Source organism: Talpa europaea (genome assembly GCF_964194135.1).
Source record: "Talpa europaea genome assembly, chromosome: 7".
NCBI classification, from domain to species: Eukaryota; Metazoa; Chordata; class Mammalia; order Eulipotyphla; family Talpidae; genus Talpa; species Talpa europaea.
In genome coordinates, this window is record NC_140074.1 from 35,020,262 (window position 1) to 35,092,350 (window position 72,089).

At 38.4% G+C, this 72,089-nt stretch overlaps 1 protein-coding gene across 1 annotated transcript; it reads left to right on the top strand.

Annotated features, from left to right (window-relative positions):
• Positions 1 to 2,311: 2,311 nt before the first annotated feature.
• PUM3 (pumilio RNA binding family member 3) lies at positions 2,312 to 40,317 on the top strand (the record flags this gene model as incomplete). The annotated part of the gene is made up of 17 exons (XM_084238758.1): positions 2,312 to 2,396; positions 3,328 to 3,543; positions 6,167 to 6,302; positions 6,899 to 6,974; positions 9,058 to 9,151; positions 9,430 to 9,496; positions 10,739 to 10,913; positions 11,899 to 12,002; positions 12,968 to 13,046; positions 15,020 to 15,118; positions 16,011 to 16,064; positions 18,719 to 18,799; positions 25,597 to 25,739; positions 26,357 to 26,579; positions 28,246 to 28,333; positions 31,386 to 31,476; positions 40,185 to 40,317. The coding sequence occupies 17 exons, from the start codon at positions 2,312 to 2,314 to the stop codon at positions 40,315 to 40,317; spliced, it is 1,944 nt and encodes a 647-aa protein (XP_084094884.1).
• Between the last annotated feature and the right edge of the window lie 31,772 nt (positions 40,318 to 72,089).

Genomic DNA, 72,089 nt, shown 5'->3' on the forward strand with positions numbered 1-72,089 from the left:
AATGTGCCATAGGAATAAGAAGAAAACTCATTGTAAGAGGGGGCATGGAGGCGAAATTGCTTTTGAAGCTTAATTTGGAGGATGGGTAGAATTTCTATTGTTAGAATGGCTTTAAATTTTAGATCCTAAAAATAGTAAGGAAGTAAGTTTGACTTCAGTGCAGTATTTGTGAAGAGGGTAAGTTAGGGCCAGATTTTGATGTCTGAATGCAAGCCTGAAGTTTTTCCTCTAGGTAGTGAGGAACTTTTGAAGGTGTTGGATCAGGGAAATGACATGAAATAAGTGTATTAGGTGGGCAATTAATCTGGCAGCAGAGAATGGATCATAGTCCACTGGCTTTAAGGGCAAAAAAACAATCTCAGTAAAAGAGAAAACTTGGAGGGGGTAATAGAGTGGAAAAGGAGACGATTCCAAGAGACACTGAAATGTGATGGTTGAATATGAAGGTTGAGCAAATGGGTTTGAGTGAAAGAAGCAAGAACCCAAATACTTTATGTTGTCTGACTCCATTTAAATGACATTTTTGAAAAGGTGCAAAAGTAGAGGGATAGAAGAACAGAACAGTGGTTGTAAGGAGAGCCAGGAGAGGGTGATTACATCCTCTACATAGACCCCACAGGGGACCTTGTAGAGTGATGGAACCATACTAATGGGCACGCTGGTGAAAGAGACATAACACTTGTCAAAATCTTTAGCAGTGTGTACCACAGAGAACTTAACAGTATGCAGACTGCAAATAAATAAAACTATTAATAATACAGGTGTATAAAATAACCTTATGAAGAAGTTGGTGGGAAAGAGTTGACCTAAGTAACTCTGGAAAAGGGTCTTTTGAATGGATATTGTGAGGGAGAAAACAAAACAAAAGAAAAACCAACCAAAAACCTGTAAGTAAACACTGTGCTATAGCTAGTATAGCTAGTAAATTGTATTTCAGGGATGTAGAGGTAGGCAATTCTAAAACTACTCGTGTGCATGCATTCCTTACACAAAGAAAGAGAAAGAAGTTACCAACAGCAAGAGAGAAGATTAGCTGAATCCTGTAACACATAGTTAGAATTGAAGGCATCACTATGAACATTATTTAATAGAGAAATAATACAGGTTTATTTGTGCACATAGGTTAATATGTGTACACAAATTACTTAACCCTTTCTGCTGAAAAGACCTAGTAGCAGTGACTTCCCAATGATGACAAGCACAGCTTGCATTCTTATTCTGGTTTTTAAATGCCATGCCTAGTTAAAGAAATCAGGTTCCTTGAAGAAATGGCTTGTGATAACCATAGTGATAATGTGATGCTTGAGCCATAAATGATGTAAAGAAATTGAGTCACTCAAGAATGGTCCATTTTTTCAGAATTATTCCTAAAACCTAGACTAGAACAGCATTTTCCAGATATTTCTTTGGAAACTTCTTTGAAAACTTAGTGGTTTTTCACAATATTCCAAGTAGGAATATACTACAAATTTGAGCCTGTACGTGGTGTCCGATGATTTAAATTAGCAAAGGAATCTGAAAACACTTACCTTAGAAAAGCTTAGTTAATTATTTTCATTTCACTCAGTATTTTCCAAATACATTTCACTCAAACTCTTCTTAAATTTGTGGATATCTAGATGAATTGATTGTTCCTTAATGGAAAATGCTTGTCTGGAAATACTTGGTATATTGCCTAGGGATCCCTAACATCTACTTTACAAGGTCAACTTGAATGTACAACTTTGGAGAATAAGCAAAATGACTTGTTGCTCTAGATACATTCCTCTACTTTCAATAAATAGCCTTTGAGTGTATGAGGGATTTTCTCTCTTGTCTCCATGCACTGAGGGAATCTCTATACCCAGAAGTAGCCTGTTAGGCATGTTCCTGTAAATGGAATAGTAAATATTTCAGCTTAATCATATTTTGGAGGTGACTGAAAGCAATTTCATTGCCTCTAAAAGAATGTCAAGGATTTGGAGTTTGTCTGTTGTATTAGAATGGAGACCAAGAAATCAGATGGCAGTATTGTCACTCTGTAGTCATAAAGTCTTCCCAAATTGCAAAAAATGCAAATGCTGACTATATATAGTACTTAATGTAAACTATATTCTGTTTTTAACTGGTGATGTTGCTGGAGTGTGGCTTCCAAATACATCACACATTAGCCAGGTCCGTGTTTGTTCTTAGTTTTAGTATTGTTGTCTTGTTTATTTTCAGTTTTAAGATGGCAAAAGCAATAATCGGTGTTCCTGGACCTTTACTATTTACTGGAAAAGGAGTGATTCAGTTACCCTTTTGGATTTTGTTTTTGTTTTCTAGAGTTGCTATGATGGAAGTCAAAGGGAAAAAGAAATTCACAGGAAAGAGTTCAAAGGCGTCACAAGGAAATAAACGAGCTCATAAGCACAATGGTAAGATAATCTGCATTCATAGACTAGGATTAGTATTAAAGTAATAAGGAAAAATTTGTATTGCTATGCATTAGTTTGCTTGTTCCTCGTGACATACAGATATTTAAGAAATTATGAGAATAATTGGGGAATGCTATGCTGATGAAAGACTTTTTATCTCCATCAGTGATGCTATTGCCTCATCCACACTAAGTCATCACAACTTTCTGTACAGTGTTTTATAAATTGTACCACTACATTTTATCTTCAAGGTTTCTAATTGCGATGTCTTTATTATTCCATCAGGTGTCAGTATTGCAAAATAGAAAAGTGAGGGACTGTGTAAATGTTTCCTAAGTAATTGTTTTTTCCTTTAGCAGCAGTCTTAGGGTAATGCTGCAGCAGTTTTCATCTTAGATGTTGAGTATTCAATTTGCAAGCTTTGTTTGCTAAAGATTTTTATAAATTAACTTTATTAAAGCCTTTGAAACCTTTTTTTTGAAAACTAGAAATGTTGCAAAATTAACATCTTTGCTGATTTCAAGTACATAAATTTCAAGTATGCATTTTAGTCTTAGACTACTGTTATTAAATCATTGAAAATCATGTGTCAATGACAGTCATGAAAGCAGAATACAATGCTCCTTTAATGCCTCATCTCTACTGTATTCTTAAAAAAGAGAAATACAAGAAACTGACTACAGTGGTTATCCCTAGAATATGAATAGCTTTTATCAGGCATTTCTCTACTTTCTAGATATTTTATATTATAATTTTATAATCAGGGTTCACTTTTGATTTTTTTAAATCCTACTTTGCTCTGTATATGACAGTAAGACAAAGTATGTTTCACTAAAAATTAGCATGGCATTTTCTAAAATTGATACAACCCAGTGGATAAAGGCGATCTAATCCCCAGATCATTGAACTAATTATTTGTTACTGTTACTAGATTCTAATTCTTCAAAGACATTCCCAAGAAAAGTTCAGGAAAGTGAACCTAAAATCACATCAAAGAACTTTGAAAAAACTGCCACAAAACCTGGGAAAAAAGGTGTGAAGCAGTTCAAGAATAAACAGCAAGGAGATAAAATACCAAAGAATAAATTCCAACGGCCAGATAAATTTAACAGGAAGAGAAAATTCCAGCTGGATGGTAAAAGTGATGGTAAGCATGATTCCTTCAGCAGTTTTGCCCTGCCTGAACCATCAGCTCCCCCTGCCTGAAATCCCTGAATATTATGCTCAGGGACTCAGGAAGTCCCCTTAGAACCTCCCACTCTTTCCTTAACAGGCAACCTTTGTCCTGGGGTTGAGAAGTAGGTGGGATTAAATAACAGGAACAACTGGTCGTAGTTGTCCTCTGCTGTTTAGAGTTCCTTAATTCCGGGTCCTAAATTACCGAAACTATAATCTAAGATGTAATGATTTCCTATAATAAAAACTCAATAAAAAACATTTCTGTAAGCTAAGATTTATTTATTTATTTATTAAGCACACCAGTATTTGAGTTTTCTGAGCACTCTGCAAGAGATGGGAGGGGGTAGGGATGAGGTGGGGTATGAACAGCCAGTAGGGTACAGGCCAGTCATCAAAGAAGCAGACCTTCAATCGTCTGTCCTATCTAAATATGTTCTGCCTTGGCTAAGGATGCCTTGGTGAGCAGCCGTGCTCGGGCCAGGCTGGGGTAATCAGCCCATTGGATGGCTCGGCTCCAGAAGCAGTTCCAGAGTAGGTGTGGCGTACACATGACCCATTTAACTTGGATTGATTTTGAGCAAGTTGCTCACTGATTGGAAATGTTGGCAGGGTTCCTGTTTGTGTATTGAAACACTGCTAATCTCTTTATCGGGATGTTTGAAGAGTCATTTCTAACCCAGAGTTTTGCTGTCTGCTAGAGTCTACCCCACTTGTGCGTTGTCCTCCACTGTCTCAAACACACATTTTCCAAGTCACATGTGCTGACATACAGATACCTTCTCTGCAGCACTGTGAGAATCTCTCTGGTGTCTTATGTTGTTTTTTCTCCACCGTGGCGTGTCCTGACACTGACAGCTGAAACCTGTGTCTTGGGTCCTTATCATTCCAGTCCCCTATACCTGGTCCCTTCTCTCTTCTCTGCGTAGGGTTCTTCACTGTCTTCCTCTCCAAACACCCCTCCACCTCTACCCCTCCATTTACGCACATTGCTTCCCTTCAGCTTCTCTTTTCCGAACCCCTCTAATTGGTCCAAAATCTTCCTCTCTATCCGAGATTTCTTGGCACCTGTGTTTTTAACACACATGACCTCATCCTGTCATGCTCTAACCCTAGTTCCTTTTGCTATGGGAGATACTATGTTCCTGACATCTCAAAATTGAACTCCGATTTTATTTTCCATATTTTCATACCATCAACTGAAGGGGGTTGAATTCAAGTTAGTCATCCCTAAAGTTGCTGAATCTACCGCAGCCTAGCTTGGCGTATGTCAAGGTGCCCAAATATTGGTGGAATTAAATTAGCTCTGGAGCAATTATTATCCCCTGCTGTATAAAACCTGATGCTCTGATATTAGTGGTAAATGAGCCATTTGTTGTCTGTAACCTGATACTAGCAGCCTGGGATTAAATAAGTAAACAGTGAGGGGAATAACTAAATACATTGTATATAAAATATAACTTAAAAATTCCATTCTTGAGGAACATTTATTTTCACAGAAGAATGCTTACTACAATGTAATGTTAAGGGAAGAGAATAAGATTCTGAATTTTTGAAGATTAAAGTGTGCAGAGGGAATAAGATAGTAATGATTGTATCTCAGTGGGGATTATATTAGGTATTATAAACAAAATAACTTGGTTTTTGTATAGCATGTATTTTCTAATCAGAAAAACGGAAATAATTAAAAATAGTTACTTCTCCAAAGTGTTCTTTGCAAGAGAGTCACATAAAACCCATTTTTAAAAAGTTATTCTTTCTTTTTCTTAATTGGACTCTTTGCTTCAGTTGGTAAGATACTTAGAATTCGAGGACCAATAAAACCTAATAGATACTTGACTTTTGTAGCATTGACTTCTGTATATATGACAGTAAGACAAAGAATGTTTCACTAAAAATTACCATGGCATTTTCTAAAATTGATACAACACAATGGATAAAGGAGAGCTGAACCCCAGATCATTGAACTAATTATTTGTTAGTTACTAGATTCTAATTCTATGTGCACTGTCGAGTAAGAGCAGCAGAGCATGAAGTTCAGAATCCTCTGTAGGTTTGAATCCTGGTTCTAGCACTTAGGAGTTATGGGCCCTTTGACAAGGGACTGACTGGTGTCTTTGTTTTCCTGACACAAAAGGGGATAATAATCATACCTATCTCTTAGGGTTGTTGTAAGAATTAAATGAATACATAACAGCACTCAAAATAGTGAGTTTTTGAATGCATTGTTTTTCCTGTTTTATACTAACTTTGTTTTCACCAGGAGTGGATTGATTATACCTAAATTCTAAAATTTTATCATTGAAAGAGATGCTTCACCTTTCACAGTTGCTTTTGCAATCCTTTATTTTTCTAAATAGGTGTCCTGTTAAAAACTAATAAATAGCTGTTAAATGAATGAGTGTTTGGTTTCAACCAAATTGAAAATGTATAAACTGCTCAGAAAATGAATTGAAGTCTAAGTTTATAGGCAGTCATGTTTTTTCCTTTTAGCTCCCACAATGCGTATTAATTCTGATAGTGATTGCTATATGTACTAGTTTATGGCACTGGGGATGTTGAATGTAATTGAACACCATGTCTATAATGGCTAGACTCAGCAGCCAAGAAACCCAAATGGGATGACTTCAAAAAGAAGAAGAAAGAACTGAAGCAGAGCAGGCAACTCAGTGATAAAACCAACTATGACATTGTTGTTCGTGCAAAGCAGATTTGGGAGATCTTAAGAAGGTAATGCTATCTAGTGGCATCTTTACTAGTTCCTTTGAGATGATGGAAGAGTAACAGTGTACCTCGTAAATAGTGAGATGTCCTAAAATAAATGGCATAGCACTTGAGTTATTTAGGGAGTATTCATAACACTTGAGCAGAGGCATCAGTATTTGGATGTCTGCCCATTGCAGAAATGTGTGGAATCATTAGGATGGTGTCAGATATATTTATGAAAATGTATGAGAGTTAAAATGGGTTTGACATTCTTACGGAGAGATTCCTGAGAAAATGAAGGACAATTTCTTATTGGCTAAATTTTTGAGATACTTAAGTATTTGCTATCTTGATATTGTTTTATTATTTTCTTTACTTTTGAAGTTCTGGCTGTTCAGATTTTGATTGATGCATAAAATTACACCTTGTGAGATGAGTTTCTGCTTTTAAGAAAATTGCTTTTCTCTGGCTGTTCTGGAATAGTAATTTTAATGTCAGAGGTTTTCTGCCTTCGAAGAGAAAATCATACTGAACTGGATGAACATACACAAGAATGGTTTTTAATTTTGTGTGTTTAAAATAGTCTTTTCACTTAATCTGTATTTCCTCCTTATTTATAGAAAAGATTGTGACAAAGAAAAAAGAGTGAAGTTGATGAGTGATTTGCAGAAGTTGATTCAGGGGAAAATTAAAACTGTAAGTAGGACATACTGATTGTTACAATTTTAAAAGTTGAAGTTGACTCACTCAGTAAAAGATAGTTGACCATACGTGAGGGGGTGAAATTGTTGTTTTTCATGTATTTGGCTCAAATTTCAAATACCATTTCCCCCCAGTTTTATTAAGAAATAATTGATATATATCACTAAGGTGTGTCACATAATGGTTTGATTCATATACATCGTGCAATCACCGCAGTAGATTCAGCTAACACCCATGCCATCAAATATCTTTTATAATACTGATTAAATAAAAAATGTAATCATGAGGGACCTTACTGCTCAGAAACTATAAACACTATAACGTATTTGGCTGTGTCAATTTTAAAGTTTACTTAAATTAATATTCTCAAAGTTATCTTGGCAAAGCAGCAGCAGCAATAGCAGCAGCTCGATACCCACCTGTGATTATGCAGATGTTTCTTTTTTCTTTCTCTTTTCCTAATAAATCTGTCCTTTTAAAATGCTTTAAAATTATCTTGAGGAATTTATTATTCAGTTATACTTGTTGGAATGTCATGCACTGAACCTCATATACTTACATAGGTTCTAAATTATTGACTTTTTAAAATATATGTGAGGCAAACAAATGATTACCTTTTCCTTGCTTTTACAAATGTTAATGAAGTTCTTTCAAACAGAATAGATCGGGAGTTCTGAAGTAATAGTCATTATTGCTATTTAGTCATGTTTTATAATAAACTTATGTTTGTTTTTGTGTATTTGGATAAGTACTGATCAAATTTTCATTCTGTTGCCTAACATGTATTGCTTTGGTGATAGCAACCTATTTTTTTCATGTTCAATTAACATTTGTTTATAAATACATTGTGTAAGTTTCAGGTATAGAGCTTTATTCTTCAGTATTTATATATACTACATTGTGATCATCACCATAAGTCTAGTTCCATCCACACCATATATAAATCTACTTACTATTTACCACATACTAGAAATTGAGCTAACCAATGTGTAAGTTGTTTCCTTTAACTCAATGTCATCATCCCTATTTGATACCTTCTTGATACTCAAATACGTGTCTTTACTAGGGTCATAGAGATAGCAAGTTCCTTAACTTCTCATAAACTTAATTTCTGTGAAATGTGAATAACTACTTTTAAGGTTGCTTTGAGGTGTGAGTGAGAAAATATATTTCAAGCATGTACTTTGGTTACATGGCAGGTAATCAATATATGCACACAACAACCTTATTTTTTTTTTAATATTTTTAGGTTTTGTCAAAAATACCTGTACACCTCTCCCTTAAGGAAATTTTTCTGAAATCTATGACTTTGATTGTGGTATTCCTTCACCTCTGCTTTGTTAGAATTTAAAAAATTTAGAAATAATCTGAACAACAGATCATAAGCACTCTTAAACTGGTACTTACAGCATAGTGAAAAATAACTTTGGACATTTATTTTTGGTTATTACTATCAGCAGCTCACTTAGTGAAGAGCTAATTCATCTAGTAGCTGGGGAGAGTTGGAGAATCAGATTTGAAATATAACTTTTCTAGGAATATAACTGGATATATGAGAAATGGAGTAATTAGCTTTTAATTGCCAGTGTGCATATAGGTAAGTGTAAGACTTTAACATCTTTTACTTTAATTTTACATACTTAGAAGAGACTTTATATATCTTAATAATGTTTGGTTGCCAAAGCCAAATATTCTTAAATAATTTATATTAAACAAAAACAATCAGAATGTTTAACTTGGGAAGTTTCCCTCTTAGGGAAAATAGCTTTCAGAGAAATGAGAAATATAGTATGTATTTGGTTTGATATTAATTATAATGATAGGACCCTTATAAAAATGGTCACATCTATCTCTGTCTCAGTGCCATATGGGACGCAGCAAAACCAAACTGCCTTTCTGTACATCTTAAACAAGTAGTTCTACTCCAAGTAAGGTTTGATTTTGTCCATGAAGATCCTACTTTTTTTCTAGTAAGGAACTCTAAAACTAAAAGAAGTAGCAATAAAACATAAATAATATGATCAAAAAACACATCTTCAGAAAAAATTAGTCTAAAGGCCCAAACTTTTTCCTACAGATTGCATTTGCCCATGATTCAACTCGTGTTATCCAGTGTTACATTCAGTATGGTAATGAAGAACAGAGAAAACAGGCTTTTGAAGAATTGCAAGGTATTTCTTATATATTAAAGATTAATTGTAATCATTTATAATAAGTCTTTTTTTTTTTTTCTTGAAATACCCAAGATCGTCCTGGAAAATAATTCTGTTGAAGAAAAACAGTGTGACCTCTGTAGACCTTTTGTGTTATTATTTGATCTTTGCCTGAGATATATGGAGAAATACTTTTTTTTGTGTTCTCAGGGTTGTGCATTCATTTAGTTCTTTCCTTTGTTTCTAGTGGTCTGAAATGAAGTTATCAGATCACTGTGTTGTATTTCGTTTTTCAGGTGATTTGGTTGAATTAAGTAAAGCAAAATATTCCAGAAATATTGTCAAGAAATTTCTCATGTATGGGTAAGCTATTTTGTTTATAAAATATATTTTTATTAGTTTTTCAAAGGCAATGATATTGCATGCAAATGTTATTTAAAAATCTGTGATCATGGACCTCCCTGGTGGCGCAAGGGGTTAAGACACAACCTATGAAGCTGTCCACAGCCTCTGCAGCATGAGTTTGATCCTCCGGCCTGCCAAGGAGCTACCCACATGGCGCAGCAGACCTCTCCTAACTTGTCCGCTGCTCCCCTCAGCAGTGTTCTCGGTCAATCTGCCTGTTGTGTTCCCCACTCTGTCTCTGATGAATCCTCTCAACCCCATACCTCTGGCCTGAACCCCAGCTCTTATATCCATAAATAAATAGATCTTTAAAAAAAAATTTGTGATCATGATAATGGCCCTAAGCAAATGTTTGTAATGTTTGCAGGGATTCTGCTCTTAAAAACAATCACCAAATTAACTTGATGGCATTGCCTTCACTGTTCTTACAAGTATATGTTGAAGCCCTGGGAGAAAAGAAATGGGATAACTAACTTGTAATTAATACCTGTATTTAGAGGCCGGAGGATTTGGAGGGGGAGTGAGACTTAGGCAGGGTTAAAAATGTCAGGATGAGAGGATTTCTGAAATTTGATGTAATTGATACTTCTCATTTTGATTGTAATAATGTGGCAAAATATGCTAACCTACAACAAAACAGTACAGTTGGCAAAATTTTCAAAGATTGTTTTTCTTGAACAACACCTGCTTTATTATTTTAAGATGTAAATAAATATTGTGATTGTCATGTTTTACAGGGGAGTTCTAGAGCATTTTTTATGTATATTTCTCTGCCTTTTTGACTTTTAACCTTCCTCTTTTATCTTTCTACTCATCTTCAAGCTGAGCAATTTAATAATGGGAACTGATGTCTATGGAGTCTTCTGGTCACAGTTCTCAGTGCATCTTAATTCATTTAACCCTTGCATAAACTTTATTCTTTCTCTTTTATGACTGAACAAGCTGAAATGCAGGTTAAATAACTGCTCACAGTCTTTCATCTGGTAAGCAGAGCTGGGTTTCAAACCTTGACAGCTGGCTACTGAGTAACTTAAAATGCTTGAGGTAGAAATATGGGCAGTTTGATTTTTTCCTGTTCTCAAGGATACTTCTCTGTGGCAGAACATTCTCTCCATCCCCCATTGATAAGTTGGTCTCAGGAGAAGTAAGTTATGTTTTGTTGTCACCCATTCTCTCTACCTGTGATTTTGTTGGATTTAGGACTAAACCACAGATTGCAGAAATAATAAAAAGTTTTAGAGGCCATGTGAGGAAGATGCTACGGCATGCAGAAGCCTCAGCCATCGTGGAGTATGCCTACAATGACAAAGCCATTTTGGAACAGAGAAACATGCTGACAGAGGAACTCTACGGCAATACATTTCAACTTTTCAAGGTGACATTTCAAGATGTTTTTTCTAGTATTTTTACTTTTCATATGTGCTTTTCTTTAACTTCCATTGCTTTGTTTTCAGACTATATTTTTATTTTGATTGGCCCTGTAAGGAGATTATCTCATGCCATTACTCTCAGAGTATTTTGTTTCTGGTGTAGTGAACAAGTAATCATACTTGAAATCTCTGTCTTCCATACCATGGTCTTTAACCCCCTTTCAATTAAACTACCTTTTTTTTACTCCCTCTGATATACTCTGGGATGTTTCTGTACTTCTGTTTTTTATAGTCAGAGAGAAATAGGAGACTCTTACTAGTCAGTGAAGCTTTGTAAATACCCCCTGACCAGCTCTGCCTTGAAGTACAACAGGTTGCCTGTTGCTTCCTTCTACATGTTCTTACTATTCTCCAGAGAGGAAGGGGAATGGAGAGACCAGGATATAACACAAGGATCAGATCTGAAAAGTACCACTAATGAGAGTAGATCGGCTCAAAGATTTATTTCAGACCTTGGTGTACATATTTATCTCAGGAGATATGGATTAATTCCTACATTGCCTCCACTAATTAGGTTCAACTCCTAGGTTGAACTCAGTACTGTATTTCTTTCTTTTTTTTTAAATGCTGTATTTCTTTTTTAACACTCACTATAGGAATATCCAGCGCTGATTACAAAACACATGGTACAAGAACTTGTGAACTCACTTACTTGATTTTACGATTAGGCATGTGCTTGACAAGTACATTGAATTGGTTGGTTGTTTATCCTGGCTCTGTTAATACATTGGTGGTGGGTGTACAGACTGGGAAAATCAAGGATTAACTCCATGAGTATATCTACATCTCTGTAGCAGGACTTTTATTTTGTAAATATAGGAAATCTGAGATGTACTTTAAGTTCATTTAAAATGACTAATTGATTTTCTTTGCTCTGAAGTTGTGCAAACTTGGTTAGTTCATAAGGACTCGATTTTTTGTTTGTTGCAGTCAGCAGATCACCCAACTCTGGACAAAGTGTTAGAGGTTCAGCCAGAAAAACTAGAGCTTATCATGGATGAAATGAAACAGATCCTGACTCCAATGGCCCAAAAGTAAGAAAACTGTTTTTTTCCCCCTAACAAACAGCTTTTGAAGGAGAAAAGTTTGATACAGTCCTTGCATAGAAAAGGTGGATAGTTTCAAAAGTATAGTCTGTTATTTAAATTGGATTGTAAAACTTAGAAACCTGGGCATGTGGCCTTCTTGGCACATATAGGGGCGATAAGAGCTTGATCTCTGGGACTAGAGTGCCTCTGTGAATCTTGGTGCTCAGTTAATGTAACCTTGTACAACTCAACCTCTCTGTCCCTCAGTTTCCACATATATAAAATTGGGATAATTAATGATATGTATTTCATAGTTTTATGAAGAGTAAATGAGTTAATACACTAAAACATGTAGAACAGTGATTTATCCATAAAGGTGTAACATTTTTTTGCCATCTACTTGGGTGTACTCCATGTGAACTTGAAGTCTTTCATGTCTGACCATTAGCCCCCACTGTACTCCTAGATTTACCAAGTATTACACTAAGGGGTTTGAATCAGTAGTGTGTTGTTATTGTAGTTGATAACAGGTTTGATCCATTCACATGTTAATTCTACTAAAGTTATTTTATGAAACTGATACATTAGTGTAGGCCACTTGGGAGAAAGAAAACAGCTATTAAAAAGAACATGTCCGTTGTGGATTCCTAATCACGTCCATTGTTGGTTAAAAAAATATATATGTCTTAATTTTAGAAATTAGTATTTAGATTCTAAAAGTTGGCTTCATCTTTGTTGATTAGATAATAGATACTTGTACTCTGGTCTTGGTTATAAATGGTACTAAAGGAAATTTATAAAAGATGTTTTAAATCTTAGTATTCCTGAAAGATGCAGTCCATTTTATGAAATATTACATTGGCCAAAACCATGTCACTTTTTTAGATTATTTCAGAACAACTAAGATTACCCATCTCTGTATATCAGTGGTGTCAAGTATCACACTTTTTTTTTTTTTTTTTTTTTTTTAGGGAAGCTGTGATTAAGCATTCGTTGGTACATAAAGTGTTCTTGGACTTTTTTACTTATGCACCCCCAAAGCTAAGATCAGTAAGTTATTGGTTTTGAGTTTTTAAACTGAAATAAAGAGCCATGTAAAAATGTCAAGTACTACTTTTGATAGACATTGCCTTTTGGAATTTTCAGACAGTTGTTTCCTTACTTAAAAAAAGATAATTCACTAAACTTCCTTTAATAAATCTGCCTATTCCATTTGGATTTTTGCTTGAAAATAATAGAATTGACCATGGTTTTATCAACTCTATTTTATTTTTATATTTCAATTATAATCCAGATAGTATACTCAAGCTAACCTAATTTGAACATTAAATAACAAGTGGAAGGATAGTCCTCATTCATACAGTTTGAAATTCATCTTTGCTGATAGAAAAAAAAAATGTTGATGTTGAAAGATTAGGGGAGGACATTTGTATAAAACTAAATCGACCATGAAAAACTGGACTTTATATCATTGAAGTATAAGGAACAGAGAGTGAAGGTAAATTGCACTGCCCTTCAAGTCAGTGATGGGAATACAAATGAGAATTCATCATTTAGTCCTCTGAACTGTGTGCTTACCTCATCATACAGTGAACTCATTGTCTATTTGCCCTCGTTCTAATAATGAGATAACTAAAATAATGAGACTCACTTCTTTTTAACAAATATGTCATAGGAACTGTGACCCTTTCAAAATAGGCATACGACATAATTTTTCAAGAGTAGACACCCACCTAAACTTGTGACTCAATGACCATAGCAGCAGCTCCTGCTTCTCTTTTGGGGATTTTTTTTCCCTTCATATGAAACACAGTATTTCACAGGTCTGCATTTTACTGAGGCAAGCCTTTATTTTCAGAACTGAGGAAATGATCATTTGGATATAATCAGTATTGGAAATTCTTACCTTTTTAAGTGTTCTGTGTATTTTAGTAATTTCTAAAAAATCACCTGGAACTTACTTGAAATATAAAGTAATGAGACGGATATTTTGTAACCCTGGGACTATTTTTAAAAGAAATCACAAAAACAAGTTTAGAAGTGATGGAAGCATATTGGAATGTTTGTAACTCTCCAACTGGATAACTTTGAAGGCATTCATAAGTTACCAATGTAAGATTAAAAACTGTGTTCTTTAGATTTATCCTGGGATGGGATTATAAGGTGGTTAAAGGTAAAATTATTTGTTCTTTACTGATGAAAATGGTCACCCAACTTTCTTCTGGTGGAAGATTTTGTATTTATTTATTTATTATAAAATTTTAAATTGGGAATAGACTAAAGTTGTGCACTGCAGCTTTTAACTGCCAGAACTCATATACATCCTACATACTAAATATAATTAAGAAATTATATTACATTGAAAATGAAGAATAAAAATTAAAAACAAGTTAGACTTCTTTGTAAGAAATTAATGATTAAGAATGTAAGAAATAACATTTATATTGATTAGTGAGGACCTATGCTAATTGTTAATAGAGAAATTAGTTTTTCTTAGGGAAATGTTATCAGCTGTCTTTATGGTAAATTATTAATACGGTTTTCAGAGGTAATCCAGTGATATAAACTGGAAAAGAGAAACTTCTTTAAACAAAAGTAGTGTTTAGTTTTCTGCTTATTATAAATGAGCAGAAAGAAGAGCATTTTATTTTTTTAGGGAAGAGCATTTTATTTTTTTAATCTGGCTTTTCTGTTAGACATTCCTTTCTTACCCCAACTACCTCCTGGACTTCTTTTTCTTGAAAATTCATTTAGAATATGTCTTACATACACTTACTGTATAAACATTGGTAAAACTTTGGTGTTGTGATAGAAATTGCCTGCCAGGAGGATTTGCTGCTCTTGATGGAACACAGTGTTTCTTGAAGGAGGTTATGTTTTTGTGTGCTTATCTACAAAATTAAAAATAAATGGAGGGCTACCTATGCCTTCTTTTATTCTGGGTATATAACTGCTCCCTAGTAGGCAGATTTTTTTAAAGGTAGGCAAAATAAACCAAAGCCCTGATTGCATTTGTTTCTTAGGAAATGATCGAAGCCATTCGAGAAGCAGTGGTATACCTGGCACACACACATGATGGCGCCAGAGTGGCCATGCACTGCTTGTGGCACGGCACACCCAAGGTAAGTGTGTCAGGATGAATTGCTTTTCCTTTTATTCTCCCTTGGTCTTTGCCCTGTTATGCACAGACAGCCTTATCTTCACCAAGTTGTGCTTCAGGGCCCCACAAAAATTGACTTTTCTTTAAACCTGATGTTTGTTCTCTACTGGAGTTTTCCTTCAATTATGAAAATCTTGAGTTGTCATTATATGGGAAGGGATCTGTCAAGCAAGTAAATGCAATGTTTATGTTAGGCTTAAGTTTATAGAAGTGTTGGTACCTGTCAGGGTCTTAAATCTCTCATTTAATGATGTTATTGGGAAAGGGAGAGAAAGGAGGAGATAATAAACAGTTTCACATTTGCTCACATGAGTGTTAAGTACTATGGGGGGAAAGGTAGAGATGCATATTAATTACAAAAGTGTAACAAATAATTATTTCCTTGATCACTATATTTCTCTTTCAAATATAGCTATACTTGGTGCACTTTCTCAAGTAATACAAATTAATTTCTATTCAACAAAATTGTATTGAATGCCATTGCTTTGCTAAGCAAATTCTTTTGAAGACAGTTCAGACATTGGAAGAGGGACTTCAGTTCTCACTATAAAAAAACCTAGCTTCAGTAGGTTTGCCTTAGCAGCTAATAATTTTATGATTCCATATTTATGTGCTAATGGATTATCACATACTAGTCTTAAGATTATAATAGCTCTGAAAAAACTTCTATTGCATTTTTTCATTCTGGCTTCGTAACTATTTCCCTAATGAAAAGTATCCCATGCCTATGAAATTTTAATGTTATATAAAATTTTCTAACAATGAGATACCTTAATTTATAACTAAATCTATAACCTAGCTGTAAGTACATCTGTAACTAAAAGTTCATTGAGACATTTTTTTTTTTTCTTAAGGATAGGAAAGTCATTGTGAAAACAATGAAGACTTATGTTGAAAAGGTGGCTAATGTAAGTATAATAAAGCTACATATTTTCTCTTAATTGTTTCAGACCATAAAATTAATTTGTATCGATGATAAAAAGTTTGGAAAATTTTAGAAAATTATCAGGAATAAAATAATTCATTGTTTCATTTTATTCTTTCTAGTCACATGTATGTATTTTTATGTTTACACAAAATGAAATTTCTTCATTTAATATGTATTGTGACAATTCTGTTTTCATTAGACCTTTTAGGGTTTTTTATTAAATAATTTTTGAAGAACTCATGTTTACTATATACATACATATTTGCGTATACAAACATTTATATATATTTCATTCCCTAGATAAATATGCCAAATTACGCTTCAAAAATTTGTTCCCAAATTCATTACCACTGAAAACAATGTGAAATTTATCTTTTTTTCCCTTAGATTAAATGTGTTGCTCAAAGAAAATTGTAGTGATATTTTGTAGTTCTTTGGAATCCTTTAGAGATGCTGTAACAGTTTTCCTCATGAAATCAGAGGCTAGAGAAAGTCTTTTATGGGAAATTAATTGCATCAAAATAGTATTTCTATTACCTGAATACTAAATAGTTTTCCATAGTATTTCTAGATACATATAATTCCTAGTTACGTATAATAGGAACATTGTAAAATGTTTAGTTTTATATATTATATTGTATGTCTTCTAATTTACTGGTGACCTAAAATTGGCAATCTCAATAACTTCCTGTGATAAATTCAATGAGAATTATTAGCAGCTGGTGAATACATAATACAGTAAATGCTAATTCAAACAAGAAAAATTTGTGCTTTGTGATTATATGCCTTCCTGGTTTCTATAGATTTGGAGAGTAGGAAGTATAAAAACACTCAGAAAGCTTTAACTTTCCTATAATAAAATGAAATATGAGACACTACTGAGTTGTGTCTGAGGATGAGAATATAATTCATGTATAAGTTAATCTTTTTCTATGACATTTTAATTTGCATATTTTAAATTAGTAAACAATGAAATGTTAATAGAAAGTTCTTTAAAACTATAGTAAAAAAGTCTTTAACTTATGAAATTAGATTGTTTCAATTTTATAATTTGGTTACATCAACCACATGCGCGTGTGCACACACAGGAGATCCTAATCCTAGCATGGACTTATTTTATGAGCCAACATATGGTCTTAGTATCTTGAAAAGAATGTGTTTTGTGGAGTTGTTGGGTATGGCACTCTAAATGTCAATGTGATCAGGCTTTTGATAGTGTTGTTCAGATAACCAAAGATTTTATTGATTTATCATGGTCTGGTTCTATTACTTCTTAGAAAATGTGTCAGAAATCTCCAGCTGTATTTGTTGAATCATCTATTTCTCACTTAAAGTCTCTTCCAACTTCTTTTGTTTTCTCCTAGACTTGGTTTGTGCTTAGACACATTTGTGTGTGCAAAATAAAACAAACAGAAACCTGTGGTGGATTTCTTTTCGTGAACTGACTCTACATAGTCTTTTTCTATTTTTAATTAATTGTTGGTCTTTCTATAAGGAATGTTGTTCAGTCTTTGTAATTTTCCTCCAGTTTGTCTTTATGAACTTAGAATTGGCAATTTCCTCATTTTTTTCTAATTGAAACATCATTACCTAAAACATTCATCAGATCTGGCTAAATGACTTTTGTCTGTTATCAAAAATCAAGTCCTGGGCCTCCCTGGTGGCGCAGCAATTGAGTGCTGGACTGCGAAGCTGCCTGCAGCCTCTGCAGCACCGGTTCGATCCCTGGCCGCCGGTGAGGGTCCCACATGGCGTGCAGACCTCTCCTACTGCGCCTGCTGCTTGCACCCTCAGCAGTGTACTTCGTCAGTCTGCCTGTTCTGCTCCCAGCTCTGGCTCTGGTGAATTCTCTCATCCTCCTGCGCTTCTGACTATACCCAGTGCTTGTATAAATAAATAAATCTTTAAAAAAAATAATCAAGTCCTCAAAAAAAAAAAATCATCATCTGGGATACAAGGAGAATATACCTGAGGCTCTGAAGATATTATTTATTTTTACATAAAGTAGAAGTTCCTTAAAACTTTCTCACATGTCAACAACACAGAAATAATTTTATTATTTCAAAAGTTGACTTGTGAGTCAGAGTATAATACTTGAATGATCTCGTGCTGCTGTCCTTTTTGAAGCCATCAGTTTTATATACTGAATATGAGAAATTACTTTTTTTGTTTATATTTTAAAAGAACAGGTTTATTATGAAAAGGAGAGAGAGGCACCTGATAGTCACAGGTGGGCAGGAGACTGAGAAAATGAATATGAGAATATTCTTACGGGTTTAGTGTTTAGTGTTTTTATTCTAGTTACATGGGATTTGAAGAAAATGAAAAATCATTGTAATCCTTCAACCTCGATGATTTAAATTACTGTATTTTTCCTTCCAGAATTTTTTATGTACTTATGTATATTATGTCTGCATGCAGTTATGTCTATGTTTATATAATTTTCTTTTCATGGTTGAAATGCTCTAACATATTCTTCTATGCTGTATATTCTTAGTGAGTCTCAAGTGTTTGACATTCAAGAATGTGCTTTTCTGATTATCTTAAAGTTGTTCTGTTGGTAGAATTGCAGGAAGAATCTATGCTGTTTTGTCTTATTTTTTTAAAACCTTTACTGGCTTCCATTTCTTACAGGGCCAGTACTCCCATTTGGTTTTATTGGCAGCATTTGATTGTATCGATGATACTAAACTTGTGAAGCAGATAATCATATCAGTAAGTAATTTTGATGGTCTTTAAGTTAAATTGATAAATCAGTTGTGTGTACATTGGGTTTCACACATACATGTTTAAAGACTTTGAATTGTACTTTCTACCAGTATTTTGTTACTTTTTAGTTGCCTCAGTTAAGTTTATTTCGGGGGCTTGCTTTATTCCTATATAAACCACAATTTATAAACTAGTATTAATAATTAATATTGTTTTAAATATTTAGAAGAGTAATTGTATTAGGATAACATGACTTTTTAGACTGTATGACTTATTAAATGAAAAATTAGCAATGCATTATTGAGATTTGACCAGAAATTAGAGGGATGTAACAAAACAAATGACAGGCAATAGGGATCACAGCCCACAGAGCCTCAAATAATTACCAATCTGATCCTTTGTTAAAAAGGTCTGTTAAATCCCCCCAACGAATATCAAACATAATGCCAAGAAAAAAAGGGAAGTAGATTTGACCTTTTCCTTTTTGCCTTCGGAGAAACTACCTCTGCACAGTTACCCAGCTTCTCAATGTATTTGTCTTAGATTGAGCTGGTAAAGAAAAACTGATGAAACTGTTATGTTGCTTCTGAGGGCTTTCATGAAAGCTTTTATAGAGTAAAATTTAAAATTATTACTGAAATTCAAATGCTAGCTTCTGTTCACATTTCAGCAATTCCTTTTAACCCAGTATAGTGACCATAAAGTGATAATAATTGAATGCAGTTTATTTGATGCCTAAATTTGCATTCAGGAAAACTAAATTCTTAGAAAAACTGCTTCAAGCAAGTATTGGGTTGTCAGACGAGTCATGACGCTTTTCAGAGGAAAAAGTGCTTCATGATTTTTCTGACAACCCGGTATTTCATTCTGCAATAACTGTCCCTTTTTCTGACTTCAGATTCAGTGGCCCTCTCTTCTCTTTCCTTTATTCCTAATGTGTAAGTGATTGTGGGCATATGAACATGTTGCAAGAGTAGGGATAAGAAATTGAAACATTAGCAGCACTGCACAAATTTGGAAACATTTTTAAAACCACATATTCTGTATAGATGTAGGTTATTCCTCTGAAAATTACACAAACCTTTCTGTTTGATACACATGGATGGGCCCTTGGAGAAATTTGTGACAAAAGCTACTTTCTCACAGGTCTACAGGGTGGAATATATGGATGATGAAAAAGAGAATTTACTTGTCATATGGTGGTGCTGTGGCCTCTCTTTTTAGTCTATCTGGACCAGTAGAGCTGAGTATAGTGGGAAAAGTGTATCAGCTAATAGAGGAGATGATTTATTTTCTTAGATGCCAACTCTAGGTCATCGTGTGTGAATTTCTCATGCCCTTGCTGTCATTTTGCAACTTTTCCCTTGAATATTTTAAGATTGTGATGACTTCTTTGCTGTAGGATTGTGGGAAGAAACAAGTTGGCAAGACTTTCATGTCACAAACTGAGTATTTTGACAAGTTCCATGTGACTTTACTACCCTTTTGACTCTGATCAATTGATCGTTTTCATTTCAGTGACAGACTTGAGGGCATAGATCGGCTAATGAATAAATTTATTTCATGAAAATGGAAACAGGCTGGGCTATTGAAAGTTTGCTTTTGTTTAATATTTTCATGACAATTTATGCAAATTTTCAGAAAATTTGCATAACTGTCTCAATGGATTTCAAGAGAAACCAAGCCTCCTTCAGGGTTTACCACAATTGTCTGATAGATTAATTTTTTCCAAAGATTTATCCCACTTAAAGTCAAGGTTGTAACAGTTTTTAATTCCTTGTGCTTATCAATTTGATTCCCATAACTATTTAACCCAATTCCTAATGACTTTCTCATACTTAAAACAGCCTTCCCTGAGAATGGCCTGATTTGCTGATCTAAATGACAAATGCTCAACAGGTTCTATGTGTCATTAAGCTATGTGGCTAATGATAAAATTCTGGAATACTAATTGCTTTTGTATTTCCCCTGCCCATCCACCACAAAGGCTGTTGCAATGTTTTTTCAAAATAACCAAGAAAGCTTAGTGTGGCTACGTGTTCTGTTCATTGTAGCCAGACTTCCTGAATTGTCAAGTTGAAATCACAGCATAGTCGCCTGAGCTGTCATCTTTCAAAATAAATGCACCCTGTTTCCCACCTGCTTTACTTTCCAAAATAAACATAATTGAAAAATTTGACTCATTTTACCCTGGAATTGTTGGTATCATGCTGCTGCTTTGAAAGCAGTGTTCCTCTGAAAATGAATTAAGTGCACTGACCAGTTGTTGTTTGAAGGTGAATAAATACTGATGTGTACTTTAAGATGTCTTATCTTTTAAATATACAGAAAGGTATAAACAATAATAGATTGAATACCTAGCTTTCCATCATCTGACATGGAGAAGTAAAACTTGGCAAATACACTTCAAGCCCTTTGTCCCAGGTTGCATTTCCCATTCCTGCCCTTACCCACTGTGATGAATTTAGTACTTATATTTATTATAAGTATTTCCTTATCTATATAGGTAGACTTGTATTATTTTGCATGTTTACAAATTCTATATAAATGTTCTACATAAATGTTTCCTCCTGCAACTTACCCTTTTTTTCTTGGCATTATATTTGATATTCGTTGGGGGGATTTAACAGACCTTTTAAACAAAGGATCAGATTGGTAATTATTTGAGGCTCTGTGGGCTGTGAGCCCTATTGTCTGTCATTTGTTTTGTTACATCCCTCTAAGATACAAAAACCACTCTTGTAATGTGTATGGAAATAAGCTACAAGTTGGATTTTACCCGTTGGCCGTGATACCAGCCCCCATTCTGCATCATTATTCAGTGCCAAGTAGTGTTCTGCTCTATCATAGTTCATTTTTCCATCTTTCTGTTGATGAGCATTTAAATTGTTCACAATTTTAACACTTAAATTTTATTTTCTGCTATTACAATAATTCTAGGAGTGTCTTATATGTCTCCTTGTTTTTCTTAGAAAACACTCCTAGAATTATTGTTTTTCTAAGCCAGTTAGCCATTTAGCAGAATCTCTGGGTTGCCTGATAGGCAGCACAAATGTTTATATAGAATCAAGTCGCACAAATGTTTATATAGAGTCAAGTGTCCATATTTTGCACTCAGCCATTGCAAAACCTGTTGCATATGCAGTGCTTTCAAAATAGCCAAGGAAGCTTAGTGTTGCTAAGCACTCATTCAGAGTAACTGGATTTCCTGAAATGTCATTTTGAAATTGTAACCCAGTGAACATACTCCTCCTTTTCTCTGACACTGAGCTCCAATTCAATCTGCAGATACTATTCTCTGATCTTCCAGCCAGACCTGGTCTCCTAGTCCTCTCAGCATCTCTAGTATTTATCCTTGCCATTCATTTATTTAATAGTTAATTGTAATAAGGCCCAGTATTGACAAATTTAGGGATAATTCTTGACCAGGCAGGTGAAGGAGCGAGGCAGGGTGGGGTGCAGATTGTGGGGAAGGAGAAGCACATGCACCGTCCAAGATGGCAGCCACTTCTTGGCTCCAGGCTTTGGAAATATGATCTCCATGGTGATAGATATCACAGTTTTTTTTTTTTTTTCTTTTTAAATGTGGTAAAATACACATAACATAGAATTTATCATGGCAACAATTTCTAAGTGCGGTTTAAGTGTCTTCACATCGGCTATCTTCACATTGCTGTGTAGCTAGTCTAGAATTTTTTTGTCTTGCAAAACTTAAACTGCACACTTAACTACACCTTCTATTTTGTTACTACAGCCAGAAAGGTGGACTTTGGGATAAATTTGCCATGATTTTAAAACACTCTAAAGGCTGCAACCCCTGCCTCGTGATCCTGCCTTCTACACTAATTTCTTAAATCTCTTCATTAAGTTTCTTTCATGCGTTCTGCCTAGATTTTAGCTTCTTAAAGTTAAAACCAGTTGGCATTTCTTTTTTTTCCCTTATAAACAACCTTCCATGGAGGTGTGTACAGCAGGTCCTATAGTAGCATCATTTTGTTAAGTTAATGAGGAATAAAACTATCCCAACTGACTTTGAACCAAGATGATGTTATTGAAAGAACTGCTTGTATTATACATCACTTCACTTAAAATTTCACTTTCTAAGATTTAATGCATATCTTGGAAGTCTCAGTTTTTCATGCTAAGATTTAACCATTTCTTCCCCGAAGTCATATGTGTTAGGCTAATCTGTGTTAGACTAATCTTTAAGTGTGAAACCCGAAGAAAATGTTACTGTACATCAGAGAATATATTACCAGCTCGTGCCACCTCTTACTCTTGTATTAAGAAAAAAAAGGAAACATTTATAGTTCCTCACTACAGACATCTTTAATTTTCTTTTTCAAAACAAATGTTTTAAAGCTATACTCCAGACTGTTTCTAAGGACAGCAAAGTTGTAGGGTTTTTTAATAAAATGATTATGGAAATCGACCCTGCTTATATATCATTGTCTTTTATTTCAACAAATTAACAAATTATAGCATCTGTCCTCTTTTATGAGTCTGTTAAACTTTAGGTAGAAAAAGGTAAACTAAAAGTAGTCCACATTTTTGGCACTAAGCACTTTATTATCAAAAATGCATATAATGAGTCCATTTTGAGATATGTTTACCTTGAAATTACAAAAGAGCCTTCTCCCCCATGATAAGTTATATGCACTTTTTGTGCCTAATCCCTTACTAATAGTAAGCTTATTTTCCCTGGATGGTATAATTTATATTCATTTTGAGGTAATTAGATCTGTTGCACCTGTTATCTGAAAACCTTTACTTTGGGGAAATTTTTATAAATGACCTTACCTCAAACTTCTTCAAAGGTTGGAGAGCACTTCAGGAGTTAGAATTACTTAAAGAGGCCACCTTTTCCATGTCCTGGATGAGTGACCTTCACAAGTATCAGCTACTATTGTTAATTGTAAAAAACATGATACATTTGTGCAGAAAATAAGGCAAGCTTGGGGTTTTAAAGAGAGAAACATGATGTGTGGAGTCTGGAGTTAAAGTTTCAGCCTGGGGGTCTCCAGTTTCTATTGTGATCCCATGACTGATGACTGACTTAATTTCTTGCTTGTTTCCTTATACTTAAATTACTAATCTCATTGTAGTATATAGGCTCTTAAGAGAATAGCAGATCTTAGTGTGTCATCTCATGGAGAATTCCTTTCCTTAAGAGGGTGTGGCTGACCATTAAAAGCCATATAGAGGATCCTCAAATTATTAAAAATGGATCTACCATATGATACAGCGATTCTCTTCCTAGGAATCTACTCAAAGGACACAAAAGGAAACCTGCACTTCTACATTTATTGCAGCTGTTTACAATAGTAGCTAAGATATGGAAACAACCTAAATGCCCAAATCAGATGAATGGGTCAAGAAAATGTGGTATAGGGCCTCCCCAGTGGCGCAACGGTTGAGCACTGGGTTGCGAAGCTGCCCATAGCCTCTGCAGCGCCAGTTCCATCCCCGGCTGCTCCCCGGCCACCGGAGGAGGGTCCCACATGGCGCGCAGACCTCTCCTGCCGCCCGCTGCTCCCTTCAGCAGTGTACTTCGGTCCTTCTGCCTGCTCTGCTCCCCGCTCTGGCTCTGGTGAATTCTCTCAACCTCTCGTGCTTCTGACTGTACCCAGTGCTTGTATAAATAAAATAAATAAATCTTAAAAAAAAAAAGGCAATGAATTCAAGCCCCAAATTAAAAAAAAAGAAAGAAAGAAAATGTGGTATACACAATCAAAAAAAATAAACTCATGCCATTCACAGCAATGTGGATGGAGCTGGTAGGGATTATGCTTAGTGAAATAAGCCGGAAGAGAAAAAGAAACATTCAGATGGTTTCACTTAGAGGAGAAATATAGGGAAACCAAACAAAGGGTCAAAAAAAGACTACACTTGCAAGAAAATTATAGATTTGAGGCATACAGCAGAGGAGGGTATTTTTCAAATACCTAGTAGGTTTGTTCTGAGAAAGAGGATGTTAGAGGGGGTGAAAAACTGATGGTTTTTCTGTTGTATTTTCTCTATTAGAACAAAGAAATCTTTAAACAGTGACATTTCTGTCTTTGAAAACATTAACAGATTTACTTAAGAGATTAGCTGGGGTGGGGATGACATTGCCTGTTTGTTAAATTGAAACAACTAGAAAAGGAGGTTACTATTGTTGGGTAAGTTGAAAATATCATAGAGTGTAATTATTTGCAACTGCTCCATGGACTCCTTCTGCATTTGATTCCCTCCCCCTCTTTGATTTCCATACTGTATTTCAACATTCTTCATTTTCTGTGAATAACAAACAAACCTAGCTTTAAAAGCCTTTATCCACTTTTGTTCTGTTCAACAGAGTTTCTTTATCTCCCTTCACATACATCTCAGTGGGGAAATTCTTAGAAGAATGTTCTTCATCCATGCCGTTGCTACATTTAAATGCAGCTGCAAATTAACTATATGTGCTCACTGACGCTGCAAGCAGTGTCGCTAGTAATAATAGCCTAAGAAATACTGGTTGCGGTGAAGGAAGATAACTGATTCAAATATGTTTTTTGTTAAGTCCGTGGGTTTGGTCAGTTAAATATTAATGGATTGTTCAGTAATTAATGGATTGTTCATTAATATAAGTCACAGTAGAGAATCAGTTTTGTATTCCAAATGTAAAATTCTTTGTGCTTAAATGAGATGATTTCAGAACTATCCCTGAATTTTCCATTAAGTATATTGGGGCAGTTTTATCCTTTTCCGTTCAGATTCCTAGTATGCTTTAAATGTATAGTCTCATTTTTTTTTGTTTGTTTGTTTCTGTAATTTTACAGGAAATTATTAATTCTTTGCCAAACCTAGTAAGTGACAAGTATGGAAGGAAGGTCCTGTTGTATTTACTAAGTCCCAGAGACCCAGCACATACAGTACGAGAAATCATTGAAGTTCTGCAGAAAGGAGATGGAAATGCACACAGGTAAGAAAGAGTAGAGTGGCTTGAAATCTTCATTCCTCTGCTGTGTTGATTACTAATTTGAGAAGCACATGCTTCCAGAAACCTACTCACACATGCACCACACTCTTATGCTTCCTCCTCTCTATCTAAATTCAAAATGCATCTCATTTTTAAGCCTGAAAGTTTTTATTTTGAAATAGAAATAAAAGCATCATGCCTAAGAATGCCTCTGAGCTCCTGGCACACAGTAGCACTCAAGTGCGTGGTTTACCGTGATTTTGCTTTATTTTTAAAGGTACTGGTATCGAAAGTACTCTAGAGATTCAAGTCCATAAAGTAGTGTACACTTGTAATATAGTCTGTTGTAATAATTGTTTGGAATTATCATTTGGGTTGGCGTTATTTTTACAAGAGGCAGGCCTCATGTACTGAGTGCTGGTTCTGTGCCAGGCACTGTGGAGATCCTGAGGACACAAAGATAAAGGACAGCTAGCCCCCCTCAACTTGCTTATCATCTGCACGCACAGCAGAAAGACAATAACAGTAGAGAGTGATACAGATTGTTATAGACTCTTAGAGGTTTTTGTGACAATAAAATCACCATATTTCCTTTAATACTTCATTTGGTATTCTAACAGTAAGAAAGATACAGAAATTCGCCGACGAGAACTCTTAGAATCCATTTCTCCGGCTTTGTTAAGCTACCTGCAAGGACATGCCCAAGAGGTGGTGTTAGATAAGGCTGCGTGTGTGTTGGTGTCTGACATTCTGGGAGCTGCCATTGGAGACGTTCAGCCTGCCATGAATGCCATCGCCAGCTTGGCAGCAGCAGAGCTATATCCTGGTGGCAAGGATGGTGAGGTAATGTGCTATGATAAAGAAGGCTGCAGTGGATATAGGTGGGGAAACGCCAATAACTAAGAACATTGCTGTGAAGAGAATTGTAATGATAATTACCTCAACTTACCAGTAATTACCAATATATTTGAAAGTAGTGAATTCAGTACACACAACACTCTCTTTCTTAGACATTTGCAATGACTGCATATTACCCATAGAGAAAAAAATGAAATCTTTTCATTGTGGCTCTCTGTTGTCCATGATCGGTCCCAGATTGCCTTTCCAGCATATTTTATGCTCTTAATTCTGCTTTGACTTTAGTGTGGACTTCATCACTACTTCTGTATCTCTCTGCATTTGTATTTTTTCACTCAGCCTTGAGTGCTGCCATGTCTCCCATTTTCCTATGTTTTCCCTTTAGACAGCTTTGCTTGTCCTTCAGGGTCCCCAGAATGAAGTCTTCCCTATTCCTCTCTCAAAAATTATTTAGTCTTTCTGATAGCTCCTGTCTATATTATTTGGGCCTTATGTTATTCAGCTTTCCATCTTAAGTTCTTTGGTTCATGCACCTGGTATGTGTTAACATTCTCCCTCTGTTTTCCCTCTCCCCCTCTACCTCCCCCTGCAAAAAAAAAAAAAAAGTTAACCATTTTAGGGTACACAACATTTAAATAAATATTTCCCTATTTTAATTTTGAGATCAGTGCTGTGAAGAAAAATTACAAAGATTGTATAAAAGTGGGAGCCATTCTATCCCAGGAAGACGTCTGTGAGGCAATGAGAGAGCTAAACTGAGACCCAAAGGATTAGCAGCTCAATGAAGAATGCTAGCTCTAGGAAAAGGAAAGAGCCTGCAGGCAGGAAGGAGCTCAGCAGGTTTGGGAACCGAATGCCCGGCCTGGAGGGTTGGAAATTAGTGAGCAAAGTAAAGAGGAGGGCAGAAGTCTTGCAGGGCCTTTGTCCTATACTGTAGACTCCTGACAAATAAACATGTTTGGGGGGCTTACTTTTTTTTTGACATAGAAGATAAGGGAAGAAGAATGTGCCGTGAACTCCTGTCCTCATAGAGCAGATAATATTAACCAATCAGGAAGAGGCAGCATAATGAAAGTTGTGTCTATGAGGAGATTGAGCCCATCATCTCCCCTGCTTGTTAAGAACAGGGTCTAGGGACTACAGGAACAATTGCTGCAGCCTTTGAAACAAGAATGAGATTGAGCTGAAAAGCTGCTTGGTTGGCTTCCTCATCAGATAACTACTCCTGATGCAGTCACATGTATTCACACATCCGGTTGCCGTGAGGTTTTAATGTTTCTACCATAGTGTAGAGTCTTACAGGTTCTATATGTGCCTCAGAACTTAGCATTACAATATAGTTTATGGTTTTAGCCTGAGCTTAAGATAAGCTTTGTGATGTTGCTGTTCAAACTGGAACTTAGGAAGGCTGAGCCTGAGCTGTTTTTCAGTGGCTGTGTTATCTTGAATAATCATCTTCATGTCAGTCTGGGGTTTAGACTAGATCTCTGGTTCCTCCAGGTATAATGGTCATTTTAAAGTAAGACCTCCTATGCTGTGAGACTTGAACTTGGCAGAATCCTTATCTGTATGTGGGCATGTCGAATGGATTATAGACCAAAGCGTGAGTGAAAACAACTTTGTAAACTAATGTCTTCTTGACCCCTCATAGCTTCATGTTGCAGAACATCCTGCAGGACATCTAGTTCTGAAGTGGTTAATAGAGCAAGATAAAAAGATGAAAGAAAATGGAAGAGAAGGTAGGCTATGAAACTTGACCTTTTCTTGTATCTGTTTGGAATTTCAGTAATTCCCGGCATTCCTGAACTTTATGTTGACCATTTAAGTTCAAGTGAAAGTTTGTTTGGTTTTGAAATGGTATGTGTAAATTAATAATTTGGTGATAATTGCTAATAATGCTTCTTTTCCCTAAAAATTTGTGTGCTGGGATCCTTTGAATTTCCTTCTATTCCCAACCCTGTCTCACTCTCTCCCTCTCTTACTTCAAGGATTTTAACCAGATTTGATAGGTATCCTAAAATTCCATTTTATTTGTTGAGGGTGGTGAGAGCAAAATAGGGGACCCGCACTAAATTTCTCTCTAGTTTTTTGAGGGAAGGATGAACAGAAGAAAGTTATCCTCATCAGAGTGTTTTGAACCTGTGCTTATTTAGCATTGATATACATGTTTCCAAAGAACAAGTCAGTCATTGGCATTTCTTGATTTTTCATAAACCTTACAGCTGCTCTGCAGAAACTCAGCTCTCACAAGGACAGCATCTTTTCTGTAATTGAAAAGTTGCATGCCATCCCCACTCAGTCCTATCGTTGACCAGACCTTCTCTCACTAAATTTAGACTCCATCTGGTATTTTAGCATTGAGGAGATTTTCCTCCCATGAATTAAAACAGTTTGAGCTTTCTATTGCTATGTCTGAACAAAGTCCCCCAGTAAGTTCAAATGGTGAGTAAGACAGTCAGTATAGTAGTATAGCTGTCTCTTCTCATTATACTTTGATAAATAGTCTTGGGACCTATTTTCACTGTAAATGTTTTGTGGAAGACAAATCTTGTAATATGTTGTGAGGAAAAAAATATTTATTGAATCATCTTTTTCATTATTAAAAAGTTAGTGCATAGTTTGTCAGAAAAGTAAACTGAGTTACTATTTAAAATCAAAAAAAAATTTTTCTAGTGATTTTTCTCCTTAATTAAAATGCATTGACAGCCCTAAAATATACTTGTTTGGACCAGATGTGTTTTTCAGTTTCATGTACCACTAAATGAGTGTGATTGGCTGTCTTAGTTAACTGTTGCTGTTAATAGGTCACCTCAAATCTCAGTAGTTTTCAAAACAACAGTCACTTGATCAGGGTTTGATGGAGCTTGTTCCTGCTCTACTCAGACACCTCGGGCTGCTAGGTTAAAGTTGGAGTAGCCACTTTCCCAGTTGGCACTAAATGCCTTAAGTCCTCTTCCTGTCCTGTTCCAACTTCCTCAAAACATGGTGGTCAGGTTTTAAGGGAACAAAGCAAGTGCATGGCATTTCCATGACTTAGTCTCAGAAATGATATATCCTCACATTTACTATACTCTTGGTCAACTCAATGACAAAGACCCATCTAGATTCAAAGGGTGAAGGCATAGGTTCCTGCTTCAACACGGTGGTGGCTGCCATATTCTTACAGAGTGTGCAGGACAGCAGATACTGTTGTGGTCACTTATAGAAAGCACCATCTGCCTCATCAATTGATATCTGTCTCTCCTTAGCATGTGTCTTGAATAGCTAAATAACCATAGGCCTTTGGTCTTTCAAAAACTCCTCTACTTTGGGTATCTCCCAATGAGTTATAAATGCCATTTACCCAAGATATGTTTGCCTTCAGGAGAGAATGCCGTATCGCTGTCTATACTAAATCTTAGCCTTCAAAATGTCTCCTTTGTCCAAAAAATAGTTTCACTTAGATGGCAGAGTAAATAATATGCATGGATACCTTGGCAGTCAGATGCACTATAATGACAAAAGATGTGTGGTGTTTTTGATGGGTGAGTGTTTAGCATTGTAGAAAGAATTTGCCAGATATAAGCCAGAAAAGTCATTTGACCTCTAGTTCTATTCATTGGCATCTGCTGAGTGAGCATTTTCCATGAGAGAAAATTTGATTTCAACCAAACACAAGTTGCTGTAAATAAATGTAAAACATTTATTTCCTGAGTAACTTTTTAGGCCAGGGTTAAATCATTAAACTAGTACAAAGAAATGCAAACATGATCAAGTGAGGGTTTTATAAGAATTCATTGGCCCTCTTGAGCATTTACTACTAAATATGACTTAGGGTTTGGATCAGAGTTGAATGAACTAGCTCTATTAAAATTGGATTATATGGGGCCTCCCCTGGTGGCGCAGGCGGTTGAGCACAGTGCTGTGAAGCTGTCCGCAGCCTCTGCAGCACTGGTTCAATCCCAGCTGGCTGGCGAGGGTCCCACATGGCACAGCAGACCTCTCCTGTCTCGTCCGCTGCTCCCCTCAGCAGTGTATTTCATCTGTCTGCCCGTTCTGTTCCCTGCTCTGTCTCTGGTGAATCCTCTCACCCTCCCGCGCATCTGGCCTGTGCCCCAGTTCTTGTATAAATAAATAAATCTTTATAGAGCTTCCATATGATCCAGCAATTCCACTCCTAGGTATTTATCCAAAGGACACAGAAACATTAATTCCAAAGAGCACTTGCACCCCTATGTTTATAGCAGCACTATTTATAATAGCTAAGCTATGGAAACAACCCAAATGCCCAAAAATAGATGACTGGATCAAGAAGATGTGGTACATATACACCATGGAATATTACTCAGCAATCAAAAAAGATAAACCACATGCAATTTGCAGCAACATGGATGGAGCTAAAGGGATCATGCTCAGCAAAGTAAGCCAGAAAGAAAAAGAAAAATACCGGATGGTCTCACTCATAGCAGGAATCTAGAAAACCTAAATAAGGGACCAGGAAAAAGAATAACTGTAAGAAAGAAAAAATCAAAATTAACAAACAACTATGAACCAGAGACACACTGTGGGGGGGGGGGAGATTGGGGTGAAAATAAGGGGGGTGCAATTGTGTGGGGAATATAAAAATAAAATTAAAAATAAATAAATAAATCTTTTTTAAAAATTGAATTACATGAACCTGAGCGGGAATTTTTAGTGTTAGAGATTGGATGAGAAGTATTTTTATTAGCTTTTTCCTTAAAATGTATTTGCAGATCTATGAACAGTAGTAGAGAAGAAGGCTGGAAGTTTAAATCATTGTATATTTTACAGGTTGTTTTGCAAAAACCCTCTTTGAGCATGTTGGTATGAAGAACCTGAAGTCCTGGGCCAGTGTAAACCGAGGTGCCATTATTCTTTGTAGGTATGTATAATGTGTGACTTCCTCTGCACAGGTTCCTCAGTCTGGATGCCTCTTCATACAAGAGAGACTTCCTGCATTTTATTTGTCTATTGTAATTTTTGTTCCCATTAACTCATCCCCATTCCTACCTGCAACATATCCCTCATGGTATGTAAAGTATGCCAAATATCAGAAAACGAATGCAGTTTTTCCAACCAGTCTTTGTTTTTTTTCTTTCAACTGCTTTCTTTTGGATGTGAAAGATCATTAAATTATAATATTTGACGTGTCATCGTTGTTTAACCTTATTTAAGATTTTGACCAAAATGCAGTTGTATTCTTCTAGAGTTAGTCAAAAACTGAACAGAATGGTGTTTCATGGTGACTCAATTTACATAATTTCTTTCATTGTTTTCAACCACTCCAAAAAAATTTAAAGAAATATTTATTACTAAAGTCTATAATCTAATCATTTGTTTCTAAATAAAATGATAGAAAACTAATTATTTGTGAGTGGAGGGATATGCCCAATTTGTTTGTTCTCTGGATATAGTTATGTTCAATTTGTTTATGTCACTGAAATTTCTGTGAAACCCCTATCTTAAGAACATTCATTTCAAAACACTCTGTTTTGAAACCATTAATTTTTTTCCCCTCTCAAGTTTGAAAAACAAGGTATCAGTCTTAATTCAAGCATCCATGATATTTTGTATACAACATTCTGTATGATTTAATTTATATTATTTAGAAATGTTACATGTTACTTCAGTATGTAACCTGATTTGGTACACATGAACTCATAAACACTCATTACTCCATATGAGCATTCATTTGCTCAGGTATATCTGTATTTCCAAATATGGAAAATTCAGGTCATTTAGTTAATTTTCCAGTTGCCATTGAACAGCCAGAATCCATTAGCTGAAACATGACCGTTTTTGATACAGATTTCTTCACCAGACATTTGAAGTGTTAACACCTATGGATGTGTTCTTTTATCATACTCAATTAAAAATTTGAGCAGTGTCATAAAATTAATTTATGTACATTGCGCACCATCCTTAGGTGGATTTTAAACCTATGAATGATAGTATATAGGTTTATTATGGAATACTACTTATTATTGGAACAGAATACATGAAATTTGAGGTTCTAAAGGGAAGTTCAGTTATTAGTTAGGGATCCGGTTTCACTTTTCACATGTCCAAGTTTTCCACCACCATTTGTTAAAGACACTTATTTCATTGTATGATCATGGCTCTTTGTGTGAGCTTGTCTCTAGGCTCTCTATCCTGTTCTGTTGGTCTGTTTCTGTTTTTATTCCAGTACCTAATCAGTGAATGTAATAACTCTGTTTTTCTTTCCTGTCACAATTGCTTAAGTTATTTGGGGCTTTTTGTTGTTCCATGAATTTTTTTTTTAGTCATTTAATTCCTTGGGAAAAATGTCATTGGGTTTTATTTTCTTTAGCAGTTTTATAGTTTTTAATATATAGATCTTTGAGCTCTTTCATATATTTGGTCACAGGTATTTCACTCTTTTTTGGGATGATTATAGTAGGTTTCCTTTCTTCTGATACATTGTGTATAGAAATGCAACTGGTTTTTGTGTATTGATTTTGTATCCTGTCATTTTACAGTATTCACTTATTATATCTAGTAGATTTTTGATAGAGTCCTTTAGACTATGGATATAATGTCATGCACAAATAGTGACAATTTCTTATCTTCTTTTCCAATTTAGATTCCCTTTATGTCTTTTTCTTGCCTAATTGTTACTGCTAGGACTTGCAATATCATGTTGAACAATAGTAGTGACATTGAACATCATTGTCTTATACCTGATTCTAGCACAAGTGTTTTGAGTTTTTCACCATTAAGTGTGATATTGGCTGTGGATTTGTCATAGATGGTTTTTATGTTTAAGTTCCATTTTATTGAGGTTTTTTTTTTTATCAGAAATGAATGTTGAATCTTAACAGTTGCCTTTCAGCACCTGTTGTGAAATGATCATGCAGTTTTTGTCTTCCTTTTTGTTGATCTGGTGAATGACATTGATTGTGATTTTGTATATGTTGAACCAGCCTTGCATCCCTACGATGAAACTTACTTGAATGTGGGGCATGATTCTCTTAATAGTTGCTGTATTTGGCTTGCTAGCATTTTGTTGAGGATTTTTGCATCTAAGTGCATCAGGGATGTTAGTCTGTAGTTTACATTTTTATACTGTCCTTGTTTGGTTTGGAAGTCGGAGTAATGGTGGCCTTAGAATGTTTTGGGGATTTTTCCATCCTTTTTGATATTTTTGAAGTATTTGAGTAGGATAGGTATTATGTCCTCTTTGACATTTTGGTGGAATTCACTAGAAAAGTGGTTCTATTCTTAGAGAAACTTTATTACTCTTAATTTTTGTGCTTGTGATTGGACTGTTTATCTGTTTAATCCTAGTTCGGCCTTGAAAGGTAGTACCAATCTAAAAATGTATCTGTTTCTTCTAGGTTGTCCAGTTTGTTTGCATGGAGATATTTGTAGTAGATTCTTATGATCCTTTATGTTTCCACAGCATCTATTTAATTTCATCTTTCCTTTCTGATGCTATTTTTTTGGGTTGTCATTGTTCATTTGTTCATTTCCTAGTTCCTTCAGCTGTAGACTGAAAATTATTTAGTTTCCACATGTTTTGATTTATTCTGGGATTGTTTTTGTGGTTATACCATTTTGATCTGAGGAATGCTTGATAAAATTTCTGTTTTCATACATTTTCTGAGACCTGTTTTGTGTTCTAGTATATAATCTGTTCTTGAGACTGTTCCATGTACACTTGAGAGGAACGTGTTCCTTTTTCTGGGAATGGAGAGCTTTGTAAATGTCCATTAAATCTCTCTAGTGCAACACTTCATTTAAGGCCTTTATTTCTTCGCTATTTTTCTTTTTCTTTCCCTGCTGCCCCCCTTTGCTAATTTTCTGTCTCAATAATCTCTCTTTGTGTCAGTCATAGGTAGAGGTCTCCAACAAAATAATTGTATTTTTGTCACTATGTTGCTTTATAAAGGTCTATTAATAGTTGCTTTATATAATTAGGTTTCCTTGTGTTAGATACATAAATATTTATGACAGTTTAATATCATTTTGATGAATTTTTGCCTTGATCATTACATAGTGTCTACCTTTTCCCTGATTACCGTTTTTGGCTGAAAGTCTGGTTTATCTGATATGAGAATAACAATTCCTGCTTTTTTCTCTACATTATTGGTTTTTAGCTCCTTGCTCCAATGTTTCACTTAAGACTGTTTTTGTGGTTTGGTTTTTGAAGAGCTATCTGCTGATAATGTAGATGGCTGAAACTTTTTAACCCAGTTAGTCATTCTGTTCCTTTTAATTGGTGATGTCAGGCTATGCACATTTAAGGTGATTATTGATAAACTGTTGCTTACCAGTCATTCTGGGTTTTGTTTTTTTGTTTATCTTTCTGTTGTTCCTGTTTCCATTTGTTTGAGACATGTTTTCTATTCTTGTTCCTGTTTCCATTTTTGTTTTATCCTCTTTCTGACTTTCCCTAGCGATGCTCTCATTTTCTTTGTTTCTTCTTCTCTGGTAAGCCACTATTCTAGATTTTGGCTAATGGTTGCAATGGAGGTTATACATAACTTTTTATTTTTTTTAAGATTTTATTTATTTATGCACATAAGAACCGGGGTGTAGGCCAGAGAGGTGAGAAGATTCACCAGAGACAAAGTGGGGAACAGAATAGGCAGATCTACTGAAAAACACTGCTAAAGGGAGCAGCAGGTGAGTCAGGAGAGGTCTGTTGTGCCATGTGGGTCACCTCCCTGGCCAGGGATCAAATTCATGCTGCAATGGCTGTGGGTAACGTCATATGTTGCATCTTAACCCCTTGTGCCACCAGGGAGGCCCCTGTACCTAACATATTAATGTCAAAAAAAGTCCCTTATCAAGTGGTGTCAGCTCTCCAACATTTAACTGTACAGGTTCTGTCTGTTTCTTCCACTCCTTTGGTGTTTTGTTGTTGATTCATAATACTCTTGTCCATGCTTCTGACTTTGTATTCCTGTTATCATTTTGCTGAGGGTTTTGTGTTGCTTTTTTTTTTTTTTTTTTTCTCCTTCTTGAAGAACTTATTTCAACATTTTTTGAAAGACAGGTCTGGGAAAGCCTTTATTTCACCTTCATCTTTGAATGTTAATTTTGCAAGATGTATTCTTGGCTGTCAGTTCTTATCTTTTTGGATTGTGAACATTTTATTCCACTATTGTTGCCAGGAGAGCGAATGGGGTAAAATCTGAGGAAAACCTAATTTGGGTACCTTTGTAAATTATCTTTTTTCTGGCGTCTTGTAAATTTTTTTCCTTTACTTTTGATTTTTCATAGCATGTGTCTTGATGTCAGTCATTTTGCATTAAGAAATATGGGTGCTTTTTCTGCTTCCAGTCATCCATGCTTATTTCATTCTTTATGTTTGGGAAATTCTCAGCTATTATTTCTTTGAAAAGGGTCTCTGCTTCCTTCTCTTTCTCATCATCTTCTGGAATATCTATTATCCTTATATTTCCTCTTCTAATTGAGGCTGTTACAGGGCAACAAGGGGTACTAAAACTGGCCCAGGGCACTGCTCAAATAGTTTATCAGTCACTGTCCAAATTCTTCACCCGCATGCACAATTGCAAGACTACTTAGGCTCAGAAAACAACAATAATGGAATTTATTGAACAAACCAGGCAAAAAGAGAGTTACTGAGGCCAAAACTGGCCGTTTACCTCACTGGAAATAGTGTCCAGTGTTTCAAATCCTAAGCAAGCAGCTAAGATGGTGTCTTCCCACCACTGAGGACACAGAGCTCTTCTCCTGAGCGATAGGCCATGTTCCCAAGATGGTGTCTTCCTGCTGGAGCACTTGGCAGTCACACTGTAGGCTGGGTTCCAACTCATGAAGACAACAGAAGACACAACAGGAGATGCTACTGGAGCTGCCGAGATGCCCCAACACAGCACCAGATAAGTGACACTCAAAACAGCAGCTGCAGCACCTGAACGACCCAACACACAGCCACACTCATGCAGCTCAGCGAGGTGCCCGCCTTCAGGTCTTTACCTTCTCTGCCAGGCTTTAATAACAGCAAGACCAGAAACATTTTCAGTTGCTCGGCTACTTGCAAAGCCTCCGAAATTTTCCTCTCTGAGGTTGGCTCTTTCTGAGGCTCGCACCAGCCTTCTGGAAGGTCAGCACAACAGGGGCCAAAATCGCTGACCCTGGAAACGCTGAATTCCAAACACTGAATCCTGAAAACTGAATCATCTGCAGCTGCTTCTGCAGCCCCTTATATTTCTTAACAGGTGCTCTACTCCAAAATGCAATATGTTTTAGCATTTTCCCTGGGGCTATTTATCCTCACCACCTGTAACAGTCTTTGGCTTCAACCACTGGTTGCAATATTCCTCATAGAGTTTCCTCATTCTTCCTGTCTTGTTTCTCATTTTCTTTTTTTTTTTTTTTTTTTAGATTTATTTATTTATACAAAAACCAGGGGTATAGGCCAGATGTGTGGGAGGGTGAGAGGATTTACTAGTGACAGAGCAGGGAACAGAACAAGCAAACTGACTGAAACACACTGCTGAGGGGAGCAGCGGGTGAGACAGGAGAGGTCTGCTGCACCATGTGGGTATCCCTCCGGCTGTCCAGGATCAAGCCCATGCTACAGAGGCTGTGGACAGCTTCACAGTGCTGCACTCAACCCCCTGTGCCACCAGGGAGGCCCTTGTTTCATTTTCTAATTGGGTGATAGAATCCATTTGTGTCATTTACTTCTGAAATTCTTCTGCCCCTTCAATTGTGTTTAAAGCACTTTCTGTATTTGTCTTCATTGCACTCAGAATCTCTTTCAGTGTTCTTTTAATATTTCCAGTCTCTGAGAAAGAATTCTCTTTGTTCTTGGTTCTCCTTTCTAAGATCTTGCAGCTTCCTGTCTGCCTTTGACCGGATTCCAAGAGCTCATTTAGCATGTTTAATATTGTTGTTTTAAAATCTTTATCTGATTAGTTCTCTATTTCTATACTTTTTCATCTGTGACCCAGAACGTCTGTTCTTCTCCCTTTGGTTTTCCGTCTTATGTTCAAATGCTCCTTGCTTTAAAATCTTTATCTGATTAGTTCTCTATTTCTATATTTTTTCATCTGTGACCCAGAACGTCTGTTCTTCTCTCTTTGGTTTTCCGTCTTATGTTCAAATGCTCCTTGCTTCCTAGACATGGGTATTGCCTTATTTGCTTTTTTGGTGTTGGGGCATTGCAAGTTTACTTTTGTTTCTCTTTTTAGTTTACCTTGGCTTGGGTTGGGGGCAAGAAGTAAATCTAGGGCTTTAATTGTAGGTCTCAGTTTTGTTCAACAGTGAGATTTGTCACCACCACCTTCTCTCTCTCCATAGCAAACTCTGTTCTGTGCTCCACTTGTCCTCACTTCCTGCTTTGCCTCCCTGCTGCTCTGTTCTGCCGTGGATGGTGACCTATGAAACTTGATTCTCTTGGTGACCAGGACTCGGTCTGGTCCACAGGGCTTACGCTCTGTGTCTTGGTTGGGCCTGGGAGGCAGGTGCACCCAAGCAGGGTATGTGGCCTGTTGCACAACAGTGGTCACCACCACCAGTGCTGCCCTGCCTAGGCATCCGGGCTGCAAGTGCTACACACCCGCTGGATACTTTCCAAGGAAGTGGTATGTTCTTTTGCTTGCTAATCCCTCCCTCTGCTTCCTGCCGCATGTTCAAATTGACCTGGCGTCACCAAAGACTTTTTGATCTCTCACTTCTAGTTATGAAGCGTGTTTCTTGTCCGTGCTATGAAACTCGCATGTCCCATGCCGCTTCTGTATCCTAGTGTGACTGCATTTCTTTTTGGGAAAAGTCCCTCCTGGAAAATTGACCTTGACTCAGGGCACCCTCTAAGACCATGGGTAGCCATCACTCAGCCATTCCACTGGCTGGAGTGTCTGTTTTTCCAGCCATGCTCCCCTTTACCTCCTCCCCCGCAGCAAGCCACCACCTTTGGGACAGTTCCTCCATGGGATAGTCTTGGGCCTCTATTGAGGAACTTATGATAATTTTTCTTTGAGAAAGTATTTTTTTATAGTTGTCTTTAGATGATCCCAGCCTTTCTATTCTGCTATGATGTGGTTGGAGGCTCCAATTATTTTATTTTATTTTGCTATATCTTTTTTATAGTAGGTATAAAGAGAAAATCAACCATATTTGTAGTCTGAAAATAACTCAGAGGGGCAAAATTCTCTAGCATTCAAAAGTACGTGCATGATTTTAAACATAATAGTGATAGTCTAAACAGACTGCCTGGGTTCCTATCCTTACCTCACTGCGTAGTTTTGGGCACATTATTCAGCTTTTCTGAGCCTTAATTTTGTTGGTTGTAAAATGAGATTAATAACAATCCTAGGTTGCTACAAAAACTAAATGAGAAAATGCATATAAAATGTTTAACATTATGTCTAGTATGTAGTATATGTTTAATATTAACTTTTATTACTACATAATGTTATGTGACTAGCTATGTGTATAACCAAGAGAGATAAAATAAAAATACCTAGTGATTCACAAAACTATCAAAAAGCACTTTTTCAACTTTGCAAGTGACATACTGTACTACTTGTTGCTCATTTCCCACTATCAGCTGAATGCTGCTTGGTGATTCTGACTTATCCCCTTAAAGGACATGATGGAAATTAGAGGGACCACAGACTTTGAGAAAATGTCAAGTGATTTCTTACTTTGTGTCTCAAAGGTTAACATTCAAATACAGTCGTGAAGAAAATCAGGGGAGAATAGGATATTCAGTCCTGGTGAAAGAGAGCAATTTACCTGCTTGTTACTGACCTCCCAGGCTCCCAGGAGTTGAGCAAAGTCTCAGAAAGCAGAGTTGATGTTTTGTTCAATGGCCCATACTGTTTTAGTGCTTACTGAGTGTTGGGCTCTGAGTTGGGGCTTTAGATATAGGATCATTTGAACTTGAAAAAAAAAAATCCCTTGGAGGTAGAAGGTGGGTTCTATTCTTGATCCCATTCTACATGTCATGAAACTGTGTTTTAGAGAATTTGAGTAGTATACTCTTTGTTGTACTGTGTTGTTGGAGTGACAGAGACAGAACTGAGTGGTCAAATCCAGGCAGTTAAGCTCCAAACTAAAGCTCTTCAGTCCTTCACCAAATGTCCCCACCTTCCTTCTGTGTGTTCGTTCCCAAGCACTTGTATTGACTCACTCACTCGGCAAGCATTTCTTGGCCATCAGTTCTGTACATGTGGTACCATGAAATGAAGAGATTGAATATTAGGTCTCTGCTCTTGAGTTTATCTAGGTGGAAAAGAAAAGATGGACTATATGTAGTAAATAATTTTAAGGCAGGATGTTATTCCTTTGATAAAGTGAAAGGACTGATTCTGTATGGAAAGTGAAAGGACTGATTCTGAATGGAAATGAGTTGCTCATGCTTGAGTGACTCCACCTGCAAGATCACAAAATATTTCTTATATGGTTTTAGAATGTTTTCTGCTAGCCCCCATCATTCATCTGGTGAATAAAAAATATATATTTATAGGTAAAAGACTTGTTTCACAAATTAGTGAACTTTTTATACTGTAGGTATTTATTACATTTGCAGGTGATCTTAGGTATTTTGTGAAATTTAATTTTTTGTTTTAATTTTTGCCTCTTCTCCAGCCTTCTCCAGAGTTCTAATCAAGAAGTCGCAAACAAAGTCAAAGCTGGACTGAAAAGCCTCATTCCCACATTGGAAAAAAACAAAAACACCAGCAAAGGAATAGAAGCACTACTTGAAAAATTGACTGCATAAGTAGAAACAGTTAAGAATGAGATGGAATCACTTTCCTTGTTTTGTTCTATTTTCCAGAAGAGGGCTAGGATCCTCCTTACTGGTAATATGAATGCTCTGTATATGGGTTTCTTCTTTGTATAAGAGTATTTATAAAATGATTTTTTTAATGATCTTTAAAAAAAAAAATCCCAGTCACCTCTGTCGTATTGACTAGTAAGCAAATCATAATGTGAGGCAATAATGTGAAAGATTTAACAATCATGTACATTAGGCCTAGCCATATATGAAGTAGCTGCATGCATTGATTCAAGGGAGAAGGCAAGGCTTCGTGGAGGTGATAGTTGAGAGGACCTCCGAGGAGGTTGTAAAGAAGAACCATGGGGAGCTTAGTGGAAGCAGTGAGGTAGAAATTTTGAACTGACCTGCAGGAACTTTAGAGCCTTGGTGGGTATAGGGAGGGAGGAATCCATGCAATGATGGTAACTGTAGTCCTTGCTGCTCTACACGTTGTTTTACATGCTCGATTTTGATTGAAAGTGATTTAAATTAAGACTTGTGCTAATGCATTAGGGAATATGGTGGGCAGTAGTGTTAAGGCCAAGGCCACTGGAAAAATCTCCCTCTTTGAATCTGGGCCTTTCAAGTGAATAGCTCCTTGTGATGAGATTTTCTCCCAGGGACTGTCTCCACAGTAGATGGAGCCTGTCGAGTTTGGGTTGGAAGGAAGAAGATACAAAACTGGTAACAGTGCAGAAGTTTGAATTTGAGTGCAAGGTAGGATTTTTGAATCTAAAACTGCTCTGGCGTCTAGCAACAGTGATTAGGAGGAGTAGGTCAGTGTAGCCCAGCCTGTGAATACCTGATGAATTTTGAAACCAAGCCTCGGTGCTTCCACTAAGTAACCTGCTGTAACAGGACATCCACTCGGGTCTGTCCTGCAGTTACACCTGCTAGAGAATAGCCCTGCCTCTAGCATGTGACCTGACTGTGGGGTCCGGGACCACTCCCAACACACAAGCTACCAGCACTCCACCTGCTGTCCTCTCTTGCCGGGTGCATTGAACTCTGTTCAAGGACTGTAAGTGGATGCCTTTAATTCCTTTAGCAAGGGATTCCAGCCCCACACTCCACAACCAGCACCAATGCAAACACCCTTCTACCACTCAGCTGGGTCAAATGGTAGAAGTGGGACAGCTGCGGATCTGCTGGTGGGGTGAGGAGGTGAATGGGACAGGTAAGATCAGAGTTTGCTTTTTGTTTGACTAATACATTCCAAGTTTGTCTTTTCTATACAAAGGATCCATTCAGAAAAAGAGGGGAGAGGGAGGAATCCCTGGGTTTTTTTTTTTTTTTTAATCTTTGACAGAAAAAAAAGCAAAATAATGTACATGATTTAAAAAGTTAGATAGAGCATATAATAAAAGCAGTAATCCTTCCCCTTCCCCATTCCCCATACTCCTGCCTTACTTCCCCAGAAGCAATTACTTTTCTGCTACACACTTAAATACCTAGTTTTGGGGTTTTGTTTTGATCTACCAGTTTTGGATATTATCTTTTGACTTCCTATTATGGGAAAAGACTTTAATATGTTTTATCCCTGCTATTACCCACTTTCTATCTTCCCACTAGAACTGTATTATTGTTGGTTTTTGTTTTTTTTGTTTTTTTGTTTTTTTTTTTGATATATCAGTGTTCAGAATTTATATGATTATGCTGGCACTAATTGTTAAATAGAAGTGATGAACTGTCTACATTTCCTATACTATTTTATATTTCCTAGAATTAATAATTACCTCCTTTTTTTTTTCATTTGCTTCCTTTTCTACATTCCTGTTATTAATGTTTCCCCAATTTTTTAAAAATCAGAATTGCTTAAACATTTTAACAGGCACCATTTTCCTGTTTTCTGCCTGATATTGTTACTGTAGTGTCCTCCCTTTTCCCCATAGCTCTGATGTCCTAGCTGATATTGTCCCTCAACTGGGTCATAGATGTGCTGAAATTTTAACAAATCCACCCACTGTGCCCTGGGCCATGCCAACATTTCCCTTGTGTGTCTTGTGCAAAAGAGCACTGATAGGAACAAATCCTGGGGGCCATTCCTAAGGACATTAATTTAGGGTTAGCAAAGAATCTGGCCAATGAACTTAGAAAAGAATTGGTGCTCCTGAGAAAGGTTTCTTAGATCATAGACCCACAAGAAAGAGGGCCCCCCTCTCTCCTGCCAGCCGAGTCTAGTATGTGCCCACCAGATGTTGAGAGCTATTGAGCTGTCCTATAACCATGAGAGAAGAATGAAAGTATGCTGAGGATGACTGAGCAAAAAGTGGGAAGAATCTGGAACCTTGATGAGCTGTTGAATAAATCAACTCCTGTTGCTATCTTAGTCCTGGACTTTTGGTTATGTGACAGAATACACTGATTCATCATCTAGGCCTGAGTTTCTGAAGACTGATTTTCATACTGTGCAACACATCAAGTCAACTAGTGTTTCCAGTTTCGCCTGGAGAGACCCCTCTTGGAGCTGACTTTGTGGATGTCCCAAAGAACTGTGGCACGATCATTATCCTAGCCCTTCCCTTCATTTCTCCCTTGGAAAACCCGTTTCTTGGATCCTGTACATTTCTTATTGTTGCCTAACACTCTCTCTTAAATGGGTCACAGTCTAGTAGCTTCCTGGGAAAGTGTGAATATGAGATAAGATTTAATTATGCAAGGCATTGGTCAACATTGTGCCTGGCTTGGCAGAATTGCTGTGGAAGGCCAGTTCCCTCCTTACTAACTTCAACAGGTGGCCTTTTGGAGCAGGAGAGAGGGCCTTCTCTGAAAGGTTACAAGACTTTTTAATTCCCAGTCTGTTTATATTTCAGGATCATGTGCACAGGCATATGTCATGCATGTTGAACATGCTGGCACTTGTTTGTTCAACCATGTCAGTCAGAAAAGTGAAGCCCTTCCATTCTGGCAGGTATACTTATTGTTTCTCTGAATTTTTTCCCCACCCATTTTCCTTATTTCTCTTTGAAAGGACTTTATAAAGATATTGAATGTTGTTGGTCAAAAAAAAATTTGTTGGCTTTTTGTTTTACCCATAGATGAGTGAGATATTTCCTCCACTCTTTCTGTCAGCCTTTCTACTTAAGTGTCCTTTTCTTGTTTCTTGAATGAAATATCTATTATGCCACTGGAAGTGTTGTATTTCATGTTTGTTTTACTTTGCTTGTCTCTATTTGTTTTGCTGTTTGCTCTCTGCATTCAATTTGGTCTCTCTTGTTTGAGGTTTTTTGGGGAGTATTTGACTTAATAATTAAGAGACTTAAAACTGATCAGCAAGAGGGCCTACCCTGGTGGCACAGCAGTTGAGCGCTGGGCTGCAAAGCTGTCTGCGGCCTCTGCAGCGCCAGTTGGATCCCAGGTCGCCAGTGAGGGTCCCACATGGCGCGACAGACCTCTCCTGCCACGCCTGCTGCTCCCCTCAGCAGTGTATTTCATCGTCTGCCTGTTCTGCTCCCCACTCTGGCTCTGGTGAATTCTCTCACCCTCCCGCTCTTCTGACTGTGCCCTGTGCTTGTATAAATAAATAAATAAAATATTTAAAAAAAGAAAAGAAATTTTTGTTAAAAAAAAAAAAAAAACGAAACTGATCAGCAAGAGAGTAGGCCCATCCTGTCCACTACTGTTGACTGCCCTTGCCATGTAGATAATGCTATTTTGCTGGAGTCCTCCAGATGTCAGAATCTGTAGACCTTTTGTCTGGAGCCATTTAGTGCCCCCAAAGAGAAATCCACCTAGCAGCCAGTATTTTCTTGCTCAACACTCAGTGTGCAGATTTTGATTAACCTACCCGCTTTCCACACAGTGCCTCTCCCTCAAACTCCCTTCTCCCTGGGGCCCAGTAGTCTGGAGAAGCTGAACCAGCATGAGTCCACAAAATAAATTTGGTCTCTGCCAAGACTTAGAGTGCTAGTCACCCTGTTTTTACCAGGCCCCATGTTTTCCAATCCAGTCGTCATCCTAGTTTTTGCTAGTACCTGGCACCTTCTGATGCATACACTTTGCATTCACTTTGCATTCAGCTCTCTCTGCCATGCTTATTTCCCCATTGCTTCCTCTTCTAGATATTTATTGCTATTATTTGCTCGCTGATGGCTTCTCACCTGTTTACTTTTTTCTTGTGAGTTGATACCACTTTTATTCGTAGCAGAAACCTACAAATGGTTTTAACAAAACAATCCACCTGGCAGAATGAAGGGTTTTGATTTTTTGGTGGAAGGGCTTACTTAATTTGAGTATATCTTTTATTTTCATATTTTAAATCTAGCTTTTTGTAGTTTTCACACATCCTACCAACCCCTTGCTTTTTTCCCCAGGGATCAGAAGTTTCCTAGAAGGAAGAAGAGCCCTGATTTCCCTTTAAGCCTGTGATAATATGTATTTGCATAATAGGATAAGGTCCCTTAGAGGAACTGCCTTTCTGCAAGCCCAAACTCTTTAGATTATGAGATAGTACTTGTTTCTATTTTCAATGAAATTTTGAAAAGGTTACATCTTAATTATAGCAGATTAATCACTCTTAAGAGTATGTCTTACAAAGATGAAGGTGTGTGTGTATATTTAGAATAATGGTTGCGAGCACAAAGTCAAAAATAGCAGCAGTTAATATTGAGCTGCGACAATCATAAACCCTCTATATTAAAACTAGATAACTGAAGGCCTCCCTGGTGGCGCAGCGGTTGAGCGAAGCTGCCCGCAGCCTCTGCAGCGCCGGTTCGATCCCCGGCTGCCCCCCGGCCACCAGAGAGGGTCCCACATGGTGCACAGACCTCTCCTGCCACCCGCTGCTCCCCTCAGCAGTGTGCTTTGGTCCTTCTGCCTGCTCTGCTCCCCGCTCTGGCTCTGGTGAATTCTCTCACCCTCCCGCACTTCTGACTGTACCCAGTGCTTGTATAAATAAATAAAATAAGTAAAAAAAAAAAAAAAAAACTTTATAACTGAACATGGAAATCTGCCACTTGAGCTCTTTTTCTCACCTCTGAATTGCTTGACCTAGGGAAAACAGCTTTGTTGTCTTCTCTGTTATGGGCTGAATTGTATCCCCCTCAAATTTGCATTGAAATCCTAATCCCCCATAACCTCAGAATGTGACTAGCTGGAAAAAGGATCTTTAAAGAGGTCACTGAGGTAAATGAAGTCGTTTGGGAAGGCCCTAATCCAGTAGGACTTGTGTCTAAGAGATTAGTATACACTTACCGAGAAGACCAGGTGAAGACAGAGAAAATAGCCATCTACAAGCCAAGTAGAAAGGTCTCCATGTGAAACCAACTCTGCTGACACCTTAATCTAAGGCTTCTAGCCACCTAAACTGTGAGGAGATAAATTTCCACTTTTATGCCCCACTGTGTGTAGTATTTGTTAGGCCAGCCCTAGCAAACTAATAAACCTTCCCTCCGTTTCTGATTTTAAAAACAATACTACCAGAGTGCCTCAAGTTCCCTAACCTTATTTCCAGTTGTATTCTGAGGGTTTTTAAATGAGCCGGGAAATAGTCTTAATCAGGAGATAGTCTTCTCTTTGGGTTGTGTCTTTTGTGAAGAGTAACTACATGGTCTTTGCTCTGCATTCCAAAGTGCGCAAATAGACATGGTTGCTGTGTACGTTTTCGTACCCAAAACACCTTGGAAGATTCCAGTGACATTTCCACTTCCATCTCTACCAAGGAGTGGCATTTGGGAATCTTTCAAGATGTTTTATCCAATTTGTAAGTATGGACTTATGTCCATTCTTGAACAGGTATAGTCAATGAGAGAACTGCAAAAATGTGGTAATGAGAAATCTTGGTCCCTTGTTTTTTTTGTTTTTTTTTTTCTTTTTTGTGGGACCCTCGCCGGCGGCTGGGATCGAACTGGTGCTGCAGAGGCTGCGGGCAGCTTCGCAACCCAGCGCTCAACTGTTGCGCCACCAGGGAGGCCCTACTTTAGGTATTTTAAATGACTTGCAGGTGCTTGAAAACAGGCATTGCTTTTTAATAGAAATCCTCTTGTATTTAAAACTCATACTCTTGGGGCCTCTCTGGTGGTGCAAGGGGTTAAGTCACAGCACTCTGAGGCTATCAGCAGCCACTGCAGCACGAGTTCGATCCACACATGGCGTGGCAGATCTCTCCTGTCTCGCCCGCTGCTCCTCTCAGCCGTGTATTTCAGTAGGTCTGCCTGTTCTGTTCCCTACTCTGTCCTCTCTCATACACACCCCACCACGCCTCTGGCCTGTACCCCAGTTCATGTATAAATGAACTTTTATAAATCTTTTTTTTTTTAAAGATTTATTTATTTATTTATACAAGCACTGGGTACAGTCAGAGGCACGGGAGGGTGAGAGAATTCACCAGAGCTAGAACAGGGAACAGAACAGGCAGATGGACCGAAATATACTGCTGAGGGGAGCAGTGGGCGCGGCAGGAGAGGTCTGCGCGCCATGTGGGACCCTCGCTGGTGGCCGGGGATCGAACAGGCGCTGCAAAGGCTGTGGGCAGCTTCGCAGCCCAGCACTCAACCACTGCGCCACCAGGGGAGGCCCTGCATAAATCTTTTTAAAAATTTTACTAAAAATCGTATTGTTAGACCTACCAGTTAAGATTGACTTGCTGCTACTACATTAACAGTAGGCAGTGGAAAAAGAATAAACTTAAGTCTTAAAGATGTGTTTAACAGCAAGAAACCTGAGGAAAAGCACAAGTTTTGCATTTTATTTATTTTATTTAACAATTTATATGTATTTTATATCATTGTTCTTTTTTTACAATGTTTTCTTTAACTATTTTTCTTAAACACATCAACTCTTCTCCATTTGTATTGTTTAATACCTCAGACCAGCTCTAAAATGTATTCTACTGTGTCTGCTTCTAATAATAGAAGCAGACATGTTTTTGGCTGAGTGGCACCTCTTGGTGGGTTCTCCATCCCTCAGTCATCCTACATGGGATGGGGAGTGAACCTTTCATGATCTCTGCCAGCTGCACAGGTCTCCCAAGGTGTAATTCCAGTCCCTTGGTCATATTTAGCTAATGGATTAAGTACTTAGAAGTAAGTAGCATCAAATCAAAACCTCTGGTGTGGACCAACACCAGAGTAGTTAGAGGTCCAGGGCTTCCATGAAGGAAATTGTGAAACAGACTCTTGCTTCCCATGTCTCAAGTTCTTTAGAGCGTAGCCTGGTGCTGTTTGCCTGGATGTTACTATATCTCATCAATTCCAAAAATGCATGTTCCCCCCCATATTTTAGCCAATCTGAAAGGAATAGTGTCTTAGCTATTTTTATTAGTAATACAGAAAATAATGGTGGTCTTAGTCCAGGCTTATTGGTCAAGTATTCCATCTTTTTCTTGCTACCTAAGCCTGCTTTGTTTTTCTGTAGTAATTTTCCACCCCTTTCAAAAGTTTCCTTTATTGCCACATTCCTAGAAGTGAACAATTAGGTTGAGGTGTCTTCTGTATATTAGCACACAGATCACATCCCTTTGGAAAATGAAGGTCAGGTAGAATTAGGGGCAGTCTGGGATAGTGATGCCGAGCCTCAGCCAAGCCACATTGTGATTTGTAACCTACTAACTGCATCCTTGTGCAAGTCACACAACCTTTCTGTTTCAGTTTCCTCATTTATAAAAATAGGACACATTTCATGGGTCACTGTGAAAATGATTTGTGTTTGTGTAAAGGGCCTCCCTCTATCTGGGCCACAAGGAACTCACTCTCAGGGCTTTCATATGTGCAGGAGGAATCTGGGATTTGGAGATTGTCAGAAAGGCACCTCTGACAACTGTGAAAGTCATGACTTGGAAATCAGAGTCCTATCTTTGAGATGTTTAGCATCAAACATTTCAACAATGCTTGCACCAAATGCAAAATTGTACTTTTGAGTAAAAATTAAGAAATCACACAGGAACTCCGTGAATCTGTTACCACTTTGAGATACACATTTTACAATTTAAAACATCTGCAGTGGACATTTGACAAGTTAGTCAAATGCGTGAGCCCTCATTCCATTTGTAGCTAATGTGGGGTAAGGTGGTTTGCCAGCCCTTTCAATTACTTCTACCACGCTTTAGAAAACTGAGAGCAAAAGTCCTTGATCCCAAATGGGCTCCTTTTAAAATGCATATAACATTGGTATGAGCATAACTTTAGCACATACCTTAGCTGTTGCTAGTCATTGACAACCTCTTTTGAAGTCTGTCAACTTGTTCATGTAGAAGGCTGAGAGCTTGACAGATTGGAAGGTTTATTTCCTTGGAGGAGTAGGCACTAATTTGTGTTTCATTTGCCAGGTCCAGTAAACTCAAGTAAGCTGAGAAGTGTGTATGTATGGGAGGTGTGGAGGTTTCAGTCTTTATGTAGTGGTGTTGGTGTCTGTAGGGTGAATAATTGTCAGGCTTTTCTGCCCTCCCGCCATTAGGATTGATTTTAGATCCCTGCAGTCCTGAATGCACGCCTGATGGCGGGCACCTGGGGTAGGGCATGGGCATACGTAGGTGGGATACTCCTGGGCTGAGACTGGGCTTATAAGGGCAGCGTCACTGTGACGCCAGCAGAGCGAAAGAAGCTGGAGAACAAGTCAGAGAATGGAACTAGCAAAGAAGCAGAAGCCACAAGAAAACATGCGAGAGAGCCCAGTAAAGAGTGAAGATTCGCTGGGAGCTAGGAGACCTGCCAGCCACCTGCCCTGTACCTGGTAAACTGAATAACAGCCACTGAGGGCTGCAGGACTTCTTCACTTGTCTGCTCGAATTGTAGAGATCCTGCTCCGCCCCTTCCTACTGCTACAGCATCCAATGTCACATGTGTCAGCACCCAGAGACAAAGTGGGCTAACTTTTTAGGATTATTCTGTAAACAGCCTTGGACTTGGTTGGGGAACTTGGACCCCGTATGAGTTCTGTGCCTTGCTGGGCAGATGCGTCATCTTTAAAACAGACCACCTGCCTAGAGTTCCTTTAATTACAAGGCCTTTTAGACAAGATCTACATCTGTAGGGTTTGAGAAGCGAACCATACTGAAAAGCATGGGATATTTTCTGAAGATCAGGATTTCAGTCTTGGGCCTGACTCTGACTGGGAATGTGGGTAAGTCTTCACCCCTCTCAAAAAGTTATTATTTATTGCTATATTCCTAGAAGTGACAGGGTTAGGATGAGATGTTTTCTACGCATTTGCACATAAATCACCCCATTGGAAATAAAAAATGGGAACCTCTGTTTTCTTATCTATAAACATAGAAATAATATCTGAAGTACTCGAAAGGATTGGGGGTCAGAATCAAATGAAATTGTGCCTGTGAAGTTGTAAAACCCTGTAGGTGGTTAGGATTCCTCAGTTAAATCAGATATCCCTTATTTGGTCACAGGTTGCAGTGTATAGATAAAAGTAAAAAAACTACTAGTCTAGGAATAAGGGCATTAAAGACATGCTAAAGCATTGTCTACAAAACCACAAGGCTATTTGCAACATTTTTTGACAAACTGTTCTGTTAATTAGGACCTAAAAGTAAAGGAGGGAAAAACAGTTTGCCCTTTACCTTCTAAGTTCTTCCAAGCCACACTTCTCTAAACTGGAGGCCCTGTAGCAAAAAATGAATAGTAGAAACACATTCAAGTCTACTTAAGTTCCACAAGACTTCATGTGGAACTTCAAAAGGAAATGAAACCCCAAAGAAGCAGTTAATCTTGAGCATTTTTATGCTATTTGAAGACTGAAAAACCATGGGAAAATATAAGACACAAAAGTATATCAACTAAGTTGGGGAAAAAGCAAGACCTGTTCAGATTCCTCTTGGTGTCCCTTCATCTTCAGAGATAGGGCGCTACTTTTCCTTCAGGTACACAGAAGACACTCATCTTAGCACCTGCTTCTGGGGAAGATCAAAAAGTCCTTGCAGGAACAATTTCTCAAATTCCTTAAACAGTGTGCCAAGGTGCCTTATTTTAGGGTATTGTCCTTGTCACATCAATAGTAAATAGCGTTGCCAGCTCTACTTGTTTAATGTAACCCATTAATGAGTTACATCAATCTTTGACAACTTACATATTTGTATGAGAATTAAGCCTTAGCTGAAAATATTTTTGACATTAAAAATAACTTCATTTCCCTGTTGTGCTTTAAACATAATTATATGTTACTTTGCAATCTTTAGTGCAACAAACCTTGGAAACTTTCTAAACGCTGTCAGTTAATGCCTGTTTTAGAGTTGAAGCAGCAAATGGTTTCCACTTAGCATTGTGTTGTCAGTTGCAGTTATGTTCTGACTATTCTGTGCAAACGATTCTATCAGTATTTAGATTGCATTTTAAGTTTATGTGTTTTAAGGGAAACTTCAAAGATTTACAGTTTTAGTTGCTGAATAGTATTAAAACTTCTCACCAGCTTTGATTTAAAAATGTTTTATTGAAAACATTCGTTTGTAACCATTCAGGTGTACCACATTATAAATCAGCATGTAAAATGTCCACCTGAAGTTCAGTTCTCATCCTTTCTTACTTAGTTGTCTCCTTGAACTCACTCACCTTCCTTTCTGACAGACCCTATTTTGTTCTTATAGTGTAAAAGTTTGCTTTTGTTTTATTTATTTCATTTCTTTATATTCCTTATGAGTGAATGGCTTTCTCTAACTTATTTCACTTAGTATAGTACCTTCTAGGTGCATCCATGCTACTGCAAATGGCAAGGGGTCTTTTTTTTTTTTTTTTTAGTACTCTTTTTTACAAAGATTTATTTATTCATGCATACAAGAACTGGGGTACAGGCCGGATGTGCAGGAGGGTGAGAGGACTCACCAGAGACAGAGAGGGAACAGAACAGGCAGACTGACTGAAATACACTGCTGAGGGGAGCAGCGAGTGAGATTGGAGAGGTCTGCTGCACCATGTGGGGACCGAAACCACACTGCAGAGGCTGCGGACAGCTTCACAGTGCTGTGCTCAACCGCCTGCGCCACCAGGGAGGCCCTGTCATTGTCTTTTTTTTAAATAGAAAAGTCAAATTGCATTGTATGTATACCATATCTTTTTCTGGTTGCCTGGTAAAGATGCATTTGTTTTTTCCACCTCTTGGCTGTTGTAAATAATGCTTCAATGAACCTGGGTGTGCATGTACCCCTTGGAATTAGGATTTTTGTGGGGTTTTTGTTTTGGTAAATATCCAGAAGAGGGATAACTGGATCACATGAAATTTCTAATTTTTTAAGAAATCTCAGTACTGCTTTCCATAATGTCTGCACTAATTTACATTCCCAGCAGCATTGTGCAAGAGTTCCCTTCTCTCCACATCCTCTCCCAACAATTGTTGTTTCTTGTCTTTTGGGTAATAGTCATTTTCACAAGTATGAGATGGTATCTTCTTTTAATTTGTGTTTCCCTAATAGGAGATGATGAATATCTTTTCATGTGCCTATTAGCCACCTGGATGTTTGTCTTTGGAGAAGTGTTTATTCAAATCCTCTGCCCATTTTGTAATCGGGTTGTTTGTTTTTTTTTTTTGTTTTTTTTTTTTGTGGTTGAGTTTTCTTTATGTATTTCGGACATTACTCTTATTGGAAATATGAGTTGCAGAGACTTCTTCCATTCAGTAGAATAACTTAGTTTTGGTGTTAGTTTCTTCCAGTGTGTAGTAACTTTTTAGTTTGATGTAGTTCCATTTGTTTGTTTTTGTTTCCCTTATTGTTGGAGTTGAATTTCCAAAGGCATCTATGAGCCTCGTGTCAATGAACATATCACCTATGGTTTTTTCTACATATTTTGTGGTTCTAAGTCAAACATTCAAGGTTTTTTTTAATATTTTAATTTTATATAGTTTTTATATCATTTTTCATTTTTGCACAATGTATGCATTTTCATCTTGGTTACAGTCCCCATACAATTCCCACCCCCACCTTGTTTTGATCCTACTCCCCCCTCCTCCCCCTGTACTGTGTGTCTGGTTTATAGTTACATGTTGATTTTGATTTTTACTTTATTATAATTAGTCTTTTTCCTGGTCCCTTATATAGGTTTTCTAAATTCCTGCTATGAGTGAGACCATCTGGTATTTTTCTTTTTCTTTCTGGCTTATTTCGCTGAGCATGATCCCTTCCAGCTCCATTCATGTTGCTGCAAATTGCATGATTCATGTTGCTGCAAATTGCATGAGTTTATCTTTTTTGATTGCTGAGTAATATTCCATAGTGTATATGTACCACATCTTCTTGATCCAGTCATCTATTTTTGGGCATTTGGGTTGCTTCCATAGCTTAGCTATTGTGAATAGTGCTGCTATAAACATAGGGGTGCAGGTGCCCTTTTGAATTAATGTTTCTGTGTCCTTTGGGTAAATACCTAGCAGTGGAATTGCTGGATCATATGGAAGCTCCATCTTTAGCAGGTTGAGGAATCTCCACACAGCTTTCCATAGTGGTTGGACCAGTTTGCACTCCCACCAACAGTGCAGGACGGTTCCTTTTTCTTCACATCCTTGCCAACATTTGTTGTAGCTAGTTTTTTTTTTTTTTTTAATATGTGCCATTCTCACTGGTGTAAGATGGCATCTCATTATAGTTTTGATTTGCATTTCCCTGATTACAAGTGATGTTGAACATTTTTTCATATGCCTGTTGGCCATTTGCATTTCCTCTTTGGAGAAATTTCTTTTTAGCTCTTCTGCCCATTTTTTGACTGGATTGTTTACTTTGTTTTTGATGAGTCTCTTCAGCTCTTTGTAGATTTTTATGATCAGTCCCTTATCAGTAGTGTTGTGTGTAAAAATTTTCTCCCAGTCAGTGGGGTGGTCTCTGTTTTGGTTACTGTCTCTTTTGCTGTACAGAAGCTCTTTAATTTAATGTAGTCCCATCTGTTTATCTTTGCCTTCACTATCACTGCTTTGGGTGATATGTCTTTAAAGAAAACATTCAAGTTTTTAATCCATTTTGAATTATCTTTTTGTGTATTCATCAACTTGATTTTTAAGGGAGATTAAATATTTGAGCAAAGTGGAAGTGTGATGAAAGTTTTCCCTTTCTGATTAGAAGACCTAGGTCAGATAGTATTACCCATATTTAACTTATTTAACTTACTTGATAATTGTTTGAGCCAGTAGAAACTGAAAAAAAACAGGTGGCACAGTGGGAAAATTTACTGCAGGATTTAGTGGGGCAAAATTTATAGCAGTAGTTCAAAGAGAATGAGCTACTTCTAGTTAAAATGTCTCTCGAGAAGTTTCTTAAGGTACAGTTATGCCAAGACAGTCAGAAAGACGTAAAATTACAGCAAGCCAAGAAGATTACGTTTGTAGTCCATATTTTAAGTCAGTCAACAATAAAAATAAAAGATGGAGGGGCCTCCCCGGTGGCGCAGCGGTTGAGCGCTGGGTTGGGAAGCTGCCCGCGGCCTCTGGGGCGCCAGTTCGATCCCCGGCTGCTCCCCGGCCACCGGAGGAGGGTCCCACATGGCGCGCAGACCTCTCCTGCCGCCCGCTGCTCCCCTCAGCAGTGTACTTCGGTCCTTCTGCCTGCTCTGCTCCCCGCTCTGGCTCTGGTGAATTCTCTCACCCTCCTGCGCTTCTGACTGTACCCAGTGCATGTATAAACAAAACAAACAAACAAACCAGCAAACAAATAAATAAAGCATGCCTCTAAAAAAATAAAAAATAAAAGATGGAAAAGAAAACATCTGTAGTACCTACATGTGTAATGTCTTTAAAATCTGTTGTTGTTTTTTTTCTATACTGTTAAGATTACCTTCTGTCTATGCGCAATTTATAAATGTTTTATGGCCCCAGGTACATACCTCCCAGTGGCAAAAACCCCATCCACTGGTGCCATTCCCTGCCTCTTGCCTCCCCCTGGATGTGCCAGGGAATTGGCCAGAGCTTTATAGTGAACCAGGGGAACAAACAGGACCAGCAGTTTAGGGGAGTAAACTGTAAGAACTACAGGAATACCGGGTCCTCTTCCACCAGGGCTAGTGGGAGAGAGATGTTCTGACTTGCCTTAGAACAGGTAATACCTTGTGCTTTTTTTTTTTTTTTAAATGCTTGTTCTATGACCATTTTAATGCCCAAAACAATAAAAATAATAAATCCTTGGTTGGTATTGACTGAAGTTCTAGTAGTGAAAATCCAGTTTATAAATGTTTATATTAATAATATGGTATAACAAATACTACATTTGGAATAAAGTGAAAAGCAGCTTGGCAAAAGACTTTTGAGGGATGACTAGGAATCAGGGATCCTAGATCCCTGGATTTAGACACTGCAAACCCTGGGTCCTCTCTTGCATTAGGCCTGAACTTCTTCCTGTATAGACACCACTCCAGATCTGTCCTTGTAAACTGAAAATGCAGTCTTCATACAAACGTGCCATTTGGAGTGAGGCAGGAGTTGCTTTGTGAGCGCAACCTAATTGAGTGATGGCAAATCAATGTTATATCATTCCTGCTAATGAAGAACAGATAGAAAATAACAGTTATTACTCATCTTTCATCTCCAACACTTTCATCAGCGTAGCATCGCCTTTGAGGCTAAGAACACATGCTCTGCAGAGAAATTGTGTTGCTTGAAATTCTGCTTCAACACTTCCTAGTTTATGACATCAGCTACATTAACCAAACTCTGGGCACCCCAGTTTTTACGAGAATGACAATTTTCCATGCAATTGTGATTATTTAACTGTATATGGTATATTTAACACGTACACTCATAACTTTCCTTATTACCTTTGCTGAGTGATTAATTGAGGCAGAAACAACTACCTCAATACTTGAAACAAAACCCTGATTTTTAGTTGGGTGGCCTGTGCTCAACTCAAAGACAGAATTTCTAGTCTTTGTCACAGAAAAGTTTTTTGTCGGTGAGATGTAAAAAGCATGGTACGGAGATCAGAAGTCATGTTATATAGGAGAGTGAGTGCCCTTTTTTAGTCTTTTCCCCACTGAGCTTAGATGGGATAGGGAACTCTTGTGGCTTTGTGGTCAGTCTTGACCCTAGGCTTGAAGAAGTGGTGAACAAAAGGTAGCCTGGATCCTTAACAAATTTATCGAGTTGCTGTACTTGCTTTGGACTGCCTAGCTTTAAAATTCTTTCATGGCTGTGTTCAGATCACCTGGAGGGCTTATTAGAACAGATTTCTAGGCCCTTCCCCTAAAATTTCTTTAGTAAGTCTTGTGTGGAGTCCCAAGAATCTGCATTTCTAACAAGTTCAAGTGATGTGAATGGTGCTGATTCCAGGACCATGTTTTGTAAGCCAAGATTCTATGTGTTAGGGAAATGAGTACTGAGTACCTGGCATGTGCTGGGCCTCTATAAAAACAACTAAGACATGAACCATGATGTGATAGTGGTTACCTCCTAGCTGATACTTATGTGGAATTCACTTGGGTCAGATCCATGATAGAGTTTACAAGAGAGCGATGAACAGCCAATGATTTCCCATCACTCAATTCTGAAAAAGTGGAGAGACACAAGGGCAAGGCTGAGGAGAGACCCGTAAATGCAGTGGTTATCAAGATTGGAATCACCTGAGGAACTTGAAAATACTGATGCCTGGGCCTATCTCCAGGGATTCTGATATAATTGGTCTGGGTTGCATCCTGCATATCTGGATTGTTTAAAATGCCTTGGTGAGTCTCACCTGCATCCCAGGTTGAAAACCACTGATCTTAGCCAACACCAAGAGGTGAGGTCATTGCCCCAAGGTCACACACATCATCAGAAACAGGTTTGACCAGCTGAATGCTCTTCAGATGCTTGTCTGACCTTTGAAACCTGCCCGAAGCCAGGTGCTCTGCCAGTTTTATTCTCCCTGGCCCTTAATTGTCAGTGACATAGGATGTGTGGTGCTGTAAGCACACATCTGCTCCAGCTCCATGATAGAGGACTTAGCGCAGCTCACTAGTTTTCCTAACAAAACAGATCTTTTTAATTAGCAGTAGATAATGAATTTAAACAGCATTGAAGTCGTTCCAAAATCTCCCATAACTGCCCTAAATAACAGCGTTCGTGAGGTACTCTCGTGGGGTGGATTGTTAAGAAATATCTGTAGTAGAACACAGCTGAAAACCCTCTGTGGGATTATTTTCCTTGGTTTTACTTTGATGATTGTTGGGTTAGAACCAGAGTCTGTCAGAGCTGCAAGGACTTTACTGTTATAATGTTATCTTCTCCCCTTACTGGATATGCTTATCTTGTCTACTTTTCTCTGTTATGTGACCCTCCTGGTAGCAGGGAGTTCATTCTCCATCTCCCAAAAAGCCCTCTCAGAATGTCCTTCCTTTCACTAAGTTGAGAAGGTTCCCTTAACTTCCACCCTTGATCCCAGTTCAGCTCTCAGAAAATTCAGTCCCAGCCCTTCACTGCTAAGGGATCAGGGCAGCTTCCCTGGGGGCATCCTAAGGGATTTGAATAGATGTTTTTGTTTGGGATGAATACTGCTGTTGTTGGCTTTTGGAGGGACTGGGAAAATAACACATTGTCCTGTGGCCCTGAAAGTGCTTGCAAATGAACTTCTCTTTCCCCTAAATTTCTGTGGAATTGGCAGTGGATATTTTGATTCATATTTCTCTGAAAGAAAAGAAAAATATTGCCTATCTTGAAGCCATTGCTCTGTGGGCATGCTCAACTTGTTAGAGAGGTAGTGTCTTCCTGGGTCATATTCTGTTGAGAAAGAGGGGTTTTGCCTCCATTCCCTACCTGATCTAGCCTCACTGGACAAGCTGTTCCATCACTAGGTCGGTAACATGGAATCACATGAACTAAAGGTTTCAGTTTCTTTCAACTTTTGAAAGTAAATTTCATAAAATGAGATCATAAAAGAAAATGAGCTAGTGCTTTATTGACGGGGCAAGATAAATGAATTAATTTTGTTTCATCTCTGCTTTCAAAAAGAATTTTTTTTAAGTTACAAGATTTAAAGATACTGTACAGTCACATCCTGTGTTTTGTTAAATCAAAATGTACTCTAACACAAGTGATGTGCTGCTGTATAATTTTACCATAATCATTCAGCATTAGTGTCAGACTCACTAGATTTAAGGAATGGTTCCCAGCAAGATCACCCTTTCATCAGATACCACATTTTGGGAGTCTCAGGACACCCATACTTATCACTGGCTGCAAATTCAAATTCCCACAACATTCTCAGGTTCAATGATTCAGTATGACTCACTAAGCTTGGGAAAGCACTATGCCTTTGACTACAGTTTTTTAATAAAGGATACAAATCAGGACCAGCCAAATTAAAAGATGAATAGGGGAGGTTTAGAAGGGTCCAGAATGCAGAACTTCCTTGTCCTCTCAGTAAAACAATGTATTCACCAATCAGGAAGTTTCAATCAGTTCAATATCTTTATTATTTGTTGTGGTCTCCTTATATGGGCATCATTGATTAAATCATTGACCTTTAGGACAATTTGATATCTAGTCTCCCTTCGCTCCCTGAAAGTTGTGCTGGCTCAGAGTCCCAATCATTTAATCACATGGCCTTTCTAATCAAGATGTGATTAGATTATGATTAGATCATATCTTGAGTCATCTTATCTCTTAACATAAACTCAGGTGAGATCCAAGAGGCTCCAGGATACCAAAGATAGTAATATTACTTGGGAAATTCCAAGGATTTAGTCTCCCACCCAGGAACAAAGGACAAAGACCAGTCAGATTTTGTTTTGTACAATAGGAGGGTTCATCTAAATGTGCTTTTAGAGTAGTAAGAGGGAAAACTGAGGTACTATCTACAATGTACCCATTACTACAATCGGTATGTACCCTGAAGTGACAAATCATGATTCCTTTATTTGGTTGCCACACATTTCTCACAGGATTTTGTAATGCCAGTGTTTTAAAAGCTTGTACTCTTGATTATATTGCACATTATTTAACATATATCTATATTTATATATATGTATAGTTGGCCTCAAACAAAAGCAATCAGTAATTCTAAGAAAATCGGGTTATTCAGAAACAGTAGAAAAGAGGGCAGATCAGAATATGTTCACGGTGAGACCTGTGTACACTTGCCTGAATCTAAGCTGAACCTCTGCATGATCTGAAGGGCCTCTTTCCCTCTGTCAGAGGGGGAAATCCACCTCCCACGGGAAATGCAAGGCATGTTGGATTTTTTAGTTTGCTGTTTTGTACATGCTTGGGCAACTAACTCTTCCTGTTCTCCAGACTTCATTTGGATAGGGTCCTGAACGTTAATGTTCACAGTACATATCACATATGCAAAACCATGATCCATATGGCCATTCTTTATAGGTAGTTTTCAAGGTAATTTTGGCTATATATGGTTTTTTTACCTTACTTATGTAGTAGAGCAACCCCGATACAAAACGGGGTGCCTGACTGTGGGTCCTCACCCGAGCGCTTAAAAGGACTTATCAATGCTCAACTGCAGGCACACGTGAAAGGTTAATAAAAGGTTTATTTACAAGGGAAGGGGAAATGAGGAAATGTACAGCTCTGGGAGAAAAGTGGGAGACAAAGTTTTAAATGAGCCCTACCCGATCCGCCGATCAGGAATCCCAAAATGGCGCTCTCAGAGTTCGCCGCCAGCCAGGAGCGGGGAAGCCAGGAGGCGAGCGATGGCGAGCCAGAGAGAGAGACCAAGGCCCACGTGTTTGGTTTTTTATATCCAACCTGGCTGCCCAACTCCACCCTCAGGTCCCAGCCACCCTCCCTTGGTGGTGATGGGATTTGTCTTTCCCAGAGTCTTGATGGCTTTTGTCTGGAGTGGGGGTGGGGTCCACAAAGCCTGTATGGGATTATCTCAGGACATCATTTCCCCCTAACAATTCCCCCCTTTTACTTTTTGCCACCATTTCCATGGTGATGAAGATCAAACATATTTTCCCCCTAACACTTATGGACTTTCGAGCCATGTAAAATGGTGTTCTAATATGCAATATCCCAGGCAGATGCTTTACTGACTTTCTAGCAGTTTAATCATCCAAATCCATTTGAACATTTCTGGTGACAAAGAGCTCCCAAATTTACGTCAACCCATTCAGTTATTGGGAAGTCCTCCTGGTAAGAGTAGTTTCTTATATTGAGTCATCTGCCTCTGATCCTGTGTCTACCCTCTGGAGTAACACAGAAGACGCCCTGTTAGAAGAGAGGACTTTTAGTATTTGAAAACAGATCCAGAGGTCCACGTACTCAGTGTTCTTCCTCAGTTTCTTTAACCATTTTTCACATTCTTCTACATACATGTTTTTAGGACAAACTCCTCAGCCTTCTGGTGAATATTTGATGTCCCTTGCAAAGTATAATGCCAAGAACAGAATATTCCGAGAGTGGTTCAGCAATAATAGCAAGGCTGTTACATTTCTTGATTTGATAGTCTGTGCCCATTAATTCATTCTGAGATTACACTTTTTTTTAGCCAAAGTGCACCTCCTCAGTCTTTTTCACAGATTAAATAAGTGTACTTGGATACCTGTTCTGTGGATGCCCCACATCCCTCTAATCTCCTGTTGACTGCATTGGGAGTTTCCTTTGGCCAGCCACATCCCCGTTCTCACTCCCTGTGCTCAGAGATGGGCGCATAACCCCCTGTTTATGATGATAAGTCCTCCCTTTTTTGTGCTTCTTTATGAAGATTATGAAGACCTCTCAAGTCATAAGCACTATAGATGAACCATTCTCTATAGTTTCCCAGTGGAAATTATTGCCATTTCATCTAGTTATTTTGCTTCTTTGGTTTCATCTTTCAGTTTAGGGTATTATTTCTCCAGTAAGAAATCTTGAACTGGTGAATGCATTCTTCCTTATCCCTGGTGATAACGATAGGCCCTCATTCCTGCCTTGGGATTCAGTATTCTCATGGCTTTCTTATAAACATCATAGCCAAAATTCTGTACCTCACACCATCTACACAACTAGCTCTTTGCTTCTCAAATTCTCTTTGCTCTAACTTTTTAACTTTTATGTTCTTGGAAAACAGGGCATTAAATAAAGTAAGATTTATGCAACCATGTCGTTCACTTGCCATAGTAAGAAGCAGTCGGATATGTATAGCATTCTAAAGAAGTCATTACTTTGGGGTTCTAGTCCCACTCTTTGGCTTCTTGCTGGCTCTGTAAGCTTGAGCAAGCCATTTTAATCCTTTGGGGTTTTCTCATTTAATTGGTGGGGATAATAACGTCTGTCATATGTCCATATCTCAGAGTTATGTTGAAACAAAATGCAGTGATGTACATGAAAGTGTAGCCGAACTAAGCATAACACTACACACGGGGCATTACCAGGGCGGCTTGTGAAATTGCACTAAGTTTGTATAATTTCAACATTTCATCCACTTATGATCTGTAAGTCTTACTTCACTGAGTCATCAGAATAGAAGGAAAAACAAGACTAATCAATTTGCTGATCTCATTAATCTTCACTTGATCTTGAAGTCTCTACTAGTTAAAAGCACTCAGAAACTCACAGCAAAGAGCTTTAGGACTAGTGGAATTGTTCTCACTTTTAAACAGGCCTAAATGAAACAGTGCCCACTGATAAGCGCTGCAATTAACTGCTTTGCTATCACTTTCAACAAACCTTTTTCTACATTCCTGGCCACTGGGGAAAGGAGGAGGAAGGAGAGAGATAAAAATATTGGCTTGTTTTCATGTTGGTAATTTACAACTGATAAAAATTAATTGCTGGCCTTATCAGTGGGTTGTCTGGAAGGTTTGTTTAGAATCTACTGGCTACTTATAAAGCCTCAAGGAAGGAAGAGGTGACAGATTTGGGGTTGTCCTGTACCATAATTCCTAATCAATTTGAAATAAAGGCTGTTGAGAAAACAGGTTTTACAAGGGATTTACAAGTTCAAAGCAAAGGAGTTTAAAAGTAAATGACTTCATGTGAATATTGTTTTGTGCCTAAAAATAGGAAGACAAATGATTACCAGAAAGTCAGCCATAGGGCACGGAATAAATGTGTGTGAGTGAGCAGCCCCACCCCTGTCCCCAGTCAAAGGCACTCAGTGCCTCTGAACTCATTGACCATGAATCTGTCATCAGGTCTTTACCAGCATATGTAATTTGATAGATAGACCATCAACATTTAAAAATTCAAAACATTTAAGTAAATATGAAGAGGGAAATACCATCCACAATCACCCTCCCAGCTGTTGTTCATATATATATAGATATTCCCCAGGTGGTAAAAACAAATTTTAGCACCATTATATGAAAAAGAAATTCCTAGGTAAATTAAACTTGTCATCAGGGTAGATCTAAAGTCTAAATTCAGTCATTTTTAGGCAATGGTCTCCAACCCATAAGTCCACAGAACCCTTGGCAAACTTAGTCCCAGACTATAAGAGGAGAGTGAACTGAGGTCTGTGGTCCTCATCTCTACCAGTGGGCCATGGAGCTTGTCCTCTGATGCACTGTCCACTCCCCAGAAAACCCCTCTCAGCCCTACCCTGAATGCTGCTTCCAAGTTGCAGTACTTAAGAGTCCAGATGCCATCTGTGTCCTACAGATGTCACCAGTAAGGACTCCATGTATAGGTAGTGACTTTTGAAACAGAATCTCTACATTCTTCCCAGGTTCAGGAAGTCCCTATCTACTGTCCCACCAGACTAAGCCAGTTACCCCTCTTTAACTCAAGCCCCAACTTTCATCCCCTGCCTTGGTTTCCGGCATAATCCCCACTCCCTCAACTTCTAAATTAAAAAAAATTATAAAGTGGAGCCTCCTGCTAATTCTTGGTTTTGATCCTGAAATACCAAAGTCCTGTGTAACCCACTGAGTTAAGAGATTCAGAACTACCAAAAACAAATGCAGCAACAAGAAAACAAATAATTGGTCATTCTACTTGAGGAGGAAACGAATAGTACAAATTACCTTTTTATTCAAAAAGTTTCCTACATTAGCAACAGTAAGTTTTAGCAAAATTATCAAAATAAATTATTTTGTCATACACAAATATGTGTAAAAATGTACATATAGGGCCTCCCCTGGTGGCGCAAGTGGTTGAGTGCCGCGCTGTGAAGCTGTCCGCAGCCTCTGCAGTGCTGGTTGGATCCTGTGAGGGTCCCACACGGCCGGTGAGGGTCCCACATAGCACGGCAGACCTCTCCTGTCATGCCCGCTGATCCCCTCGGCAGTGTACTTTGTCAGTCTGCCTGTTCTGTTCCCCACTCTGTCTCTGGTGAATCCTCTCACCCTCTCGCGCATCTGGCCTGTACCCCAGTTCTTGTATAAAATAAATAAATAAATCTTTAAAAAAAAAAGTACATATAACATTTGTGCTCTGCTTAACAGATTGAGAAATGAATCAAGATAGAAAAACTATAGAGTAGTGACCAAGTCTGGGTCCTGGAGGAGCCTGACCTTGATGGTGTCAGAAAAGCTCATGGATTGTTAGCTTTGTAAACTCTCAATCATAATTCTGTCATCATCCCAAGGATGGTTAATCTTTCAGACTGACTGGCTGACCCAACTTGCGGAGTCATGAATAGACCAGAATGTCAATTACTGATTTGTCATGAATGTCTGTCAAGCAGTTCAGAGCTTGTGTTCAGTCCCTTAATGAAGATTCATCAAGAGTCTGCTTTGCATTAGGTGTTGAGAATACAGCAATGAAGAAGACAAAGAGGGTCTCTGCCTTTACATGGTTAGTGTTTGTGAGTCTGGTCATTCTCTCTGTAGGAAAACAATACAAAAAGCCACTTTGTAGTCAGAAAACTGCTTTGCAAGCCTAAGTCAAAGCAGAGGTAGTCAGGATGAGACCTTAACTGGCTAGTGGTGTTCTAGGCTGACAGAACAGTTGAGTTACCTGTCCACTCTGGACAGGTCTGTGGGTCAAGACTCTGGAAAATGTTAGAAACTGTCTAATTTGAGTCTTATTAACTACATTCAGACCTTCCATTTTTAAAAAATAGAAGTATTTTTAAAGGTTTAAAAAATATGTAATCATCTATATTCCTACCATCCAGATTAACCCTGGGCTCTTTTATTTTCAGATTTTTCCTTTTAAAGGAAAATCACTATGGTTTTGGTAAAATGACACATGCTTAGTAATTCACAGCAGTGTAAAAATGAATAATGAGTCCCCAAATATGCCTCCCAGAAAGACCCATTACTGATAATAGCTGAATACTTTTCCATGAACATACACTATTTGGAGAAAAGGTAGGTAACATCACTTAAAAAAAAATCATACTATTCATGTCTATCTAAATTAACAACAAAATGGGAACAAATGAATTTTGTAGCTATAATACGATAGTACTTCTTGAAAGATCATCTAACTTTCAAAAAACAATTATGGGAAATATTAAGAATTCAAATTTATTATCAAAATTTATGTTTTGATTGTTTCCCTGTTATGAAACAACACTGAGCACCCATACATCTTCCTTGCACCTCTTCTCTAAACTTCCGGGTTTTGTTATGATTATTTATGCATATGTATGTATGTATGCAGATTTGTATGGATGTTTGATGCATGTGTGTATTTAATGACACTTTTCTTCACATTCTATCTCTAAGCATTATTGCTATGACTGTTTAGCTCCATATTGAATTTGACTCACTGTCTGGTTTTTGTTTTTACATACTCATTCCTGAATTATGAATTCTTTCTTAATGCAGTTTTCTTTATATTTGAGTAATATCTTGGCTGGCATAATATCCTTGGATCATACTTTCTTTTCCCCAAAATTTTGTGAAACTGTTTCTGCATTCCAGCTATGAAATTGTGCTGCAGAGAAATCTGGAGCCAGGTTAAATTTCAGTGTTTTTAGATGATTTGTTTCTCTACCTCTATGCCTACATTTTTTATTTTTGATGTTCAGTTATTTAGGTCGGCTATATCCAGAATTTCTTAATTACAGTTACAGTTGTGCTCCATTGATCTGAAGATTCATTTTTATTTCTTTTGTTAGACTTTCTAATCATCTTATATTCCACATATTGGATTTTCCATTTCAGAGAACTAATCATCTTAATGTTGGCTCACCATTGTCTGTCTTTATATCATTAGCTTCTAATTGATTTAATCATTCCATTTATTAAATAAGCAGTCACTGTGATTATATCAAGTCTTTCCATTTTCAGTGTTGTCTGTTTACTTTCTTGCCATTCCCACTTATTAGTTTTGAGTTGGTTTAATTCCTATGGTGGTTATGGTCTTATTTCTTATTCTTAAATCTTTTTAATGCTATTCATCTCATTTTCAGAATCTTATTTTTGTGTTCTTAAATAGGTAAATAAGTAACATAGTAGGAACATTCAGTTACCTATAAGGGTGGATTCTTTTCGAGTCTACAGAAGGAACACAGCTCTGTGCACAACTTCCTTTCAGCCCAGTGAACTTCATTCAGATTCTGACCTCAAGCCCAGTAGATAATAAATTTTGTTCTGTTTTAAGCCACTAAGTTTGTGGTAATCGGAAGTAATAGAAAACAATTACGCCACTCATCTGCTTCTCTCCATATTTGTGAGGATTCTCAGCGTTTTATAAACTCACAAAGAGCTTTGGACTATCAAGAGTTGTGTTGGGCCTTCCCTGTGGTGCAGCAGTTGAGTGCTGGGTTGGGAAGCTGCCCGCAGCCTCTGCAGCGCCGGTTCGATCCCCAGCCCTCGGGCAAGGGTCCCACATGGCGCGCAGACCTCTCCTACGTCCGCTGCTCCCCTCAGCAGTGTACTTCTGTCCTTCTGCCTGCTCTGCTCCCCGCTCTGGCTCTGGTGAATTCTCTCACCCTCCCGCGCTTCTGGCTGTACCCAGTGCTTGTATAAATAAATAAATAAATCTTAAAAAAAAAAAAAAAAGAGTTGTGTTAAAAGTTGGACCTTTCTGAACTCTTCCACTTGATAGCATTTTCTTGGCTCCTTTGTGAAGTTTTTTGTATTATGTTATGTCCCTCTTTTTGTTTGATTGTTACTGATTTGTTTTGGGTGGAGTTAGCACATATTTTGCTCACTTAATAAGTTTGCTTGGAGAGGGAATATTTGAGTCGGATTCAGCCTGCTCTCTCAACCCAAAAATCCCTTCACACACCAGAGTCAGGTATGTTAGTATCATAAACTAGATGACACCTCTTTTCTTCCTAGTCTATAAAGTCAGCCAAATGGTTTCTTTTTTTCCAATTAATACTCACCCAAGGTGCCAGCAGACTAAGTGTCTGGTGAGAACCCACTTCTGATTCATAGACAGTTGTCTTCTCACCATGTCTTCACATGCTAGAAGGGACAAGAGAGTTCTCTGGAGTATCTTTCATAAGGGCACCAAACCTATTCATGAAGGTTATACCTTCATTAACTAGTCCCAAAGGCCCCACTTCCAAATGTCATCACACTAGGGAAAACATTTCAACACACAAACTTTGAGAAGGTACATTCAGTATATCATATATGCCCAGAACATCTTTTTTTTTTTTAAGATTTATTTATGCATACAAGAACTGGGGTACAGGCCAGAGGTGTGGAGGGTGAGAGGACTCAAATACAGAGTGGGGAACAGAACAGGCAGACTGATTGAAATACACTGCTGAGGGGAGTAGCGGGTGAGTCAGGAGAGGTCTGCTGTGCCCTGTAGGCAGCTTCCTGGCCAGGATCGAACTCGTGCTGCAGTGACTGAGGATAGCTTCATAGGTTGCATTTTAACTCCTTGCGCCACCAGGGAGGTCCTATGTCCAGAACATTTTCAAAAGAAAAACTGGAAGATAGTTTTTTAAAAATTTCACAACATGTGGTAATTACAATTTTTTTGTACAACAAATGAAAATGTATTCATGGTGTAAAATGAAGAGACATTAAGAAATGATAATGAAATTTTCTCTCAATAGTCAAAAAAGAATTGACAGTATCAATCACCTGAAATCAGAATTTAAAATTCCTTTTTTAAAAAAGATTTATGCATATAAGAACTGGGGTACAGGCCCGAGGTACAGGGTGGTGGTGATGGTGAGAGGATTCACCAGAGACAGAGTGGGGAACAGAACAGGCAGATCTACTGAGATACACTGCTGAGGGGAGCAGCGGGCGAGTCAGGAGAGGTCTGCTGTGCTATGGGGGTAGCTCCCTGGCCAAGATCGAACTCGTGCTGCAGTGGCTGTGGATAGCTTCATAGGTTGTGTCTTAACCCCTTGCGCCACCAGGGAGGCCCTAGGTGGGCTTAATTTAATCCCATGAGCCCTTTACTGGGTTTTCTCCAGCTAGTTACAGAAGAAATCAGAAAAATTCAAAGGATGAGGAGACTTTAACGAGACAGTGGTTGAGATGGAGTTGTGTGGAAGGATCTTGAGATTATTGTGATAGAATCAGAAGTATTTATGTGATTTTCATGTGCTTTTTGGCACAGAGCTCCTAAAACACTTGTAATTTCCTGAGCGATAGGGAGACGAGTGTCTTTTGTTAATAAGCCTTTTTCAGCAACATCAGAGTTTATGCTAATGAATTGATTCTTGGTGGTCTTTTCAATAGTATCAGCATGGTGGCTGTTTCCAGAGAATCCAGCCCTGTGGTTATAAGATTGGACCTTTCATATAAATCAGAGAATACTGTAGACATCCTGCAGGGGAGGAGGAGGGAGAGGGATCAGAGGGAGGGTGGGATGAGAACAGGGGACTTAGGCGATGGTGCACGGGTGCATTGGGAAGGAAATTCCATGGGGATTACACCTGAGGGGGTGGGGAGAAGCAAATATTGTTTAAAAATGAACAACAGGGGCCTCCCCGGTGGCGCAGCGGTTGAGCGCTGGGGTGCGAAGCTGCCCGCGGCCTCTGAGGCGCCGGTTCGATCCCCGGCCGCTCCCCGGCCACCGGCGGAGGATCCCACATGGTGCGCAGACCTCTCCTGCCGCCCGCTGCTCCCCTCAGCAGTGTACTTCAGTCCTTCTGCCTGCTCTGCTCCCCACTCTGGCTCTGGTGAATTCTCTCACCCTCCCGCGCTTCTGACTGTACCCAGTGCATGTATAAACAAAACAAACAAACAAATAAAATAAATAAATAAAACATGCCTCTATTAAAAAATAAATAAATAAATAAAAAATAAAAATGAACAACAATATAAAAAAATTTAAAAAGAAGAAGGTTGGAACTTTCGTCTCCACTCACTTCGACCTTGAGGGAAGTGAGAGGGTTTCGAGATTGAATTCCCAACCAAAGGTTAATGATTTCAACAATCATAACTATGTAATGGAACCTCCATAAAAACCCTAAATGGTGGAGTTTGGAGAGCTTCCAGATTGACGCACACATCCATGGGCTGCGAGGGTGGTGCACCCCAACTCCCCAGGGTCAGAAACTCCTGTGCTTAAGACTCTTTGAGACTTTGCCCTATGAACTTCATCTGACTATTCACTAATAGCCTTTATAATAAGTAAACATAAGTATTTCCCATAATTCTGTGAGGTATTTTAGCATATTATGGAGCCTGAGGTTATGGGAATCCCTGACTTTATAGCCATTCAGACAGAAGTATGGGTGTCTGGACAGGCATCTGAAATGGAGACATTTTGTGGGACTGAGTCCTTCATCTGTGGAATCTGTGCTGAACCTGGTAGTGTCAGAATGGAATTAAACTGTAGGACACCAAGTGGACATCCACAGAGAACTAGAGAATGGCTTGGTATAGAAGGTCCACATTTGTTCCTGGCCACTATCAGAAGTGCTGTCAGTAAGAACAGATCGCAGACCTTGAAGGGCTGAGAATGATCCATGGCTAAAAGTCAGAATATAGGAACTGTAGTCCTACAACAGCAAGTTACTGCATTTGGCCAACAGTCTGAATCAATGAGGAAGCACTTGTTCACAGAACCTCCAGGTAATAGCACAGTCTGGTCAACACCCTAATTTTAGTTTCATGAGACCCTAAGCCAAAAACCCAGTCAGGTCCCTCTTGGCTTCTGATCTACAGAACTGTGAGATGATAAATGAGTATTAAATTGTTATGTTGTGGCAGTTTGTAATGCAACAATAGAGATCTTAATATTAGGGAAGCTGACGGAGGGACACACCAGGACCCTCAAATTTACACAATCTGAATGGGTCTGGCCATCCATGCGCACAAAGACAAAGCATACTTAGTGGAACTGTTAATAGGGTTAGTGTGCATAAAGGAGAAAGGATATTAGTTTTCTTATAAAACACCCGGTTACCCAGCCCCACAGGGTTTGCCCACAGCAGGGTCACTGAGGGTAAAAAGCTAGCCACAGTCTTAGGCATGTTATGGCAGAGAATCACAGCAAGTGGGCAAAAGGGGCCTGGCAAATCTGAGACGAAAAGGGCAAAATCAAAGTACAAATCAAGATAATGTCTCCTATTGTCAGCCTCCCCATGTGTGTCTCCTCCTTTGTCTCCCAAGTCTGGTGTAAGTCCAAAGCAGAGATGCAAGCAAGCCCTTCGCCAAGTGCCTCTTCTCTCTGTGTGTCTCTCTAGAGCTCACCTGCCTTTTTTGTTACATAACTTCCCCGGGCCACTCAGGTCCACCCCCTGTTCCTAGTCGCTAGGCCAACGCATGTAAATGGGGCGGGGAACATGGTACCTCCCCCTTTTATGGAGATGTCTCTTATATTGAGGCCTTTATAGCATTTGTCTCTTCACAAATTAGCAGGAAACAATTCTTTGTTTATCTAAGTGCAGTGGTTTAGAGAGAGAAAGAACTTGTAGTCTCGCTAAGTCTGTTTCATTAGCTCTCTGCTCATGAAAACCCCAGTGCCATTTTCAAGTAGATACCAGGAACCAGGCTTTGTAACTGGGTACTTTGCACTTGTTACTTCCTTTAATACTAAACAACTATCCATAAGGCACATAGATTTCCCATTTTTTTTTTAAATATATATTTATTTATTTATACAAGCACTGGGTACAGTCAGAAGCGCTGGAGGGTGAGAGAATTCACCAGAGCCAGAGCGGGGAGCAGAGCAGGCAGAAGGACCGAAGTACACTGCTGAGGGGAGCAGCGGGCAGCAGGAGGGGTCTGCGCGCACCATATGGGACCCTCCTCTAGTGGCCGGGGAGCAGCTGGGGATCGAACCAGCGCCGCAGAGGCTGCGGGCAGCTTCGCAACCCAGTGCTCAACCACTGTGCCACCAGGGAGGCCCAGATTTCCCATTTTACAAATAAAGATTCAGTAAAGCAAGTAATCATTCAAGGTCATGTTGCTAGTTAGTGCAGAGATTCAAGTTAGGTTTGTCTGACCCAGTGGTTTTGTGCTGATGACATCCAGTGACCTTGCATTAGTTGGCTAGTGCTATGCTAATAAATACCACAGACTGTGTGGCTTAAATAAGAGAAGTTTATTTTCTCTCTGTTCTGGAGATTAGAAGCCTGAGATCATGATATCAGAGGGTTAGTTCTGTTAGGGGAAAAAGATGTCCTGAGCTAATCCCATACAGGCTTTGTAGACTCCACCCCCACTCCAGACTAAAGCCATCAGGACATTAGGAAAGACAAATCCCATCACCACTAAAGGAAGGATAACTGAAACCTGAGGGTGGAGTTAAGCAGCCAGGTTGGATATAAAAACCAAACACATTGGCCTTGGGCTGGCTTGCTATCACTCGCCTCCTGGCTACATAGCCCCTGGCTGGAGGCCAGCTCTCAGAGTGCCATTTTAAGATTCCTGATCAGCGGATTGGTTAAGACTCATTTAAAACGTTGTCTCCCACTTTTCTCCCTGAGCTATACATTTCCTCATTTCCCCTTCCCTTATAAATAAACCTTTTATTAACCTTTCACGTGTGCCTGCAGCAGAACATTGATAAGTCCTTTTAAGCGCACGGATAAAGACCCACAGTAAAACACCCCATTTTGTATCAGAGTTGCTCTACAACAGTTCCTTCTGAAGAATGTGTGGGAGAAACTTCATGACTCTCCCTTCTGATGCTTTGCTGACAATAGTTGATGTTTCTTGGTTTATAGAAGCATCACCTCAATCTCTTCTCCCCTTGTGTATCTGCCTCTGTTCAAAGCTCCCTTTTTTAACATAGGCACAGCCATATTGGATTAGGGTCCACCCTGACAATCTTATTGTATTTAAAGGTTTATTTATTTATGCATACAAGAACTGGGGTACAGGCCAGAGGTGCAGGGAGTGGGTGAGAGGATTCACCAGAGACAGAGGGGGGAGGGGAACAGGCAGATTGTCTGAAATACACTGCTGAGGGGAGCAGCAGATGAGTCAGGAGAGGTCTGCTGCGCCATTAGGGTTAGCTCTGTTGCCAGGGATTGAACTCATGCTGCAGTGGCTGTGAATTGCTTCATAGTGCTGACGCCTCAAGCCCTTGCGCCACCAGGGAGGCCCCCTGATAATCTCATTTTAACTGGATCATCTACAAAGACCCATTTTCACATTCACAGATCCTAGGGGTAAGGTTTTCAACATCTTTTGCGGGTACACAATTCACCCTATTACAGAGCTCCACTCCAGTTCTCACAAGAGAACTACACCTCTTTGCAGATGTGTATTATTGCCCCATTAATTTTAGAGTTGGAGATTGAAATCAGCACTCAGTCCCAAGGCAGAGGGATAAAGAAACCTTTGTGTTTCTTCTCCTGCCCTTTCAGTCTTCCTGTTCCTTATCACTCCATCCATGCCTTCAGGCAGTCTCAGCCTCCTGATATCCTAGAGAGAGGAAGTTGTCAAACCCTCCTGACCAACCTGTTGCCCCCTGCTCTGTGATCCCAATCCTGCCAGTTCTCAGCAGAGGTGCAGGGAGGCTGCCAGTTCCCACTGGGTGAGTCCTGCTGAGGGGGAGTGATGGAGGTGGGGGGCATTTCAGGGCATTGGCAAAGCTTCCTGGCATGAAAGTGACAACTGGGCACAGGCCAGAAGTCAGAACACACCTGCTGCCATCACTTTACTTGCTTCTTTCTCTTTTAACTGGAGGTGAACTTATCAAAAAGGACAAAACCTACCATTTGTCAGCCTTATACTGGGAACCAGGCCCAGTTCTGGAAACTTTATTCAAGATCTCACTGTATTTTCCTTATCATAGTGAACATTTGGTCATTGTTTTATAGTTGGCAGAGCATTTTCTTGTCTGATATTTACCACATGCCTTTGAGTGAATAGTTGACTTTATTCTCATTTTGTGGATAGGCAGGTGACTAACTTAATGTTGCCCTATGTAGCATGTAGATAGGACTGAACCCTAGCTCACAGAAGCTGCCAGACATTTCCATGGAGCAGTTAAAGCACCTACTACAGAGTGAGTGTTTCATTCCCACCTGTCTTTGGGGCCCTTATTAGAATTTGCCTCCTTTTGTTAGGGGGAAATGATGCACCCCGTTTTGTATTGGGGTTGCTCTACAACACTTTTAGGGGCCAAGTAAGATGGCCCTGTGTTGCTGCCCTACACTTCATCTTGACATTCACATTATATATACATTTCTCTCACACACAACTATCTAGGTACTCAAGAGCCTTGTGATCTCACTTTTAGAAAAAACTAAGACTTTCCTCTGATAAGCTCTCTTGAAGCCTCTGCCACCTCCCCAGCAGTGTATACCACTGCCTGCTACCAGCAGGCCCAATGGGCAGCCGGAATGCAACGTAGTGGTAATTCCTAGCTGCAGTTTCTATTTTGAATCTTTGTTGCCTATTCTTTGGGGAGCACAGGGCTGGCACTCAATAGGTACTCTGAAGAATTATGATGATCTGTGGCTATGTATTAGCAATCTGCTGCTACATAACAAAGTACCTAGAATTTATCAGCTCGAAACTATAAAATGACATGTACGTATTATTTCAGTTTCTATCGGGTGGGAATCCAGGCACGATTTTACTGGGGTGATCTTTCATGAGGAGGCTATCAAGCTGTCACGGGGCCTGCAA